At 44.8% G+C, this 72089-nt stretch overlaps 2 protein-coding genes across 5 annotated transcripts; one reads left to right on the top strand and one right to left on the bottom strand.

Annotated features, from left to right (window-relative positions):
- Window positions 1–22282: 22282 nt before the first annotated feature.
- On the bottom strand, window positions 22283–27447 carry LOC123139313 (putative FBD-associated F-box protein At5g38570). Of its 4 annotated transcripts, none has more exons than XR_006469523.1 (5): window positions 26030–27444; window positions 25610–25762; window positions 25329–25518; window positions 22759–23045; window positions 22387–22677 (listed from the first exon to the last, which is right to left on the bottom strand). XR_006469523.1 is itself a non-coding variant. In XM_044559119.1 (5 exons), the coding sequence occupies exons 2-5, from the start codon at window positions 26873–26875 to the stop codon at window positions 23008–23010; spliced, it is 1227 nt and encodes a 408-aa protein (XP_044415054.1). In that variant the 5' UTR covers window positions 26876–26877; window positions 26991–27443; the 3' UTR covers window positions 22387–23007. The 4 variants fall into 4 exon arrangements, 3 of the variants coding, with proteins under 3 accessions (XP_044415055.1, XP_044415054.1, XP_044415053.1); XM_044559119.1 differs by having other exon boundaries at window positions 22387–23045; window positions 26030–26877; window positions 26991–27443; XM_044559118.1 differs by having other exon boundaries at window positions 22387–23045.
- Window positions 27448–49357: 21910 nt separating this feature from the next.
- Window positions 49358–51632, top strand: LOC123134904 (uncharacterized). Its single transcript, XM_044554053.1, has 2 exons — window positions 49358–51076; window positions 51215–51632. Exons 1-2 carry the CDS (start codon window positions 49373–49375, stop codon window positions 51497–51499), a joined length of 1989 nt encoding a protein of 662 aa, XP_044409988.1. The 5' UTR covers window positions 49358–49372; the 3' UTR covers window positions 51500–51632.
- Window positions 51633–72089: the final 20457 nt, after the last annotated feature.

Genomic DNA, 72089 nt, shown 5'->3' with positions numbered 1-72089 from the left:
GTTCGTGTAAGAACCGAGACTAAAGGGGGAGGCATTAGTAACGACCCTTTAGCCCCGGTTCAAGAACCGGGACAAAAGGCCCTCGCCAACCGGGACAAATGCCCTGTTTTCTACTAGTGATTGCTTCTACTTGATAGTGCAATACACCTACCTCGAGTTACTCTCTCGCCTTGCAGACTTGCGGTGTCATCCATTTAATATACTAGTCATGCCATGTCAAACTACACCATTTCTTAAAGATGAAGCCTTGACTGAAATCTTTAATTTCCGCATATTAGTCCAATTAATGTCGTTAGTGATCTGATACCCAAAGTACTATTCATGTTATGATAACAATGAATTCTTCATGCCTTTTGGTGTTTAGAATGCAACTAACTGGTGCTTGTTGATTTTTCAGGGTCAGAGCCGCGTGTCAGGCTCTTCTCATCTAGGGGGTGCCCTAGTTGCCGCGGTTGTGTTTGTGGACATCAAGGGATGGATCTGATCACGCAGTTTACTCATACTCACATGCAGGAAATCCAAGGGCCTGCCGCCTCCACCCTGGTAGCCACTTGTTGGGTTGAAATTTGTTGTTATTGGACTACTATCAGCGGTACGAGGGACGACTGGTTGAACATGCTACTTATTATCCAAGTTTGTGATGTAGATGTCTTTAAAAAAAGTCTAGATAACATCATAGTTGCGGTTACTAGGCTAGTTGCGGCCGCCATGCCTTGTCTTTTTGTATGATATCATGCGTATCACATGGATATACTTTTGTAGACTGTTATCCAGATACTTCTAGCTAGCAATTGCTGGTGCATTCTTGCATGTGCATTCTGTTCTAGCAATGGGCGACACATACATATGATGCACATTGAAAACGTTGAACTTGGTGCCTTTCTCTTGTTAGGTTTGTTCTGTTATTTCTGATAGTGGAACCAGGCATAAGAATGCTGCATGAAAAAAAAGATAATATCGTCGCAAGTACTGCCAATTGATTGGCAAAAAACTATGAATCCTAGTTTATCGTCGCAGGAGCCATCCTCAAACATGAAAGAACTAGAAATGTCTCATGTTGGTGGTTGTGCATTTTGCAGATGCATCAACGAGCATGAGGTTCCTGATGTCTCTTGTGGGTGGCGGGTGGATGCATTGTGAGCAGCGAGTTCTTGGTCATGAACAAGGCAAAGCAGTCACCACCGATCCACGGCACACCCCAGCCACTACGCTAATCGTGGGGCGCCCACTTGGTACAGAGATAAATAGGTTGAATTATGTTCAAGAACCCGTCATCGTTGAAGATGACCTCTAGGATAGTCTCTCTAAGCATTCCTGCAGGGCATGAAGCTGGGTTGAACTGAGCATGGTACTAGAGGGAAAAGGATACAAGTTTCCATTACAGATAACACAAACAAGTCAATGCGCTTCCCAACCCCCATTAAAAAACATAGCAATGTTCTGACGGCTATCATTTTGCTAAGTTGCACATTCCCAATTCAACAAAGTAGAAATCATTTTGCTAAGTTGCATCAAACACATATTTTCAGCAGAGACACATGGCCAGAATTACATGTTCTTTAGAAACAGAAGTCTTTAGGCGAACATCAAGACCAAGCACACATCCTACTTGCTATATGTGAAGAAGGAAGAAACGGCACATAGACAAGACAAGGCACTATAAGTTTGGCTAGAAGACGTTCTCCGTTGACCTCACAACAGTTTGATATAGAGCAACTTATGCTGCAACCTGACTAAATTCGTTAGTTGCTAAAAGAGTTTAGCCTTGCGAGGAACACCAACACAATGGACACTCAGAGAGGCCTCAAGATTCGGGAGGGCTTGAGGCGAGAGAATAACAATTGCTCTCATGATCTCATGTTTAAAAATCAAACTTAATTGTTACAAAAAGTTCTGAAATTTTTGTGAATGTTCCACAAGACATGGATCTACGACCCCTTAAACTTTCTAATCCAGATTCGAAATACACATGGGGAAGCAAAAAAAAAAGGCAAATCTAGATGTGTGTTTTTTTAGAAATGGAGGAGGACCCCCAGTCTCTGCATCTGAACGATGCATGCAAGCACTTTATTAATTATTCACACAAGACCTTACAAAGTGATACAACAGTAAGACTAAAGCCACTATGTAGGCAACACCTGTTGCCACTCCTATCCAATTGATGAAGGGATGTTGATATAGTCTAGGCCTAATAACAAACAAATTTACAACCAAACCTAACATCTAAGACCTGAGGTCCCATCAAGGACGCCTGCCGGGTATGGGTCACCCACCGGTCTGGCGAACTCCTCAACCAGGACGCCTGCCGGGTATGAGGCCGTCGCAGCCATCTGCCACCAATCCATCTTCAGAGTTGTACTGCTGCATCTACCTTGCCTGGTCTAGCTGCCGTCGACGCCACCATGACACCAGACCGTGTCACCCTCCTGCGCGAGTCCATCTCCGCGCATCGAACGCCGAGTCACCACACCGCCATGCCGCCGAGACCCGCCGCCATCAATGAGTGAGACAACGCACCGCTCCACCAAAGAATCCGTCCTCTGGTCCCTCGATCACGTGTGTACCTCCAAGAATGACGACCCTAAGGGGGGAACGACACCAGAGCGCCACTGTCATCCGATCATCTGATCTAGGGTTTTCCTCAGAGGTAGTAGAGAGTGGTCTTGAACTTCTCCACGGCGATGCCTTCAAGAAGGGAACGATGCAGATAGCGCCGCCACCGCCGGCCTTGGCAGTAGCCGAAAGCAAGTTTTCACCCAGATCTGTTCGAAGGAATCCAACTCCCATGCACGGCCGCCGCCACCACCAGGCTGAGCACACGCCGCCGCTGGCACCTCCATGATTCTCAGAGGTCGCGAGATCACCAGCGGAGCCTGGCCACCAGATGCACCACCACCGCCATCCCGCAGGGCCACCGGCCAATCCCATCTCTAAAGCCTCCAACCCCGATCCAATCTGGGAGTACCCAGATCCGCCGCCGGGAGATAGCGGCGCAGCACCCATGCCAGGGACGCCGCACCACCGGAGGGATGCCACGCTGTCGAGCTAGCAGGGCATCAGGGGAAGGCACTGGGGACAAAAGTGACCTACTGCCCTACGACGCTGTTGAGGAGAAGGAGCCCCGCATCCCACCTCGTAGAACAGGTGACGAGCAGCCCCGCCGCCGCCAATGCCACGAGGGCTTTGCCCGGTGACGCCCGTCGGCGGCGGTGAGGGGAAGGGCAGCGGGGAAGGGAACCCCTAAGCGGCGGCGGCGGCGCCCTCCCGGGTCGCCCGCGGGAAGGGGGGGAGGACGACACGGGAGTCTCCCTACAACTACTACATGGACTGGACAGTGCAATGTAGATGTGTGTAGTGTGAAACTTTTTTCTTTCGTCTTTTTGTGGCACTATTCATGTTGGATTTGTCTCTTGTTTCTCCAGGTGTATTTTGAGTTTGGATTTTAAATTTGAGGGACTGTAGAAACATGTCTTGTTGACATCCACAATTATTTTGGAATTTTTTGAAACATTTAAAATTTTCTTTTTTTTGTAAACATGGGAGCATGTGAGTGCTTGGAGCACCTCATACCTTCTCGGCTCTAGGCTTGAAAGAAGTTGGAACATGTTCTACTATACTCCATTAATCAAACTGACAACATGATCAGACAACAATTAATACATGCATCAAGGCCAATGCAACAATTACCATGTGACACTACTAAGATAGCACCATTGTACATGCCCTAAGCATTTATTTCCGGCGTGGGCGCAGGAGCCGCAGGCAGTGTTGGCACGGGGGACACGCACGCTGACCTCCGGGCATGGCTCAGGGGCACGCCCGGCAACCAGTACACCTGCAAATACACCTCGATGACACAAACTCCATGCTCAGCTCGCTCGTGTCCACGGGCCCTCGATCTGTCACGTCCCTGCTGGTAGACATTTGTAAGGTGTGTGTGTTGGGGGGGGGGGGGGGGGGGGGGGGGGGGGGGGGGGAATATATAATGTGGCACTGTGGAAGCGGAGATGACCGTCGCCGACCATCATCACGTGCCACTTCTTCTTCTTGACCTCCTCCGTCTCCCTGTACGCGCATCGCTTCACGTAGATCACGTACCGGGCATCGCCGAGCTCACACGGCGTCGCATCCAGGGCCGCCTGATCCATTGTGTGGTTCCCGGTTCCGTCCTGCGCCACCAAGGCGTCCACCGGCATTCCCCCGGGCCCTACCGACATCTGCAGCAGTCGCCACTCCCTAGTGCCAAGCCAGTGTGGGTGCCAAGCCCCCGGCCAAGGCCGCGCCGCGGTGGCTACTAGCGCGGGCGGACGACCCGACGACCTGGCTGAGGTGCAGAGACGTGACAGATCGAAAGCCCGTGGACACGAGCGAGCTAAGCACGGAGTTGGTATCATCAAGGTGTCCTTGCAGGTGTACTGGTTGCCGGGCAGGCCCCTGAGCCATGCCCAGAGGTCAGCCTGCGTGTTCCCCCATGTGTGTGTGTGTGGGGGGGGGGGAGGGGCTATTGCCCCCAACCTTGGAAATACATAATGTGGCACTGTGGAAGCGAAGATGACCGTCACCGACCATCACCACGTGCCACTTCTCTTCACCTCCTCCGTCTCCCTGTACACGCATCGATTCACGTAGATTACGTACCCGGCATCGCGGAGCTCACACGGCGCTGCATCCAGGGCCGCCTGAGACGTTGTGTGGTTCCCACTTCCGTCCTATGCCGCAACGGCGTCCACCGGCATTCCCCCGGGCCCCACCGGCATCTGCAGCAGTCGCCGCTCCCTAGTGTCAAGCCAGTGTGGATGCCGAGCCCCCTGGCCTGGGCCGCGCCGCGGTGGCTACTGGCGCGGGCGGACGACCCAGTGACCTGGCCAAGGCCAGATTTCACACTATTTATTGTTTTATTATGAGATGGCCTGATATTGATCAGTAGCTAGTTCATACTCAAATCATGAGTGCACCCATTAAAATAATTCCTAGCTCCACCGTTGGATGATGGTCGGTGACGGCATGGGCGCGACAGTCATCTCCGACAGCCGCAACTACGTGGATGGGTACGGGACTTTCCACACCGCCACCGTCAGTGAGTGTTCTGCTCCGAAGGCTGAGCAGTGTTATGTCGTTGGATTCAAGTGAACCCAATGATTTTTTTTCTTGCCACCGCGTATATGTACGTGTGTATTGATTAGCTATGAACCCAATAGAAAATCTCTTTTGAACCCATTAAATCACAATGCACAAGCCATATGCCTTTCAATTGATCCATTCAAATTTTATAAAGTGAATAACCAAATCAAAGCCTACAATAACGTGCCCATGAGCAGATGCACGTTTTGTTGTCTCGTGCTCTTTTGTGCAATGTAATAGAGTGCCGATGCCTCAAGGCCTCCGACACATGATCGCTCCCCCGACCTAGCAATCTCCTCTTTGGTCTCCCCTCCTCGTCCGTCTCTCTACCGCAAGAAGCCGGAAGCAAACTGACAACACCAGCTCGACAATGACAATCCACCACATCTCCTACAACTTATTTCTATCTATATGTTATTCTTTCTTTGAGAGTTTGAGTGTTTTATTCTTCTTGGTGGTATAAATTATACTTTACGCTTAATTAGTTTATACCAAACCCTCACAATAAGTCAGTGTGTAAACCTATTGCCCAAATTTTGGACTGGAAATATGTTTTCATATACAAAAGCGATAAATCATGAGTGGACATACAACCACGCGAGGTCGATATCATGTCCGCTCATTCCCATGTGATTCGTGCAATTTTTGTACGACGAGCATGTATAGCGATTTATGCACACGGTGTCAGCGGGGTATAGTTTCAGTATTCCACAACCAATAAGTGAGCATGCCCACCACACAATAACTACACTGATCCCATATGCTATTGATTAGAGGAGGGAATATCTTATTTATTTGCAGCATACATCCAGGAGCGACCAGCACCATCACATGCATCTTCTCCCCATTTCTTGTCCATTGCGTAACTCCTCTCTCACTCTCATGCTTCTCTAGTTCTTGCTCTCTGTTCATGCCATTGCTAGCCAGAACAAATACATGAAGATGTAGAGTTTCTTTTGATTTTTTTTGGAGATAGGGCATTGTTGATGTACTGTCCATCTCTGGTCTCTTTCTTTTCCTCTTCCTCTCCCTCTCCCTCTCTCTCTCTCTCTCTCTCTCTCTTGCTCCTCCAGCGACACCCATGGCAACGAGGTTGCTCTACTCTACTCGTAGTAGTCACCATAATTTTGAAATGGATTTATTTGGAACCCGTTGTTGCTGATGAAATTTCAGCAACGGGTTGAGGAGCATTCATTATTTGGAACCTGCTCCAAGAGAATTAGTCTCTAGCCAATCTGATGATAAGATTTTGCGCCGTGCAAATCAACTCCTGGGCACACATATCACAAGTTCAGAACCAACTCCTGCTAGCAGAACAAATTCGGAACCAATATGATTTGTCCAGCCCATCTAATGTCGGATACATCTTTTGCTAGCACTAGTCTTCTTGCCCTGGAGAACAAGTCTCCAGCCAACCTGTGTTCAAAATGCCGGCCTGGCACACCCCATTCCATTAACTAGTACAGGCTGCATTTAATTCAATGCAAAGACCGACATGCAGGCCATCAAGTTACCCAGCACCAATTTAATTCAACACATCTGTGAATGTACGGGGTGCCCGAACTCAACTACCAGGCAATCACTACTAGGAAAAGGCATGCTAGTAGCGCACCAGTTTTGCCTACTAATAGCACACTATTGGTGCGCCACTAGCATCACACCATTAGAATTAAATTCTAATGGCGCACTACTGGTGCGTCATTAGTATCTGGTGTTCTAATGGCGCACGAAGCAGTGCGCCATTAGAATTGTCTACGGTGCGCCATTAGTATTCCTCCCAGGGGGCCATATGTACCCATGTGCTTTGGCTTTCTAATGGCGCACCAGTAGATGATGCACCATTAGTGTGATTATTACAGTGCACCATTAGTGTCTTGTGTGGTGCGCCATTAGTATTAATATTAGTTTTTTTTTTGTTTTTTTCTGATTTTTTCACAGGTCACAAAATATATTATTTGACAGAATATAGACAGCACCACACAGTAACAACAGATTCATCGAATACAATAGAAGGTAAGTCTTCGAATACAATTCATCATATTAGTCTCCGAATACAAAAGACCGAACGAAGATAGAACATTACAAGTCTCAGAGACCGCGAGTAGCGAGTTTGTCTTCACATTACAAGTCGACATGATCATCTAAACTACCATCACATAGAAGAGAGCTGCGGTCATCACGATGAGCATCATCGCGATGAAACTGGTCTTCACCCGGTTCCTCCAACGCTCCCTCCTCTCTCCCGCTAGATAGCGGACGTATCTAGATTCCGCCTCCGCCCTAGTGATGAACCCTTTGTAACTGTTACCCCTGAAATGGTGAACCTGTCTCCGACACTCCTCCCAGTCGTCGTAGACTCCGGGAACCTTACCCTTGTACATGACATACGACGACATCTCTATGCACAAGCCAGACAACAGACAATACATAAGCAATATATAAGTATGCAACAAAAGGATCGGAAGAGAAAAGCAAGACATTAATAGCACGATTCATGGTCCTACTAATAAATAGCATCTATTACATCTAAGTTGAACGACTGTCCAAACCAAAGAGACATACAAGTTCATTAAAGTTTAATTACAACATGAGCTAATCGATGTTTCAGAACTACAAATAGCATCACTACTTTCGACTCGACTCATGGGACCGGAGCGTGGATGAAGCCGCCGTCTTTCGTGATGGTCATGAAGTCGCGGGCGTTGTCAGCCTGCATTTGAAGTGTTGTGTCTATCTCAGTGTTGGACGGTTGCTCTCTGAGGTAGAACTGCCCCGAGGTACGAAGGACATCTTGATGGATGATTTCTGCAAACTCCGACTGGATGCGAAAGAATTCTTGTCGGAGGTCCGCGTCCTGGATTGCCGCCAAGCTTGCGGCCCAATCTTTGACATTATTTGGTAGCAGAAGGTGATTATGGTCCCGTACGATCGCCCTCATGTGATGGAGGGCGTAGTAGGCATCCTTCTGACCGCCAGGCGGCTGCTTGACGCAGGGGAACGTCGTATTGTGGGTGAACACGTGCCTGCCGTACCTACGAACTGGCCTCTTAAAGGTGCCTCCAGATGTGGCGTAGCCGGGGAGAGCATCATCAAGAACTTTCTTGATATTTGTGTAGTCTATCTTGGAGTCACGGTCCGGGTCGAAATACGTGGCCGTGGAATATTTCGGGCTTAAGAGGATGAGTGTGCAATGTGTGTCACTGCACAGAACACGGAATGTTAGAAAAAAAAGAACGATCGAAATCTAAGAAATCATATGTTACGGGGCGGTGAGGGGATGACTTACTCGGGAAAGTAAGGCACGAGGAAGTTATCCTTATCTGGGTTTGCCAGAATGACGCCTTCGAGGTGTGAACTTGCGACTTGCCGGTCCCCAGCGCTGCCCAAGATCTTGGCACGCATGTAGAAGGGGTCGACTATCACGATGTCCGGGGTCTTGTCTCGAATGATCCGCATCTCCATACTCAGCGAAAACAGCCGAACGAAGGTGTAGTGCAGCGGATGAAGATTAAACATAGCAAAGATGTCATCAAACCGCAGGACGATCGTACCCCCGATGGCGCCATCCACAAAGCCCTTGCCCTCTGGCACCTTGGCCACGAAAACCGGGTATGCCACATCTTTCTGGAGAGACGCCGCTTCTCCAAAGATAGAACGCTGTCATGCAAACTCCGCATAGCACCGGTTGCAGCATTGAGCATATTTGTCGGTAGCATCGCCCTACCCGCCACATGCACCCTCCTCGAGATATCCTGAGGTGAAGGTGGCCCGTCCTGAGCACGGATCGTACTCGGTGCCGGCTGGCTCGCACCGGCGCCCTTGGCAGTCTTTCGTTTCCGTCCCTTCTTCTTGATCTGCTGTAATGGGACCGAGTTCTGCTCACAGACCGCCTTCTTGAGCGTGTTGGGGCTGATAATATTTCGCACCTCAGCTATCTGAGGCTCGGTGAAGGCGGGAGCTGGAGGCGTCTCCTGAGAACTGAACGCCAGACGACGCCTGTTGCAATTGGATTTCTCCGCCGTACCAGCTAGATCGCGGTCGTCTTGGTTGGGTTCTTGAGAAGGAGGCCCGCCGAACTCGTCACCGTACCCATGTTCGGCAAAGTACTTATCGACGTTGGTAAATGTACCGTCGTCGTTGTCGTCGTCGTCCGGATCCTGTGCCATATGCATGTCCGGATCCTGTGCCATAGGGATGTCCGGCATGTCCGGTAGCGTTGCGGCGTTCTTGCCATGGCGCGGCGCCGGCACGACTGGCGGTCTTGTCTGTGGGGTGGTGTCCCCCACCCCCAAACGAATCTGGCTCTTCGGACAAAGCAGGGGCCAGCTAAGGCAGTCGCTGAGGGTCATCAGATCTTCTTCGTCGGCCCCGGCGGGTTGAATCGGAGGTAACAACTCGTCGCAGCCTGGCAGCACCCGAACCAGTTGAACCCTATACATGGTGGGTGGCATCGGTTTACCGTGGAACACGGGGTTGCCCGGTTGAACGATATTGCCCTTGGCGACATCGACCAACTCGTCGTTCACGAAGTGCAGGAGAGTGCACGGAACATCGGCGGCGCCCTGCGAAAACATGTAGGGCGTCAGGGATGCCCAGTCAAAGGCAAAAGGAGATGAAGTTCTCGGCCAAGAGGCTTAATTATTTACCGTGATGATGGCGTCGAGCTCGGCTAATGTCGAGGCACCGCCAACAGCGGGCGTGCAACTGACGGAGGGGCCGCTTGCTGGCGAGGTGCCGGCCGGCGTACACCCGGGTGCATTAAGCTCCAATGACCGTGCTGGCGCCGGAGACACCAATACCGCCGCCGTCGATGACACCAATGGCGCCACCTACGTGTTGTGCGAGTTGTTGGCCATGAAGCTGGGAATCGGGGGCGGCCCCTGTTGGCCACCCACAATCCACGTCGTCAGCCCATGAATCAAGGTAGGCATAATGCCGGTGAGCGTCGTCCCCAGTTGTACTTGCACTTGCTCTTGGATAATCTCTGGAATCCGCGCCACTTGTGCCTTGAGTTCTTCAACCTCGCGCAACTGGCTTTTCGAGCTGGTCTTTTTCTCCTTTCGCCCACCAGCGGTATAGTATGACGACCATTTTGTGGACAAGCCTTTGCCGGCCACACGACCTGCTGACGTCGGCTTACTGAGCTTATCCTTGTTTTTCATTACGTTCAACGCCCTATTTAGAGTGTTGTCCCAAGCAGGGGTGCTCTGAGACGACCCCGCGCTACTGCTTTCAGTCTCCTTCGCCAGAACAAGCTCAAGCGCCCTGGTCTTCGGATCCGTGGTAAGCTCCTTTGTTATCGGGTCCTCCTTGTACCGGGCCCTGACAAAGTTCCTGGTCTGCTTGTCACCGCTGTATTTCTCGAAGCGGGGCGGTAGGCCTTGCTCGGCACGCTCCGCGTCCTCCTTGTCCCATATAGGCTCCGCCACTCTGTAACCGCCGGGACCGAGTTTGTGTTCCCCTAAGTTCAACTCCCGCATTTCTTTCCCCCACTGACTTGATTCGGAGGTTGCACTGCTCTCGCACTTGATCTTGAACTCCTTGTAGTCATCTTCGCTGATCGAAGGATTTTTCGCCTTGATCTTCTCATAACTATCACCTTTATCAATCATTCTCTTCACCGCGCTTCTCCAAGTAGACAGGGCCGTGCTCATCCTCGTGAGGGCGGCACTGTTCACTTTATTCCCTGAGAGGCGTGTGTTTTCAAATTCGGCGGGGAACTTGTATCGTTCGTGCAGCTTCGTGAAGAGGAGGTTGCGCAAATTCCCTCGGTCCTTATGCCTAAGGTTCTCGGTGTTGATCGAGACGGTGCTCCGGAGAATGCACCCGAGCTGAACCGAGTACCCCTTGACTATATGTTTGGGCTCCGTTGGATGCCCGTCGGAGTCCACTTGAGTAAATTCCTCCTTGAGGGTGCGGAGCGCATTCGGGCGCCGGTCCTTCCTTTGCTTCTTCGGTTGGCTGCCATCTGTGCGTGTGCCGCCATCATCAGTGGTGGCATCCTCGGTGGCACCATCAGTGGTGTCATCCCCGACGCCACTAGGGGTTGTGTAGTGAGGATCGGTGTCTTCCACGGCGTCCTCATAGCGGTGAGGTTGTTCCTCCATCTCCTGGGACAGCTCCTAGAATTGCTTGCCGCCCGAACCACTGGCCTCATCGTTGTTGGCCATGTTTCTCTCTAAATAGGAAAAAAGTTTGGTCAAAAGTTGGTTATTATCAAGGAACAAGATCATGGTCTCATCATTTAGGGTTTGTCAACACCGAGGCATCCTAAAAGCTAATCTTTTATCATTTAGGGTTTGTCGACGCCGAGGCACCCTAAAAGCCTAAGCGTACATCATTTAGGTTCTCATCGACACCGAGGCACCCTATAGAAGCCAAGGTTTCATCATTTAGGGTTTGTCGACACCGAGGCACCCTAAATGCTAAGTTAAGTTGGGCCTAATCACTTGGCACTAATCACTTGGCTCTGTTGCCACCTATGTTGGGTTTATGATCTAGGGTTTATCGATGCTAAGGAGAATTCTAAGTTGGGCCTAATCACTTGGCTCTATTGCCACCTATGGTTTAATGCAGCAAGAATGGTGGGGTTATTGATCCTACTTAACTAAGTACTAAGATATCCCGGCCCATGCATTAGTCGCAAGTACCCCATATGTCCTATTTTTAGCAAAGTCATGCTAAAATTCACGGAAAATTTCAGCATGACCTTTGATGAAAATAGGACATATGGAGTACCCGAATTTGCCGGAACGGAAGTTAATCGACATTCCGGCAGACTCAAGGGCCTCTCGGGGTACCTGCAAAATCATTATCCCCGCGTAATGAAGTCGCTAATGGGTCATTTCAGAAGATCACAAGTAGCATCATCACAAGTACAACATCATCACAAGTACAGCAGCAACAGCAATGAATACAGGCATAACAGCAGCAGCATCAGCAGGTTTATTCTTCTTCTTCATAAACATTAATTGGTGTGGGTGACTCTATCTGCCCTCTAGTGACTCACTCAACTTAACATGACAACCCACAAGCATTGTTTTGATTCCAATAGCTGCTGTAAAATACATCCAACAAAGGTGCTCTAAAATCAGAAATACTACCCCCAAATCTTTAGCTCAATTTTGAAAATACATGGCTAGGACAACAGTAGCATTCAACCACAAGCCCAAGCCTATACTTAACTAGGCCCAGGTTAACTTCCGTTCCGGCAAACTGTACCTAACTCATGAGATCAACATGAGATAAATTGAGCACATTAATTTGTTTGACTGACTGTAATGTGAATATATGAGCACATTAATTTGTTTGTCTGCAATTTATATGGAGCAAAGAAATGGCAGAAGTGGTCCTTGAAGGAGGAGGATTTGGGAGCAGTTAAGCTGCTGCTGCCTATCTATGTATCTAGTGTAGGAATTGGGTACATACCTATCTAGACTAAGAAATGGTCTATCTATGTTTGTTTGTGGAGAGGGAGGATATATAGCATACATATATATAGGTGAAACGAAGTGAGAATGAAATGAAAACAATGATAGATAGGTGCTTATCTGAATTGAATTCTAGAGGCTACAGCTACAGGCCTAGAGATTGACAGACAGGTAGTCAAAACTAAGTAATTAAGCTACTGGCTGTTGCTACCCTACCTAGGAATGGAATTTGAAGGTCCAGACCTACAAAACTTGTCCTCAACCCAATCCAATAGTAGAAATCAAAATCAAAATCCAAGCAAAGCAATAAAGCCCCCAAAATCAATGGGATAGCATACAAAATCTTTGCTTACTAATACTGTTATATGACAGTGATGCCACACGAGGGAGAAGAAATCGACCCGCCAGAATTAAAGTAAAGTAAAGAACCGAGCAAACCTGAAAGTCAAGTAAACTGAAGATTAATCTAATAAGCCTGACAGTAGCTAATTGTACCTAACTGTACCTAACTAATGCTAACTGTACCTAACTGAATTTTTTTATGACAACTAACTGATGCTAACTATACCTAACCGTACCTAACTGATGCTAACTGTACCTAACTGATGCTAACTGTCACAAATATGATATTTTTATGACAAAATACATCATTATCAGGGCACATTATGGCCATTTTCTTACATGATGCTAAATGTACCTAACTGAATTTTTTGACAGTAGCTAACTATATTTTTGGACAGTTAGTAATTTGTTAATTGTTAAAAATTCAGACCATTCAGCAAGCAAGGTTTGAATATCATCTAACTGAATTTGTCTGAACCCTAACTGAATTTTTTGACAGTAGCTAACTAAATTTGTCTGAATCCTAACTGAATTTTGTCTGTACCTAACTGAATTTGTCTGAACCCTAACTGAATGGGAAAGGGTGGAGAGGGAGGAAGGAGGAAGGAGGAGAGGTACCTGGGCGAGCGCGGCCGGTCGCCGGAGGGGTCGGGGTCGGCGAAGAGGTCAGGGTCGGGGTCCGAGCACGTCTGGGTCCTCGTAGTCGAAGAGGAAGACGGCGAGGTCGCGGAGGCGTCGGCAACGGCGGAGCTGAAGTGGTGGGGGCGCGGGGGCGTTGGGGCAGCGGCGCATGTAGGGGCGGCGTCTTGTGGAGGAGTCGGGCGGCGGCAGTGTCGCTTCGAGGAGGAGGCGGCGCGTCGAGAAGGAGGCGGCGGCGTCGCCGATGGCGTGCAGGCGCGACGGACGGAGGGGACGGAGGGGGCGTGCAGGCGCGGCAGCGGCGTACGGTTGGGGCGGAGGGGGCAAATTAGGTCGAGTGGGGATCTAGGGAGGGAGGGGAATAGGTGGAGTGGGGGGAGGCTTACTAATGGCGCACCCCGCAGCGGTGCGCCATTAGAATGTTTTTTTAGATAGCAATGGCGCACCCCGCAGCGGTGCGCCATTAGATTTTTTTATTACAATTCGAGCCCTCGGGTTATATTCCACCTAACCCAATCTACATCGGCACCCGCCCGCTAGCCCGATTGGTCAGCACGCAGCACACACACTAGGAGGTCCTGGGTTTGATTCCCAGGCTCCCCAATTTTTATTTTTATGCATTTAAAATGTTGTTTGATATTATTTGTGTTTAAATATGTTCAAACTTGTTTAAATCATAACAGTAATATTTTTTTATAAAAACAGTAATAATTTTAAAAAATATGTTCAAATTTGTTATTTGAAAATATTTATGAATATGAAAAAGGTGGAGTGGGGGAGGGTGCGGTGGGTCATCGGCGACGGTGGAGTGGGGGAGGGTGCGGGCCGGGGGTCGGCGGCGGCGGACGGTGGAGCAGGGGAGATGGTGCGGGGGGTGCTCGGCGGCGAGGGGGACCGGATCTGGTGAGGTGGGATAGCGTCGAGATGGAGGGGGATCGAGATCGAGTGCCCATGAAATTTAAAAACATTCATGAGTTCAAAAAGTGCCCATGAAATACAGTCGAGAAATGAAGGCTACAATTTAAATACAATCGATCTTAGCTAGCTATCTGTTCACAATCTTCTTTCCCTTATTTTTCATAAATGGAGTTCTTCTCTTGAACGGGCGTCCTTTAGGTAGGGTGGTCCTGCTTCTTTTTGTGGTGTATGCTGATACTTCATCGTCGTCGTCATGTTCCATCTTCGGGTTGCCGTACTTGTCGAAGTCTTGCTCATTGGCGATTCCATCCATTCCGATGATCTTCCTTTTGCCTCTACTCACGACAACACGACTGGGCTTTGGCGGGTCGGTAATGAAGAAGCATTGGTCCACTTGGGAAACCAGTACCCATGGCTCATTTTCGCGGTGACGTTTGCGCCCGCGGTCTTGGATTTGGCTTCGGGTATAACCATGGTGGTGAAATACCGGTCTTCTTTTATGACGCTCTTGGCCCATCTGACACGGAACATCGGGACCTTCTCTCCAGCGTAGCTCAGCTCCCAGATCTCCTCGATCCTTCCGTAGTATCTGTCCTTGTCGTTACCGGTGTAGGATTCCATCGTTACCCCGGAGTTCTGATAACCATCGCTCTTCATGTCCTTGTCCTCGGTGTAGAATGTGTAGCCGTTGATATCGTACGCCTCATAGGTCATCAGGTTGTGCTCGGCGCCCTGTGACAAGGCGAATATGAGTTGTTCTTCCGCGGAAGAATCCTCATGTAAAGGGTACGACAGAAGCTTCTGCTTGAACCAACGCGTGAAACATGAGTTGTGCTCTTTGATTATATCTCCGTCCGTCCTCTGTTGGCCTCGGTCATTGTACGTCTTCTCAATAAAGGTTTTGTGCTCTACCACCCAAGGATCGACCACGTCTATGTGTTGTAGCGCGACTAGGTTTGCTCTTTCAAAGTCGGCGAGTCGACCCTCGAAGTCGACATGCATTTCGCGGCGACCCTCACGGTGACCCCATCCAGCGAGCCTGCCGAGGTGCCTGTTGACGGGCAGACCAACGGGGTCCTCGATGCCTAGATAATTCGTGCAGTAGGAGATGCACTCTTCGGTCAGAAAGCCCCTGGCTATGCTTCCTTCTGGACGTGACATGTTGCGAACGTATCCTTTGATGACACCATTCATCCTTTCGAACGGCATCATGCTGTGCAGGAACGTCGGCCCGAGTTGGATGATATCCTCCACGATATGGACCAGCAGATGCACCATAACGTCGAAGAATGCGGGCGGGAAGTACATCTCAAGCTCGCATAGTATCACCACGATCTCTTCCTGTAGCCTTCTGAGTTGCCTCACGCCAACCGACTTCCGAGAGATGACGTCGAAAAAGTTGCATAGGCCAAATAGCGTTTCACGGACGTGCGCGTCCATGATCCCACGGATTGCAACTGGAAGTATCTGCGTCATCAGCACGTGACAGTCGTGAGACTTCATCCTGCTGAACTTCTGCTTCGCTGGGTCTAGGTATCTGCTTATCTTCCCCGCGTAACCGTAAGGAAGTTTTACTCCTACGAGGCAGGTGAAAAACTGATCGATCTCCTCCTGACTTAGAGTGAAGCACGCGGGAGGGTAGTCATTTCCGGTCTTCTTGGCCTTTTTGCCTTTGCGACGACTTTCCGTGTCCTGCTTCGCCTCATCATCATCATGATCATTAGCGTGAAGCCCCTCCCTGATGCCCATTGATTTCAAGTCTGCCCTTGCTTTCGGCCCATCTTTGGTCCTCTCTGGCATGTTGAGCAGGGTACCAAGCAGACTCTCGCACACATTCTTCGTGATATGCATGACATCAAGGCTGTGAGGCACACAGTGGATCTTCCAGTACGGCAAGTCCCAGAAAACAGACCTCGTTTTCCATACCTTCAGCAGCGGCTCTGGCACCTTTCGCTTCTTTCCCGGCTCTGACGCCTTTTGCTTCTTTCCCAGCAGTGGGCAATCTTTCCAATTTTTCAACAGCTGGTCTATTTCCTCGCTGCTCCTCGTACGCGGGCGTCTTCGGGGTTCGGTTTCACCATCGAACAAATCCTTGAGTTTCCTCCATGGTTCATCGTCGCGAAGCCACATTCGATGTCCCATGAACACAGTTTTCGAAGACCCGGGATGTCTATCTAGCTGGCGATACGTTGTGTCATCCATGCACCTGACGCATCCAGAAAATCCATGGACCACCTGCCCCGCGAGATATCCGTAACCGAGATAGTCGTGCACCGTCGTGAGCAGTGCGGCTCTCATAGGGAAATATTCTTTCTGTGCGGCGTCCCACGTATTGGCTGGCGTTTTCCACAGCATGTCTAGCTCCTCTTTCAACAGCCCCAGATACAGATTGATGTCGTTCCCTGGTTGTTTCGGCCCTTCAATTAGCATACTCATGTGAATGTACTTCCTCTTCATGCACAACCAAGGGGGAATGTTGTACATCCACACAAACACAGGCCATGTGCTATGTGTGCTTCTCTGGCTGCCAAACGGATTGACTCCATCGGTGCTCGCGCCCAGCACGATGTTCCTTGGATCCTTCCCAAATTCTGGGTGTTCGAAGTTCAACGCTTGCCAATGGCTCCCATCCCTAGGGTGACTCAGCATCTTGTCTTTTTTATTTATCTCCGGATCATTTGCATCATCTTCTCGCTTCTTCTCCTCCCTATCGGCGTGCCAACGCAGAAGCTTTGCTACCTTAGGGTCCGCGAAATACCGTTGCAGACGAGGAGTGATCAGAAAGTACCACACCACTTTTCGAGGAGCTTTCTTCCTCTTCTTGTATCGAGTGACGCCGCACACCGGACATATGGTAGACTCCGCGTGCTCGTCCCGATAAATGATGCAATTGTTCATGCACACATGGTATTTCACGTGCGGTAAATCCAGAGGACACACGATTTTCTTCGCCTCCTCGAAACTGGTCGGGCACTTGTTCCCCTTGGGAAGACGTTCACGCCAGAATGACATGTTCTCGTCGAAGCACGCGTCGGTCATTTTGTGTTTTACCTTCATCTCCAGAGCCATGAGCGTTACTTTCAGGCGGGTATCCTTGGGCCTGCATCCTTCATACAATGGAGTAACCGCGTCTATCTCCAGTTGATCCAGCTTGGCTTTCTCTCGGGCGGCAGCTCTTGCGTTATCCGTCTACTTGAGAAGCAGCTCTTGAACATGAGGGTCCTGCACCCAGCCCATCGATGGTCCATCATTGTCTGCTCCGCCGGCATCTTCATCTTCATGATCATGCCCTTCGTCTGCTCCGGCATCTTCCTCATCATCATATCCTGCATCTTCTACATGATGACTGTGTACAGCATCACCGTCGTGATCATGTCCTGGAGATTCTTCGTCTTCTCACCCGCCCGAGTCTTGCTCATTTCTTGCCGCCCGACCCCCATGGACGACTTCATAGTCATCTTCATCACCTTGCCACCGATAGCCATCCATGAAACCATGCAAGAGCAGGTGGTCCCGCACCTGCCCAGAATCTAGGTCCGCAATAAGGCTCTTCAGCTTGCATCTTCGACACGGACATCTTATCTCCGTCTCGTTCTTTTGAAGCATCTTGGCCTTCACGGAGCTCAAAAACCTATTCACGATGCCTTCGGTCATCGTGCGGACCATGGTCGCCTGCGGGGTAGAGCAAAACAATATTTTATAACCAAGAAAAAAAATTGGCATGACTTTCCCTAAAAATAGGACCGAAAAGAATGCATAGTGCTAAAATTCTCGCCGAAACGGAAATAAATCAACATTCCGGCAAAATATTGGCAACTATCGCATTTCAAATACCGGTACCTGCAAACACAAACATATATGCAACACCACAAACATATGCAACACCACGAACATACATAGATCTAGCTATAGGCCACAAAAAGTGCATGTGCACATTGTTGGAGAGGAAGAACAACATAAAGATAGTTTCCCCTTTACTTACCTATCAAAAAAAGGTAATTTAACCACCTATTTTGGATGAATCTATGGTGCAAATGAGGTGAGGAGGAGGAGGCAGCCGAGACAAGCTTGGAGGAGGAGGTGGAGAGAATGAAGTGGGGAAAGTGAGTGCGTAGGTGGGCTAGTCCAAAATATCTTGTTGGTCCCAGGTTACTAATGGCGCACCACCTGCAAATGCGCCATTAGTAATCCTGGTTACTAATGGCGCACCTGCTGCTGGTGTGCCATTAGAAGTTTTGCAAAATAATCAAAAAAAGTATATATTCTAATGGCGCACGGTGGCAAGTGCGTCATTACTAGTTTAAACTAGTAATGGCTCACCCTGCCATGATGCGCCATTAGAATCTTTGGAAAAATAAGAAAAAAAGTTTTTTACTAGTGGCGCACCGTGTGCATGGTGCACCATTAGTGTCCATTAGTGTCTTCCACACTAATGGCGCACCTGCACATGATGCGCCACTGCTATATAGTAGTGGCGCACCACATGGCAGGTGCGCCATTAGTGGCCATTTCATTTATAGCTCTTTTTATAGTAGTGAATGTTGTACCATACGAATTTAAAGCGTCATTGCCCACCCATGGTTGTATATTCTTATGTATCATTGAGTTACTGCCATCGTATTGCAAAAAGCCCTATATTAATTAGTAATCGTGATGCGCATGCGGTCGCCCAGGATTACGGCATCGCGTGCCACCATGTCCCAAAATTTCACGTCCCCACAAAAGCAGTTTTTTATAAAGAGTGGATTTTATTGGCTCAAAATGGAGCATCAAGAGGATACATAACACAATGAGCACACACCCGGTCTCTGCATAACTAGGATGTACACATCCAACCCAACACATAGACGCAGAAAAACACCGGCAACTAGCGAAGTCATAAGACCAAAAGCAATGCGTAGAAGAGGAAAAAAGAAGAAAAAGGAACCAAAGCGATCAGATCAGTGATCGACCAATTACAATTGAGACCATATCTGCAACAACCATTGGATCACCACATTGATGACGAGGATCTTCAATAGCAACGCCTTCAGGAAGCGAGCGACCCTCAAGCGTTGCCATCACCGAATCCAACCATAAAGTCCAGAATCTAAGTTTTCACCCTGAGGAATGAGTCTGATCATATCCGACCAATGCGTTCAACAAGGTAACGACGTAAAAAAACATCGCCATTGCCAGGTATAACCACTCGGGTCTGGCCTAGGCTTTCGCCCCGGAGCTAGATACTGGGTGCAGCACCATCCAAATCACACAAGTGTTGTCGCCACCACTTTTCCGCAATCCCAGTAGCTACAATTGGACCGCCGCCACTCCACAACTATCCCTCCGTGTCAAGTCATCATCCATAATTTGTAATACACCACTGAATTCATCCACCGGATCAAGAGATAAAACCTCCCGAAGTCTTTCGATGACCTCCGCCGTCATGGATCCTTGGAAAGTCGATGCAGAACAATCTACAGTCATCACCATCCGAACGATCGGATCTAGATCACACACCAACCTAAGATCGTAGCGTCGCCGTCTGGCACCACACACGCAAATGGCCAACACATCGCCACAACCCCACATGTCCATCGCAACAATTGTACGGGACGTCAGCAACACCTCGCGTCGCGATAGTCGTAAATTCACGTCGATATGTTTGATGTGCATTACTGAGTATATAACCATTTGATTTTTTTGGTTATACTCACTAGCACAAAACAGGGCTTTGGTTCAGGCCAAAAAACGCATTAATCCCAGTTCTCCTATGAACCGGGACCAATGGGTGCATCAGTCCCGGTTCGTGAGGCCAGGGCGCCAGCCGGGCCAGGGTCCCGGTTCGTCTGACCCCTTTGGTCCCGGTTCCAGACACGGACCGGGACTAAAGGGCCTTGCTCCTGGCGCAACCCCTTTAGTCCCGGTTGGCGGCTGGAACCGAGACCAAAGGTTGTCCTTTAGTCTTGGTTTTAGACACAAACCGGGACCAAGTGTTTCCTATATATATCCACACACCCCATCTGCTCTGTTTTTTGGCCGTGGAAAGGGCGGGAGGTGTGCTGCTCTCTGTTTTCACCTCCTATGCACATTAGGTGTTTGATGAAATGCCGGAGCAACACTTAAGCTTTCTACTCTCCAAGCTCAACCTCCAAGCTTCATTTTCCCCAAGATTTGTCTAGGTTTGGCGGTGCACCAACTACACAAGTGTTCTAAAAGGTTAGCCACTTCATTCTTTCATCTCTCACTGCTTGCTAGTTTAGCTCATTTGAAATGCTCTACAAGTAGATTGGTTTGTGGTTTTAGTGTAGGGGTGTATGTTCTGATTATGATCGCATTTGTGGTTGCATTTAAATGTTTGACATAGTTTCAATGTATGTTTTAATTAGATGCTCTAGAGACTATATATGATTCTCCATTTTCTAATTTCAGTTTTTCTTATTGTTGACACATGGTCGATCTTCCACGTACGATCATTCACTCACTCATCAGTGAGCGAGCCTGCCAACTACTTGCCATTGGGAGTCTTCACAAAAATCTCCATCCCTCTGCGGATGCGGGGGACAAGATGAAGTGTGAATTCCTTTTGGATGCCGTAGTCGGCCAAGGTGTGGCCTTCCTCTAGTTGCTTGCCACACTAGTAGAAAACAGGGCTTTGGTTGAGTCTAGGATGAGAGCATTAATCCCGGTTCACTCACGAACCGGGACTAAATGGTGCATCAGTCCCGGTTCGTGAGGCCAGGGCACCGGCCGGGCCTCGGGGGCCATTGGTCCCGGTTCGTCTGGCACTTTTGGTCCCAATTTCAGATACGAACCGGGACCAATGGACCTCGCTCCTGGCCCAGCAGCTTTAGCCTCGGTTGGTGGCTGGAACCAGGACCAAAGGTTGCCCTTTAGTCCCGGTTTTAGCCACAAACCGGGACTAAAGAGAAGCCTATATATACCCCCGCCCCTGCCCGCTCAGTGCTCTATTTTTGGCCGGCCGTGTGGGAAAGGTGTGTGTTGCTCTAGCTCAGAGAACAATTAATACATTTTTTTAGGTAAAGACAACAGTTAATACATGCATCGAGGCAAATGCAACAATTACCATGTACATTCTCTCCACTGTTTTTTTTTTTTGTGGGGCACATTCTCTCCACTGCTAATCTTAGTAAAATGTATTCTACATAATGGATCACGAGAGAAGAGCTGGGAACCAGGCAATGAATAAGGGGTGAGAGTTATCGTGAACCTTATTAAAAACCTGAAATGGTAGATTTTTTTGGTGGGTCTGGAAAGAAAAGAGTATATATGATGCTCGGTTTTTTTAATTTCAGTTTCCTTATTGTTGACCCATGAGCGATCTTCCACGTACGATCGTTCACAAACTCGCTCCGTATTGTTGCCGATGTTGCGGTCGTAGAAGAGCGAGCCCGTTGAGTGCATGGTGCGCCGGGTCGAGTTGACCCAAGAGCGTCTGTGAAGGGTTTGTCTGGCGCACCGTCACTCCATCATTATAAGCATTGATTTTTCACTGAGATGTATGGCCAGCTTTGCCAATTGTTCAAAACGCTTGTAGCTAAGGAACCTGACCTCTCATCAAAGATGAGGAGGAGGCTGGTTGCAAGCCTCTAAAGTCAAGCACGCGGGTCTGCAGGGCCTCATCCAACGACCCCGATGAAAATGGCAACACACGCCATAGGATGTTGTTGGAGAGGAGGCCGAAGCGATGACCGACAACTTTCGCAACCATACCGCGCATTCCTTTGAACATTGGCAGGTGTTACAGCGGAGCAGGAAAACAAAAATCATAAGAAAAATTAAGAACAAAGAAGGAATCTACTGCCGCAACTGTCGACTCAACTCATCACTCGTGGCATCCAATGACCCCATTCACTCTTATGGAGTACGTATATCTGTAGATATCAAATCAGAGACTTACAAGTTGCAAACCATCATACTCAGCACAAGATGACCAGAATCAGAAGAAAGACAGCAAGTTTCAGACTAGGCAGATACAAGAGGTACAGAACCACATTCCCGGCTTCAAGACCAGGATGAAACATTGAAACGGAATGATAATTTGAACTTCAACTTCTTCTGAGGTGACACTCAAGCAGCAACGCGACCGTTTCTTCAGATTGAAATGATAGTGATGTTCCCACAATCTTCAACATATCAAGAGGAAACTTACTTCGCTACCTCACCCAGGATTATAAGCGCACATGGACACCCATGATTTCTGAAGCATGTACAGTTCCCGTGTATACTGATGACGCACAGGGACATAAGAATACTAGTAACATATTGATGATCTACAAAATATGTATGTAAGCACCATTTTGATTACCAGCAGATTACAGAAACATAGCCACGTTCCAACCATCATTTAGATTCCTGGCAGATTCCTGACAAAGTGCAAAATGTCTTGTTAAGTTGCACCAACCAAACCACAAGGACAGATTTCCAGCAGAGACCAAAGATGGGAAGCAAAAACAGAACGTCACGGTCAAAGGCTAACGGCCAACACATGGCCACCATTGCAGATTCTTCGGAGAAACAGAAGTCTTCAGGCGAACATCATGACCGACCACTCATCTTAGTCACTATCAGTGGAGTCGCTATCAGTGGATGAATCTGCACAACCAAGACAAGTCACAAATATAGACGCAAATATCCTGGATATCACTTTGATGTAGAGAAACTATACTGCAACCCAACCAAATTTATGTAGCTCCAAACAGAAGAGTTTATTAGCCTTGCAAGGGCAACACCAACACAAATATGACCATTTCGAGAGGCATTGAGACTGCTTGAGGCTTGAAACAAGTGTGGAACGCATGCAATTTGGCTACCAGTCAATGTTAATCAAACTGACAACAGGCTTGGAGGATAACAGTAAATACAAAAAGGCAAAGGCAGTCTTTGCTGGATGGATGCAGAGCACTATATTGTATATTCTACCCACTATCATTCTTAGTGATATGTATTCTACCAAATGAAATATGAGAGACCTAAACTGAATTTCAAGATGAGAACAGCTACTATTTTCATCACCACCAAACAGCAAAAGGACTAGATAATTTATTTTACTGTAGAGAACAATAAAAAGATTTTGCATGGCTGGTACAGATCTAGACACATCAGAAATTTGTGCCAACTATTGTGGTGTCATAAGAAATTATAGGATAATGAACTGTCAAAATATAAAACTCCATCAGCATGCAAATCCAATTTATACTAAAGGATAATGGATAAAAAATCTCGATGGATTTGGGGGTGGTGCCATACATCCTAATTACCGAAAAAGGCTTTCGCCCCGCTTTATATATAAAGTACCGATCAACAAACACCCAGTACAAACACACGCCACCGCAATACATGCACACACCCAAGGCAGGATACAAAGGCGCTGAGCGCAGCAACACCATCCCTAGCACTACCACCACAAAGAGATGAAGCTACATATGACGATCCATGAGCTCCAAGGCGGCGCCTTCAGGAGGGGTACGACACCGGAGCGCCGCCACCGCCCGATCCAAGGATCAGAGTTTTCCCTGGAGCTGCATGATGGGCAATGAGAGCCGCGACGACGCCTTCAAGAAGGGAACGATCTTCGCCGCCGCTGGTCCGTCCGAAGATAGAACAGGTTTTCAACTCGGCCAACACTCACCGCCACCAAATGTCACACCCCCGCTACCACGCCACCCACACGGCCATGGTGAGCGGGCAGCACACAAAGCCACGGGCTCTGCCCAAGAGCACCGCGCTACCACCACCAGGGCCGCCGCCCCGGCATCCAAGACCTTGGCACCACCTCACTCAAGACCAGCCGCTACCCCAACCAAAGAGACAAGTGGAAAGGTCCCACCTTTCGCACCCTTGGGCGACCCCCATCGTCGAGACCCAATAGGCCGGCCAGACCTGGCATCCCTCGGCCCATCCTGCAGCACCTTGAGGGGGACGAGGTCAGTCCTGCTGCACCGTGCGCGAGACGAGCTCGGTCCTGCCGCACCGGGCGCGAGATGAGCGATGGACCGCGGTTGGGAGAGGGTCAGCCCTTCAATGAAAGTAGTGCCCGGACGACGAGGAGATGGGGCGAAGGTCAAGACGGTCCGCATGCGGACGAGCCGACGTCAGAGAAGCCGGCCGTCGCCGCAGTCAGAGCCGTCGAGACACAATGAAGCAGCCACGACACCGGGAGGTCACCACCACACCGGACCTCCCCGCGCCGCCACACGGCCGGAGCAACGACCACGCCCGGTCGCTGCCCACCCGCGTCGCCTGGTGAGCTCCAAGCGTCGGAGCAGCCGGGCACGCACCACCAATGCCACACGCCGGAGCGCCAGCCACCACCACAGAGCATGCACCTCCACGCCCTGGCCAACACCACCGGAAGCCCCACCACCCCACCGGAGAAGCACAGTCGCCAGCAGCACCACCACCACCTTAACAGGGCCGCCAGCCGCCCCCGCCGCCACCAACCACCAACACCAACCAGATCTGGGCAGAGCCACCCAGATCCGCTGCCAGAGCAACCCGCCTCCTCGGATCCCCACAAGCCGACGCAGGAGGGGGGAGGGAGGAGAGGGAGGCATTCCAGCGGGCCACCACGACACCGGGGAGGGGGAGGGAGCCGGAGCAGAGGAGAGCCGCCGCCCGATGCCGACGGGCAGGAGGGGGCGCCCCGCGACGCCGGCCACCTGCGCGTGGGAGGAGACGCCCCGCCGCTGCCTGCGCCACGCGGCCTTTGGCCGGTGACGCCGCTGGCGGCGGTGAGGGAGGAGAGGCCGAGGCGAGGAGCTGGGACGGCGGCGCTAGGGTAGCCGCCCGGAGTCGCCCGCGGGAGCGACTCGGGGGCTATCCTTTGTCTCTCCATCCTAATTATTATACAAGACATTCGTAGGAAGTGTAACTTACAATCTGAGTCTGAATGTGGATCCTCCTTGATGCTAATTTGCTCATGAAGTATGCCGCATGAACTTAAGATATTCAAGATTAAACCAACTCCCTCATCAACCTTTTCACATTCAATGTAAACGAACTTTAGGTGTTCACACACAAATGATTGTGTTATTGTTTCTTGGGCTCCTGTTGCTCCTACAATGTTCTATTAGATAAGAGCGTTTAGTAAGACAAATTCAGCATCCATCATAACACGTTAAATAAAACAGTAACATTGTTATCTATACATCATATACCTCGGTGTTATCAAGCTGAAGAGTGAGTATCTCAAGAACTGGAGAGTGTCGGAGAATGCAAACAAGGTCAACAGCCGTAAACCACTCATTGAGTAACAGAGTCTTTAATTCGCCAAAGACGGGGCACCATTTCAAATCCCATCTGTACAGAAACTGGACAAATCGCAAAGAATAAATATAAACTCTAGAAGATCAAATAATTTGTGCTATAACAACCTAAAATATCATATTTTATCCAACCAAGACACTATGTTATTAGCCGTTGATTTGAGATGCATTAGATGAAGATAGAGGACAAAAATGTGACAATGAAAATAAACAACTTTTTATCTGCAGTTCTACGATGGATATATATACTAGAAGATAAACTTTGGGTGACAAATAATACAAGAGTAGAAACGGGAGTAAGGGTAAGCATACCATTTTAGGTAAAGCTATCAAGTCCAACTTAGCAGCATTGGACAAACTATTGAGAAGCACCCCCTCCTTGACAGGATAAGTATGACAACCACAGAAAATATTATCACAAACCCCCCGATTACTGCGACAGTGATCATGACATCCATCGTCAAGATTAACATGGGCAGTTTCTAACAATGGCATGTTTTCAAGAAAAGGTGTCAAGCCTTCAAAATCCTCTAGCTGCAGTGAGATGAGACTCGCGGCACAAATCCGAAGGCGCACGATGTCAGGTAAAGAACAACAATCGATGATGAATAGGCGCTTTAGTGATTTGGATGACATCTTGCGTGCATGAATATTGCAGAATTGAATTGTTAGATCCTCTAAGACTGGGCAGCCTGAGAACTTCAGGTCAGAGCAGTAAAGGTTCACCCGTTCAAGGTGTATGGTCCTGAGATGTCGAGAGATGAGACTGAGAGGCACATCGAACACCGCAGCTCTTACCACGAGCTCCTCAGCTTTGCATGCCAGAGCGTAGTCAATCAACAGCCTGGTGTTTGTGAATGTATCCTCCGGCTCATCATGGGGATATGCATCAATCTCGCACCTGATGAGAGCCGAGTTCCCGCGGAGATGGATGACCAGCTTCACCAACTGTTCGAAACGCTTGTATCGTGGGAACGTTGGCCCATCGAAGACGAATAGCAGGCTGGTCGCGTGCCTCCAGAGGTCGCGCCACCGGGTGTCGAGCACGCAGGTCTGCAGGGCATCGTCCGCCGGCAGGAAGGATAGCACTCGCCATAGGAGCTCGTCAGGGAGGTCTCCAAAAGGGTCTTTGTCACTAACGGCAGCCATCTCGAGCATTCCTTCAAACAGGTGGCGGGCAGTGCGATATCGGAGTGAAATCAGCAAACAAAGAGGTCTAATGCGGCATCACCAAATCGGGGGAAATCATCTAGTATCATCACAGACAGCTCACCTCAACTCGCGGACAGCTGAAGGCGCCGGTCGCCGGCAATCGCGGGGAACAACCGAACTGGGAGAGCAAGAGGATTTCTCCCGTCCTCCTCCGTTACTGGATGCTGGCGGATCCCAAGTCCTCCTCCCACGTCGTGCCCGTCCACGAGACCCTCACCGGCTCCACGCGCGATGGGTACAGGCGAGGAGCGAGCGGCCGAGGACTGTGAACCCTCTCTCCCTTCGCGCCGAGAGGGAAGGGGAACGCCGTAGGCCGGATAAGGGGCGAAGGCTAGGGTGCGGTCGCAGGCACGGGGGGCGAGGTTCGACGGCGAGTTTGACCCGTCGCCTCGACGCAGCACAGCGCCGTCGCAGGCTAATCGGCGGGCAGAGGAGGAAGAGGAGGCCCGCCTAGGTATGTGGCTCTCAACTGGATCCTAAAAGAAAAAAGGGAAAAAAAGGCTCTCTACTCGCAACGGGTCCAGGCGTCCCCCACCTGGTAGCAGCTGAACTGGCCGGTTTAGATACGAAACGGATAACCGTTGTTTTCTTTCAAGCTAGTCATAGTAGAAGTAACTTAGAAAGTAAAGTAGCGCGAGAGAGGCATTTTGGTGGCCGAGCTACCTGGTGGCCGGAATCTCTGCCGTGTAGTATAGCATCACGATGCGTGATGCCTTGTTTTTCTCGTATGTATACACTGGCTATTAAATTGCAATACAGTTGTGCCATGGGATGCGGTGCTATGATTGTACGTGGGCCTCGGGTACACATCGTACTGCATGCATGTACCAGGTGTGCTATTTTGAAAATCGAACATGTAGTTGGTGGTGGAAAGGGCTGGTGGGGATATTATTTTTGTTTTGATGGGCCCATGTGGCGATGCAGATATGTTAACTTCCACACAGTGCTCAGTTCCCGTGCGACCATTCATCCTCTTCTCCCTGGTAGCTGGGCGTCCGACGATTCGCATGGATGGCCTGTATTTTTTTTTTGGAGGAAGCGGAATCAGGATTAAAAACTGTCGATTCTTGCAATTTATGTTTCTTGTTCTCATGCTTTTCAACCAAAAGAATGTGTTTAGCGGGTATTTCGTGCCTGATTTTTTTTTTGACTGGGCTTCCCGCCTGATTTCGCTATCAATCTTTTTGATTCCTTCGCCTGTGCCTTGTTGTTTAATCTGACGATACCACATAAGGAAAACCTGCACCAACCCACCCAAACCCGAATTCAATGAACGATTTTATTTGTTTTTATGTTGGAAATGGAACTTCAGACTGAGATGTTTGTCGCTTGAAAGAACAATGCGGGTATGTATGGATGTCAGGCCGCTAGTATCCATTCTGGATTTTGCAAACCTATGATTGTCTTAACCTGTCTACTGGAAAATTCTGAAGGTCCTCTGTGTTTTGGCTGTTATATTTTTTCAGCTATTATCATATGTTCAACTGCCAGACGATCTTTTTCTTAGGACTCTCGGTTTTTTTTTTTGGTGAATAACGATCTCAGTTTTTTAAAGAAAATATTAGTCTCAGTTAATTCGCATTGTTTTGTTCCCTGCAAATGTACACCCATCATGGCAAAAAGTGAATTTGTACGCATGGCGTGGCTAAAAAAATATACATAGAGCAGTTTATGGAATCATGGGCTGTGCGTGTTGTGCGTTTTCGCATAGGAACATGCTGACCGAGTCAATCCCATGTCGGGCACATGCGTCTCTGTCATGGTACAACGTGCGACCGTGCATGGCAACTGTGCCCGCAGGCACTGCTATGCAAACTAATCTACGTGAGCTGCCACCACTAGTAGAAAAACACCTAATAGTCCCGGTTTGTAAGGGTCTTGAACCGGGACTAATGGGTCGTTACTAATACCTCCACCCATTAGTCTCGGTTTAAACACGAACTGGGACCAATGTGCCTCCACGTGGCCTGTGCGCCGAGTCCAGTCAGGGGGCCTTTTGGCCCCGGTTGATGGCACCAACCGGGATCAAAAGTCCATGTTTTTTAGCAAAGTGGCTGCTTTAGGGGTTTTGGGGGTTATTTTTAGGTTGTTATTAGCTAGCTAATAGAGAGAAGTGTCCTTTCTTATATTTTCATCCTTGGTTTACCAACGCTGCTGCTATATATGTTCATTTCACCCGTTGATATAATAACTCATGCATGCTCGCATCGTACATCATCATATATAATAACAAGTCCTACTAATCATGCATCATCATACAACTTCTACTCGTTATTAATAATAAGTCATACAGTCATCATCCTCATAGTCATCGAACCCAACCCTACATAATTTTTCTTAGCACATGATCATCAGTATCAAGTAGGACCTAAACACCCTTAAGGTAAAATAGCATAAAACAATATAGACCCTGACTCTCCATTATGAAGAATGGCGATCATCCTGTCTCCAATTCTTGCCCTTCGCTGCTTTTTGCTTCCAAGAAGCTCCTTACGACTGTCCATACATTTTTTCCATTCTTTGATTGTCATGTCTCCACTTCTTTTAGAAACCCGGTATGGACAGTTGAGATTCGTAGAAAGACCTGGTTGTATGTTCAAAACATGAAGGGTACCGTGCGTATACATCAGATGAGGCACACAATCATTCAGGATTATCTATTGAAAAACATAGTAATAACTTCGTAGTTAGCAATGATGTACTAGTTTTAGAAGTGTGCAAAAAGATGCACGGATGTCTTTTTATTCTACATAGTAAAAAATCTTACCATGGTATCTCCATGGTAGTTACCGTAGTTCAACACGTGCACTAGTGGCACGTATTGACCATAATATTGAGGAGTTTGATTGTAGATATTGTAATTCTCAAGATCAGTACAAAATGCGACCAGATGATTTTTCTCCTGATAAGTTAATTCGGAGCCTTCGGTGTAGTAGGTTCTGTCTACCATCTTCCGCACATTCTTTGAAGAATGAAAATAAGTTGTCAATGGAAATAAGTTGTCAACTATTTTGAAATAAACAATATAAATTACTTAATAACTATGTTAAGCTCACATGGAGGGAGAATTGGAGGTGTATCCACAAGGACGCAAGTCGAAGGTCTCTCTTGCTCGATTGTAGCATCACCAAGATCCATGGTGACAAGCATACCCTCATCAAAACCATACATCTTGCAAAGTGCTTCCCAATTTTTGCAACCAAAATGGGTTACATTCTGAGCATTGTACAGCTTTACTTGAAAATCCACACCATGATGGGTACTTAGGATAATTTTTTTGGTTTCCATACTTTCATGGTCTTCAAAACCCATCCTCTCCAAGACATAGCGTCTTGCAAAGCATGGGATAAGCTAGTAGAATTGGAAAAGATGAAAAATACATGTTAAAATAGTTGAAGTCGTGCTTAATTATGAAAAAAACTATTATCGTCGTTGCGTACCGTATGAACATCGAAGGTTTCCTCGAGCTTAATGCTGAAGCGCCGATCTTCGTCGAGCTCAATGAACCTGTCGCACATACCTCGGTCGTTGTGGCACCAGTCGCACTCCCCCGGGCGGTTTTTGTCGTCCGAGTACGACATTTCCGGCCTATGTTCATAATTCAAATATTAAACTAGATCATTATTATTAATCACGGGTTGACTATCGGTTATGTACGTAGCTCCTCCTTTCATTTCCGAGTGCATTATTACACCAAATTGTCTAGCACACGGGAATGAAGGAGAACTTATCCAATATTAGCATTCAATAAGCAAAACCAAATCATAAAATAAGCAAAATCAAATCATAAAATAAAGTAGTATTCAAATTAGCATGCATTCAATAATTATAAGCAAAAGTACATCATCTCTTGGTGTTCGTACATCGTCGAATATTATCACTAATATAGCATCACTAATACAACTAGAACCGTAGCGCCCGACGGGTATCGTCGCGGGTGGTGGACACCCAAAGATAAGGAACCATCACAGGATCATAGCTTCAGTGAGACTCCTAAAGAACCTGCCAGGTATTGTCGAACCTGCCCTCCAATGCAACCATGTAGCGACGGACGTGCTCGTCCTCCTCGCTGACACGGTGACGTACCACCTCCACGGTGTCCGGAAGCCTCAGCACCGTCACTGGCCCACGTGACCGCCACCAAACAAGGATCGGGTCAACAACGGGCTGCCTCCTCACCAACCTACGTCCCCCGGAAGGTAGCACCTCCTAATACAAGCCCGGCGGAGCCCAGTCCCGAACATGGCCCTGATCAAGCAGGCCTCCACCGCCGAGTCGATGACGACGAGGATGCGGGATAGGCATCGCCAACGTCGATGCGGGAACTACTTCTATATATAGTTAAATAAAGTAGTTTTATTAATTAAATCAACTATCTAGTTCAACTACTAAGCACTTACTATAAATAAATAAAGTAGTACTTACTAAAAACAAAGTACCACTTACTATAAATAAATAAAGTAGCACTTACTATAAATAAATAAAGTAGCACTTACTACAAACTACTTCTATATATAGTAAAATAAATTAGTTTATTAAATCAACTAGCTAGTTCAACTATATATGAAGCACTTACTATAAATAAAATAAAATAGTACTTACTAAAAATAAACTAGTATTTTTCTAACTAATTATATTAAACACTTTCTCTTCTTATTTTTTTTCCTTTTTCTAAATACTATGAAAAAAATCATTAAAATTCTATGAACAAAATTAATTACACAATCTAAATATCACCAAAAAAATCTATTAACAATAATATCACCAAACATGCATATTCAACAATAATATCACCAAAACAAAATTATTAACAGAAAAAAATCTAACACAACATGAACAAATTAATTACACAATCTAAATTAACATACTATGAACTACATATCTAAATTACTACACATCTAATCTAACAAAAAAATCTATGAACTACAAAAAAATCTAAAAAAATCTAACAAAAATCATAAAAGGTTGCTCACGGTGACGATGACGGCGACGGTGACGGCGAGGTGCTGCACGGGGCGGCGACGGCGTCGGGGTGGCGCGGGCCAGGGCGGCGATGTCGGGGCGGCAGGGCGGGGCGGTGCGGCGACGGCGACGGGGCGGGGCGGGGCGGCGACGGCGTCGGGGCGGGGCAGCGACGGCGAGGTGGCGGCAGGGGACAGCGCGCGGCGTCGGGAGAGGAGGAGGAGAGATCGAAGTGGGGATGCGGTTTAAAAATTTTCCTAAGTGCTATTTATATAGCAAAGGCTTTGGTCCCGGTTCGTGGCACAAACCGGGACCAATGCCCCCTTTAGTCCCGGTTGGTGGCACCAACCGAGACCAAAGGCCTCTTTTCAGTAGCCCAAAGGACGGGAAACAAAGACCTTTGGTCCCGGTTGGTGCCACCACCCGGGACTAAAGAGGGGCATTGGTCCCGGTTGGAGCCACCAACCGGGACTAAAGGGGGCATTGGTCCCGGTTTGTGCCATGAACCGGGACCAATGGACCTGTCTAATTACTTATTTATTTCCTGCAGCTGTTTTTTAGTTGATTCTTTCTGCAACTGTTTTTTTAGTCCCACCTCGCCAAGCGAGAGGCACTTGCAGCTGTTTATAAGCCCTGAGTGTAGAGACGATGAAGAAAAGGCTCAATGCTCACCTGCACGTTGGTTCGCTTCAAGCCTTGAGGAATAGGGTAGACTGCACGGAGCTTGTGCAGTGCAGTTTACACTATTCCAAAAGGTTTGAAGCGAATTAACGAGCATTGCGCCTCTTTTTTATTTTTAATGACTTATTACCACTCAGAAATAAATGGAAAAAATTAAATATAGCCGAAAAGAAAAAAAGCTATATAAAAAACTACTCAGAAATAAATAGAAGAAAAAAATAGTTATGATTAATTTTACTAAAAAAATGAGCATAGATGCTTATTTTTAATGACTTATTACCACACAGAAATAAATAGAAAAAAAATACAGCAGAAAAGAAAAAACTATATAAAAAACTACTTAGAAATAAATAGAAGAAAAAATAGTTGTGATTAACTTTACTAAAAAAATGAGCATAGATGCTTATTTTTAATGACTTATTACCACTCAGAAATAAATAGAAAAAAACAAATATAGCAGAAAAGAAAAAAAAAATATAAAACTACTCAGAAATAAATAGAAGAAAAAATAGTTGTGATTAACTTTACTAAAAAATAAGCATAGATGCTTATTTTTAATGACTTATTACCACTCAGAAATAAATAGAAAAAAACAAATAAAGCAGAAAAGAAAAAAAAAACTATATAAAAAACTACTCAGAAATAAATAGAAGAAAAATAGTTGTGATTAACTTTACTAAAAAATGAGCATAGATGCTTATTTTTAATGACTTATTACCACACAGAAATAAATAGAAAAATATAAATATAGCAAAAAAGAAAAAAAACTATATAAAAAACTACTCAGAAATAAATAGAAGAAAAAATATCTGTGATTAACTTTACTAAAAAAATGAGCATAGATGCTTATTTTTAATGACTTATTACCACTCAGAAATATTTATAAAAAAAGATATAGAAGAAAAGAAAAAAAACTATATAAAAAACTACTCAGAAATAAATAGAAGAAAAAATAGTTGTGATTAACTTTACTAAAAAAATGAGCATAGATGCTTATTTTTAATGACTTATTACCACTTAGAAATAAATAGAAAAAAATAAATATAGCAAAAAAGAAAAAAGACTATATAAAAAACTACTCAGAAATAAATAGAAGAAAAAATAGTTGTGATTAACTTTACTAAAAAAATGAGCATAGATGCTTATTTTTAATGACTTATTACCACTCAGAAATAAATAGAAAAAAAATAAATATAGCAGAAAAGAAAATCATATATATAAAAAACTACTCAGAAATAAATAGAAGAAAAAATAGTTATGATTAACCTTACTAAAAAAATGAGCATAGATGCGCTTATAGAGAAAATTCAACCTAAATTCATAATAAATTTCTACTAACTTCAGAGAAATTCAGTATGAATTTAGGTCAAATTCCCTGTATAAGGGCATCTATTTTCATTTTCAGAGGAGCTCAACAAGGTAGAGAGGGAGGGGCTTATAAACCGGTGTGAGCCCCCTTCGGTTGGCAAGGTGGGACTAAACTCTGGCCGCAACGAGGACCAACCCTTTAGTCCCAGTTTGTGGTATGAACCGGGACTAATGGGCGGCCTTTGGTCCCAGTTCATGCCTCCAACCGGGACCAATGGTGGTGGGCCAGGAGCGAGGCCCATTGGTCCCGGTTTGTCCCACCAACCGGGACCAAAAGGTCCAGACGAACCGGGACCAATGGCCCACGTGGCCCGACCGGCCCCCGGGGCTCACGAACCGGGTCCAATGCCCCTATTGGTCCTGGTTCTGGATTGAACCGGGACTAATGGGCTGACCTTGCCTGGACCATTGCCCCCTTTTCTACTAGTGCACTATTTATTTCCCAGGAAATACGGGCACTGTACAGCGGCCTCTACTAAAAATACGGTCGCTCGGTGCTGATCACGACGAGCATAGATGGATGTGATAACGGCCTGCAGGTAGCTCGGCCACCAAATTGCATTTCCGATATAGCGCACTCTAATAAAGTTTTGCTTACATGAAATGTAGTTAATGAAGAGAGGTGTTTAGAGTAACATACTCTCTCCGTTTTTATTTACTTTGCATGTTAGAGTTGATTGAAGTCAAACTCCGTAAAGTTTTATCAAGTCTATAGAAAAGAATATAAATATTTACCATGAAAAATATGTATGATGTGAAAGTACATTCAATAATAAATTTAACCGTATTGATTTGTTATTGTACATGTTAATATTTTTGTTTATAAACTTTGTCAAAGTTTACAGAACTTGACTTTAACCAAAGCTAATATGCGGAGTAAATAAAAATGAGGTAGTAATATGTTATTGTAACATAGCATTTTCCGAGAAAGGATGAGTCTACAAGCTAATAAATGAAGCCACCTATGACACTACTACTATGTTACTTTGCACTATAGAAGTAGTAACTTAGATAGTGTTATATGCATGACACTAGTACAAGCTACTCCCCACTATGGCCAGCCTCAGATTACCCATAGTGGGAGTAACATAGGTGGTAACATCACACATATCTAGGCAAAATAAATGATGTGGCAAGTAACTAATGAAGAAAAAAGAGTCATGTGATAACATAGCTAGTTACTAGTAGGATGAGTAACATCACACATATCAATGCAAGATGAGTCTATATCCTAATAAATGAAGTGTTGCATGACACCACTATAAAGGTAGTAATATAGACTAGTAAAATATGCATGTTACTAGTCTAAGTTACTTCCCACTGTGACTAGTCTCAAAACTAAAGGGGGTCTGCTGTTCCGATGCCCAAACTTTTTTGTAGCGTCAAACGATTCTTCACTCGAGACCAATGACGTTTGGTGGGAGCTGCGCTATGTCTAGCAAGTAAATTCACAAGAAATGCAATATCAGGTCTTGTGCAATTTGCAAGATACATAAGCGCTCCAACGTCACTGAGGTATGGAACTTCAGGTCCCAACACCTCTTCTCCATCACCCCTTGGTCTGAACGGATCTTTCTCCACGTCTAGAGATCGGACCACAATGGGAGTTTTAGATGGATAGGATTTGTCCATATTGAATTTCTCCAATATTTTCTGGATATAAGCAGATTGGTGTACCATGATTCCCGAGGGAAGGTGCTCAAGTTGAATACCTAAGCAAAATTTGGTTTTACCCAAATCCTTCATCTTAAATTCCATCTTTAGATGATTGCATGCTTCATCAATGTCTGGTGTGTTGCCAATGATGTTGAGATCATCAACGTACACAAAAATGATGCAAAATCATGTAGAGGACTTCTTGATGAAGACACATGGGCAATCAACACTATTGGAGTAACCATTTTTGAAGAAGGAACTCACTGAGTCGGTTGTACCACATCCGTCCCAACTGCCTTAAGCCATATATATAATGACTTATTTTGCACTTTTGTTTAGGACAGAGATTCCGTTAGGAACCTTCATATATATGTCTGAATCTAGTGACCCGTAAAGATATGCGATCAAGACGTCCATCAATTGCATAGATAGACGATTTTGCACTGCCAAGGATATAAGATATCAAAAAGTGGAGAATATGTTTCAGTGAAATCAATGCTGGTTTTCTGTGTGAAACCTTGTGCTAGCAAGATATAAAGCAAGACTTGTAACACAAGGCTTCATCTTACCACCTCATTGTAGTCTTACGGAAACGAAAACAAAATAAAACCTTGTGCTACATGTAATGCTTTATGTCTTGTACCAACTCATTGTTCTCATTCCGTTTTCGGAGGAAAACCCATTTGAATCCCGTAGGGAAAACATTGGGAGGTGTAGGGATGGCTTTAGTGAATACCTTTATTTTTTTAAGCGAGGCAATTTCTGCTTGGATTGCATCCTTCCATTTAGGCCAGTCGGAGCGCTTTTGGCACTCAACGATAGATCTTGGATCATGATCAGTGAGAAGGGTATCTGCAATCTTTTCAGCAAAATATATGTCGACAGTAGTAGACTTACAGTCAAATAATTCTCTAGAATCAACATAGCTAATGGAAATTTCCTAAACCCCTAGTGACTCTTCGTGATTTCCCAATACGATTGAGTCTGGGTGTTCCGAAGTCCCAGCCAGTTTGTGCACACTGGAGCTGGGCTATGGAGGTTGCCCTTCCACTGGGTGTATACTACCCATTAGGTGTTTGTCAATGTTGAGTTGACCTGCATTTACTGACTCCGAGGTTTTTCTCCTCGGTTTCTTTTGCTACTTGCTAGAAGCATGTTCCAGGTCAGAGGCCGTACTACTCCCCCTCTTTTTAGGAATAGGGAGTTGAGTGGTTTTTATTGGTACCTCCACTCTTTCTGGCGCGTTTCTGGCCGGATTTAAGGATTTTGTAACACCTTTCAGATCAGTAAATGAATTGGGTAGATTATTTGCAAGATGTTGCAAATTAATGATCTTCCAAACTTGAAGTTCGATCTCTTGGGTACGTGGATCAGAGGATGAAATGGCATGAGCATTCGAATCAATTTTTGGGCATTCTTTCTTGTACTTGAAATCTCCCCCTAATGCCAGAAAAATTTCCTCATTAAATATGCAATCAGCATGACGTAATGTGAATAGATCCCTAGTTAGGGGTTCCAGGTACTTGATAATCGACGACGATTTGTACCCACATAGATCCCCAACTTCCTGTGTGGGCTCATAGATATCCATTGTGGTGGTGAGATCGGGATGTATGCAACACATCCGAACTTACGCAGATGGGAAATGCCAGGAGGATTTCCACATACCAATTCCAGAGGGGAGGAACCGTGATATGTAGTCGGCCTCAATTGTATCAAGTCAGCAGCATGTAAAACAGAGTGACCCCAACAAGAGGTTGGCAAGATGCAATTCGTCAAGAAAGGTCTTGCGATGAGTTTGATCCTCTTAATCAATGATTTGGCCAAACCATTTTTGTATGGACATATGGAACAGAGTGCTGAACTTCCATCCTCAAAGCCATGCAATAATCATTGAAAGCTTGTGAGGAGAATTCTGCAACATTGTCCATTCGAATTGATTTAATTCGACTATCAGGATAATGAGCTTGCAACTTAATGACTTGCCTCATTATCTTAGCAAATGCATGGTTCCGTGTGGATAGAAGGCACACGTGTGGCCATCGTGTAGATGCGTCAGTCAGAACCATGAAATACCTGAAAGGTCCAAATAATGGTTGAATGGGACCAAAAATGTCTCCTTGAATACGTTCAAGGAACTGAAGTGGTTCAACTTGTATTTTGAGGTGCAAGGGCCTCAAAAGTAGCTTTCCCGTGGCACAAGATGTGCACACAAAATCTAAAGATTGGGGAAATACCGACGTAGTTCAAGCGGCATCAGGTCACCCCTAGCATAGCATATTGCCATGTCATGCATCGTGCTGCATTTGTTTGCCTTGTATTTATTGTTTCTTCCCCCTCTTCTCTCGGTAGACCCCGAGACCGATGCTGACACCACCGTGTATAACTACGCCGCAGATGTTCAGCCACTTGTTGCAGAGCTTCCAGGCAAGCAAAACCTCCTTGATCATTCCTATATCACCCATTCTTTCTCTCTCATGCGTGCATTAGATTTTTCTATTGTTATTCGATAGCTCATATTCTGATGCATAGCTTGTTTCTGTAACCTGCTATTGTTACTTTACCTGTTATCCTATATGCTTAGTATAGGTTGGTTAGTGATCCATCATTGGCCCGCACCCTTGTCTGTGTTGCCATGCTTTGCTTCTGGATGTTTCGATCAATGTGATAGATGTGCAGAGACCGAACACACACCATCACCCCCTTAGTTGTATGACTCTGCAGAGCTACTATCGAGTGCCAAGGGTGATGCCTCGTATCCCACTTACCATGATATCTCTATAGTGCAACACATCGAGTGTGGTTAACCGAGGGTGATTCCTCACTAACCACTCCCGATGATGTCTCTGTCGTGCAACTCTTCAACCATGAACCTACCGAGGGTGATTCCTGCAAGTTCATCTTGACATTTTACCTCAAGTGTGAACCCTTGGAGGGTGATTCCTCCAAGGTCACCTTGACGGTCACATCGAGTAGAAATCCATGGAGGGTGATTCCTCGGATTTCCCCCTTGATGTTATGGACACATGATTACCATGTCTTTACCTCAGTCCCTTGTTGAAGTCGGGTCGACCTCGAGGGGTACCCGTGAGAGATGTGAAGCCGGGTTGACCATGAGGGTACCCGCAAGATAATTACGTGTCACGATCGGGCAGGTAGACCGCCCAGGAGAGGGATGGGCCTGACCCTTGCCGTAAGTCCGCGAGACGGGGTAACAAGATCACTAATCGTCTCTGCGAGCTCCCAATGCACTAGCGTTTTGGATATGTGATCTGAGTAGGCCTCTGGCCTTTTCGCACTAACCACGACGCGGGAATAAGTATTGGCACTCGGCATCGTATGATTCTTCTGAAAGCTCTACAGACGTCATAGTTGAACGGCACGCACCCGGGTGGTCCGCGTAAGCACCTGCTTTGTATAAAGAGGTAGCCAGGACTAATCTCGGCCGTCCTCGCAACATGCAGGAATGCTTAGGGTGATTGGCCCACGACCCCTTCGCACTTAGGATTTTAGACTAGTGTGCTGACATCTTTGTTGAGCCTAGGTAGGATCACGGCGTGTCGATCAGCCGAGGCCGGGCATGACCTGAAAGTGTGTATGGCCTGACTTAATCGAGCGTGTTGGGTAAGTTGGTGCACCCTTACAGGGAATTTTATCTATTTGAATAGCCGCGTCCATAGTAACGGACATTCAGAGTTGTATCTCGATCTACTACAACTAGAACTGGATACTTGAGACACTAATTGGATATGATGGCTCCAGGATCGCTTCCTCGTGGGGTTGACGAGGAAAGGTCTCTGGGATTTGCTATTATATATGCAAGATGCTAGTCTTTGATAGGCTAGGCCTTCCCCTTCATTCTGGCATTTCTGCTGTACAGTCCACAGATACAGCCCCTTCCCTTTGATACTGATGCATACTTAGCATAGATCTGATGTACGTCTTGCGAGTATTTTGGATGAGTACTCATGGTTGCTTTGCTACCTTTTCCCCTTTACAGGATTGTTGTGATCAGATGACAGAGCCCAGGAGCCAGTTGATCCTGCTGACGACTACTACTACCCCGATGGAGCCTACTACTACGTGGAGACCACCGACGACCAGGAGTAGGTAGGAGGCTCCCAGGAAGAAGGCATGCGCCTTTTGAATCTAGTTATCATTGTTTTGCTAGCCTTCTTAAGGCAAACTTGTTTACTTATGTCCGTAGTCAGATGTTGTTGCTTCCGCTGACTTCTGTATTCGAGCCTTCATGGCCCTGGCTTATAATATAAAGCTTTATGATTGAATTTGTGTCTTAGAGTTGTGTTGTGGTATCTTCCCGCGAGTCTCCGATCTTGATGGCGTGCATTTGCGTGTATGATTAGTGCACGATTGAGTCGGGGGCGTCACACACCGCCGCGCCCAGCTCCGTCCCATGTCGTTGCCGCCCCGTGATACATCTCCAACGTATCTATAATTTTTTATTGTTCCATGCTATTATATTACCCCTTTTGGATGTTTATGGGCTTTATTTTACACATTTATATCATTTTTGGGACTAACCTACTAACCGGAGGCCCAGCCTGCATTGCTGTTTTTTTTGCCTATTTCAGTATTTCGAAGAAAAGGAATCTCAAACGGAGTCCAAACGGAATGAAACCTTTGGGAGCGTGATTTTTGGAACGAACGTGATCCAGAGGACTTGGAGTGCAAGACAAGAAGCAGCTGAGGCGGCCACGAGAGGGTAGGGCGCGCCCACCCCTATAGGGCGCGTCCCCCTGTCTCATGGGCCCCTCGGGCGGCCACCGACGTACTTCTTCCTCCTATATAAGCCTACGTACCGAGAAAACATCCAGGGAGCACCCGAAACACAATTTCCACTACCGTAACCTTCTGTATCCGCGAGATCCCATCTTGGAGCCTTCGCCGGTGCTCCACCGGAGGGGGAATCTACCATGGAGGGCTTCTACATCAACACCATAGCCCTACCGATGAGTTATGAGTAGTTTACCACAGACCTTCGGGTCCATAGTTATTAGCAAGATGGCTTCTTCTCTCTTTTTGGATCTCAATACAATGTTCTCCCCCTCTCTTGTGGAGATCTATTCGATGTAAACTCTTTTTGCGGTGTGTTTGTCGAGATCCGATGAATTGTGGGTTTATGATCAAGTTTATCTATGAGAAATATTTGAATCTCCTTTGAATTATTTTATGTATGATTGAGTTATCTTTGGAAGTCTCTTCGAATTATCAGTTTGGTTTGGCCTACTAGATTGATCTTTCTTGCCATGGGAGAAGTGCTTAACTTTGGGTTCAATCTTGCGGTGTGCTTACCCAGTGACAGAAAGGGTTGCAAGGCACATATGTATTGTTGCCATCGAGGATAAAAAGATGGGGTTTATATCATATTGCATGAGTTTATCCCTCTACATCATGTCATCTTGCTTAATGTGTTACTCTGTTCTTTGTGAACTTAATACTCTAGATGCAGGTAGGAGTCGGTCGATGTGTGGAGTAATAGTAGTAGATGCAGGCAGGAGTCGGTCTACTTGTTGCGGATGTGATGCCTATATACATGATCATGCCTAGATAATCTCATAACTATTCGCTTTTCTATCAATTGCTTGACAATAATTTGTTCACCCACTGTAATACTTATGCTATCTTGAGAGAAGCCTCTAGTGAAACCTATGGCCCCCGGGTCTATCTTTTATCTTATTTGCTTTCAATCTACTTTTATTTGCATCTTTACTTTTTGCATATATATTATAAAATACCAAAAATATATTTATCTTATCATACTATCTCTATCAGATCTCACTTTCGCAAGTGGTCATGAAGGGATTAACAACCCCTTTATTGCGTTGGTTGCGAGTTATTTGTTTGTTTATGTAGGTGCGTGGGACTTTTGAGGAGCCTCCTACTGGATTGATACCTTGGTTCTCAAAAACTGAGGGAAATACTTACGCTACTATTGCTACATCACCCTTTCCTCTTCAAGAAAAACCAACGCAATCTCAAGACGTAGCAAGAAGGATTTCTGGCACCGTTGCCGGGGAGGTCTTCGCTCAAGTCAAGACATACCAAGTACCCATCACAAACCCATCTCCCTCGCATTTACATTATTTGCCATTTGCCTCTCATTTTCCTCTCCCCCACTTCACCCTTGCCGTTTTATTTTCCCTCTCTTTCCCAATCTCTCTCTTTTGCTTGCCTTTTTCTGTTTGCTTGTGTGCCTATTTGTCCGTATGGCTTTGCCTAAGAGTACCGACCTCCTTCTTACAAGGATGGATGAGATTGAATCAAATATTAGAAGCTTTATTAATTTGCAATTTGAGCATAATAATTTCTTTAGAAAAGAGCTTAAAGAACAAAAAGGGGTTTTGAGTTTTATGAATAAGGAGCTTGATGATATGGATAAAGAATTTTATGGTGTGAACTCTCAAATTACCCGGCTTGAAAATGCTATAGCCAAAATTTCTGATAAGCATGCCACCTTAGTCAATAAGATGGCTGCCAAACCAGAAAAGTTAGATGAAAATAATGATGAGGATCTTAAAGTTATTGATGTGTCTCCTATTAGATCTTTGTTTTGCAATATGAATCTTGATAATAATGGGACTGGATATGAGTCAACTTTAATTAGAAGGCGTCCCAAGAATTCGGAGTTTTTAGATCTTGATACTAAATTTGGTAAAAGTGGGATTGGAGAGGTCATGACTCTAAATAGTATTGAACCCACTATCTCGGATGTCAAGGAATTTGATTATGATAATTGTTCTTTAGAAGGTTGTATTTCCTTGTTGCAATCCGTTGTTAATTCTCCTCATGCTTATAGTCAAAATAAAGCTTTTACCAAACATATCGTTGATGCTTTGATGCAATCTTATGATGAAAAACTTAATCTGGAATCTTCTATACCTAGAAAACTTAATGATGAGTGGGAACCTACTATAAAAATTAGAATTAAAGATCATGAGTGTTTTGCTTTGTGTGATTTAGGTGCTAGTGTTTCCACGATTCCGAAAACTTTATGTGATATTCTAGGTTTCCATGATCTTGATGATTGCTCTTTAAATTTGCACCTTGCGGATTCCACCATTAAAAAGCCAATGGAAAGGATCAACGATGTTCTCATTGTTGCAAATATAAATTTGGTGCCCGTAGATTTTATCGTTCTTGATATAGATTGCAATCTTTCTTGCCCTATTATTCTTGGTAGACCTTTCCTTAGAATGATTGGTGCGATTATTGATATGAAGGAAGGGAATATTAGATTCCAATTTCCATTAAAGAAAGGCATGGAGCACTTTCCAAGAAAAAAAGTCAAATTACCTTATGAATCTATCATGCGAGCTACGTATGAATCAATGCCAAAGATGGCACTACTTAGATCTATCTTCTCTTTTATGCCTAGCTAGGGGCATTAAACGATAGCGCTAGTTGGGAGGCAACCCAATTTTTCTTTGTGTTTTTTGTTTTTGTTCCTGTTTAGTAATAAACTTTGCATCTACTTTATGTTTAGATGTGCTTTTATCTTTTAATTAGTGTTTGTGCCAAGTAGACCTATAGGATAACCTATGATAATAGTTGATTTAATTCTGCTGAAAAATAGAAACTTTGCGCTCACGAGAAAAATTCAATAAATCAAAGAAACGTGCTTTTGCATTGATCCTTTTTTCTGCTGATCAATAAAACAATTGTCCAGTACTTCCTATTTTGGTAGGATTTGTAGAGTTCCATAAGTTTGCGGTAGTTACAGATTGCTACAGACTGTTCTGTTTTTGACAGATTCTGTTTTTCGTGTGTTGTTTGCTTATTTTGATGCATCTATGGCTAGTATGTAAGCGTATGAACAATAGAGAACTTGGAATACAGTAGGTTTAACACCAAAATAAATAAATAATGAGTTCATTACAGTACCTTATGTGGTGGTTTTATTTTCTTTCACTAACGGAGCTTATAAGATTTCCTGTTGAGTTTTGTGTTGTGAAGTTTTCAAGTTTTGGGTAAAGCTTTTATGGACTATGGAATAAGGAGTGGCAAGAGCCTAAGCTTCGGGATTCCCTTGGCACCCCAATATATTCAAGAATAGCCAAAATCCTAAGCTTGGGGATGCCCCGGGAAGGCATCCCCTCTTTCGTCTTCGTTCATTGGTAACTTTACTTGGAGCTATATTTTTATTTGCCACATGATATGTGTTTTGCTTGGAGCGTCGTGTATTATATTAGTCTTTGCTTTTTAGTTTATCACAATCATCCTTGCTGTGCACACCTTTTGGGAGAATCCTATTTGATTAGAATTTATTAGAATTTGCTATGTGCTTCACTTATACCTTTTGAGCTTGATAGTTTTTGCTCTAGTGCTTCACTTATATCTTTTAGAGCGCGGTGGTGGCTTGATTTTATAGAAATTTTTAGTCTCTCATGCTTCACTTATATTATTTTGAGAGTATTTTAGAACAGCATGGTATTTTCTATGGTTATAAATTGGTCCTAGAATGGTAGGCATCCAAGTTGGGTATAATAAAAATTATCATAAGAAGTGAACTGGATGCTATGATCAATTTGATGCTTGATAATTGTTTTGAGATATGGAGGTAGTGATATTAAAGTCATGCTAGTTGGGTGATTATGAATTTAAAGAATGCTTGTGTTGAAGTTACCAAGTCCCATAGCATGCATGTATGGTTAAAGTTGTGTAACAAATTTGAAACATGAAGTGTACCTGGCTTGTGCATCCTTATGAGTAGCGGTCGGGGACGAGCGATGGTCTTTTCCTACCAATCTATCCCCCTAGGAGCATGCGCGTAATTCTTGATTTTTGATGACTTCTAAATTTTTGCAATAAGTATATGAGTTCTTTTGACTAATGTTGAGTCCATGGATTATACACACTTTTACCTTTCCACCATTGCTAGCCTCTTCGGTACCGTGCATTGCCCTTTCTCACCTTCAGAGTTGGTGCAAACTTCGCCAGTGCATCCAAACCCCGTGATACGATACGCCCTATCACACATAAACCTCCTTATATCTTCCTCAAAACAGCCATCATACCTACATATTATGGCATTTCCATAGCCATTCCGAGATATATGGCCATGCAACTTTCCACCGTTCCGTTCATCATTATCATGACATACTTTACTTTTGTCATATTGCCATTGCATGATCATGTAGTTGACATCGTATTTGTGGCAAAGCCACCATGCATAATTTTTTATACATGTCACTCTTGATTCATTGCACCATCCCGGTACACCGCCGGAGGCATTCATATAGAGTCATATCTTGTTCTAGTTTCGAGTTGAAATTCATATGTTGTAATCAATGAAAGTGTGATGATCATCATTATTAGAGCATTTCCCAAAAACAAAAAAAGAAAGGCCAAAAAGAAAAAAAAAGAAAAAGGAAAAAAATAAAAAGAAAAAAAAGAAAATAAATAAAAAGGGCAATGTTACTATCTTTTTTTCCACACTAGTGCTTCAAAGTAGCACCTTGTTCTTCATGTAGTGAGTCTCATATATTGTGCTTCAAAGTAGCACCATGTTTTTCATATAGTGAGTCTCACAGGTTGTCTTTTTCATACTAGTGGGAATTTTTCATTATAGAACTTGGCTTGCATATTCCTACGATGGGCTTCCTCAAATGCCCTAGGTCTTCGTGAGCAAGCAAGTTGGATGAACACCCACTAGTTTCCTTTTGTTGAGCATTCATTTATAGCTCTAGTGCATTAGTTGCATGGCAATCCCTACTCCTCATGTTGACATCAATTGATGGGCATCTCCATAGCTCGTTGATTATCCTCGTCAATGTGAGACTTTTTTTGTCTTCTCCACACAATCCCCATCATCATATTCTATTCCATCCATAGTGCTATATCCATGGCTCACGCCATGTATTGCGTGAAGGTTGAAAAAGTTTGAGATTATTTAAGTATGAAACAATTGCTTGGCTTGTCATCAGGGGTATAGAAGTTGGGAACATCTTTTTGTGACGAAAATGAAGCATAGCCTAACTATATGATTTTGTATGGATGAACTTTCTTTTGCCATGTTATTTTGAGAAGACATGATTGCTTTGATTAGTATGCTTGAAGTATTACTATTTCTTTTATCAATATGAACTTTTATTTTGGATCATTTGGATCTGAACATTCATGCCACAATAAAGAAAATTACATTGAGAATTATGCTAGGTAGCATTCCACATCAAAAATTCTGTTTTTATCATTTACCTACTCGAGGACGAGCAGGAATTAAGCTTCGGGATGCTTGATACGTCTCCAACGTATCTATAATTTTTTATTGTTCCATGCTATTATATTACCCCTTTTGGATGTTTATGGGCTTTATTTTACACATTTATATCATTTTTGGGACTAACCTACTAACCGGAGGCCCAGCCCGTATTGCTGTTTTTTTTGCCTATTTCAGTATTTCGAAGAAAAGGAATATCAAACGGAGTCCAAATGGAATGAAACCTTCGGGAGCGTGATTTTTGGAACGAACGTGATATAGAGGACATGGAGTGCAAGCCAAGAAGCAGCCGAGGCGGCCATGAGAGGGTAGGGCGCGCCCACCCCTATAGGGCGCCCCTGTCTCGTGGGCCCTTTGGGCGGCCACTGACGTACTTCTTCCTCCTATATAAGCCTACGTACCCCGAAAACATCCAGGAAGCACCCGAAACACAATTTCCGCCGCCGTAACCTCCTGTATCCGCGAGATCCCATCTTGGAGCCTTCGTCGGCGCTCCGCCGGAGGGGGAATCGACCACGGAGGGCTTCTACATCAACACCATAGCCCTTTCGATGAGTTGTGAGTAGTTTACCACAGACCTTCGGGTCCATAGTTATTAGTAAGATGGCTTCTTCTCTCTTTTTGGATCTCAATACAATGTTCTCCCCCTCTCTTGTGGAGATCTATTCGATGTAAACTCTTTTTGCGGTGTGTTTGTCGAGATCCGATGAATTGTGGGTTTATGATCAAGTTTATATATGAGAAATATTTGAATCTCCTCTAAATTCTTTTATGGATGATTGAGTTATCTTTGCAAGTCTCTCTGAATTATCAGTTTGGTTTGGCCTACTAGATTGATCTTTCTTTCAATGGGAGAAGTACTTAGCGTTAGGTTCAATCCTGCAGTGTCCTTTCCCAGTGACAGCAGGGGCAGCAAGGCACGTATTGTATTGTTGCCATCGAGGATAAAAAGATGGGGTTTATATCATATTGCATGAGTTTATCCCTCTACATCATGTCATCTTTCTTAATGCGTTACTCTGTTCTTATGAACTTAATACTCTAGATGCATGCTGGATAGCGGTCGATGTGTGGAGTAACAGTAGTAGATGCATCCAGGAGTCGGTCTACTTGTCACGAACGTGATGCCTATATACATGATCATGCCTAGATAATCTCATAATTATTCACTTTTCTGTCAATTGCTCGATAGTAATTTGTTCACCCACCGTAATACTTATGCTATCTTGAGAGAAGCCACTAGTGAAACCTATGGCCCCCGGGTCTATCTCTTATCATATAAGTTTTCTATCTACTTTTATTTGCGTCTTTACTTTTCCAATCTATATTATAAAATACCAAAAATATATTTATCTTATCATATTATCTCTATCAGATCTCACTTTCGCAAGTGGTCGTGAAGGGATTGACAACCGCTTTATTGTGTTGGTTGCGAGTTCTTTGTTTGTTTGTGTAGGTGCGTGGGACTTTTGAGGAGCCTCCTACTGGATTGATACCTTGGTTCTCAAAAACTGAGGGAAATACTTACGCTACTATTGCTGCATCACCCTTTCCTCTTCAAGGAAAACCAACGCGAGCTCAAGACGTAGCACCCCGTGCCGTCACTGCCTACTCCGCACCGCTCTATTGCCGCCCCGACCCCGCCTCTCTCAGGACGCCGCCCCGACCATGCTCCGCCTTTGTTTTTTTTCATGGCACAGAAGAAGACCCCGAGGAGCAAGACGGGGGTTCTTCGGCGTGAGGGCGAAGCCCTCCGGGAAGTTCAGAGTCGAGTTCTCCCACGTCGGCCGTCGCTTTTGGCTCGGCACGTACCCTTCCGTCCAGTGGCGGAACTAGCCAACTGGCCCAGGGTGGGCCAATAGTGCAATTGTACATGTAATTTTATGTTTCCCTTTTATTTTTTTAGCTTTTTTCCTATGGTATAAAGCCCATTTTCCAATCTCAGGGTGGGCCATGGCTCACCCTGTCCACCCTCTACCTCCGCCACTGCTTCCGTCCACAAGGTCGCGCGTGCCTACGACGTGGCGGTATGGTGTGCCGGAAAGCTGAGGCTTGACTTGAACTTCCTGGAGATCAAGACCTAGGTGGCTGCAGAGATGCTCGTGCCGCAGGGCATCTAGATGGAGGAGATTCCGGCGAAGAAGGCGAAGAAGAAGCCGGCGGTTGTCATCGGTCCCGGCAAGATCGACGAGGCGGCGATGGCGAGGTTTGCGCGGGAGCATCCGGGGTATGTCCAGGCCGAGCATGAGTTCTTCTGGTAGCATGACGCCGAGGAGAAGAAGAAGAAGGAGGTGAAGATGGAGGACGAGGCCGGCCCCTCGACGGTGATCCCCATCAAGTCGGAGGAGGAGGGGTGCGACGACCTGGACAAGGACGAGTGCTGGGAGCAGTTCGACAGCTCCGGCGATGATGAGTAGTTTCATCTAGTAGTAGTTGAATTATGTATGAAGTTTTTATGTTTGAACTATGTTGAATTTTATGTTTGAACTTTGTTGAAATGAAGTAGTAGTTTTGGTAGTTTTCAGGATTTTACATCTCTACTTTGCATCTCCTGTTGGAGTTGCTCTTTTACATCTCCAATTCGCATCTTCTGTTGGAGTTGACACTTCTTTTAAGATGCAAAAAAAAACACTTTTTTAAGATGTAAATTTTTACATCTCCAAAATTTGCATTTTTTATTGGAGATGCTCTTAGATTGTACTAACGAATGGATTATGCCTGGTTGTGGTTGGCTTTCTTTTGCTATGCATGGGTCCCGGTCCCTACCTGGTTAATTCCTTGCTTTGATGCTGGAGCAAAGTAAAGAACAAAGATGGAACTGTCGCCATGGCTCTCTGCTTCTTCCTATTTTTTCTCCTTTTTTTTCTTTGAATAAAGCAAAGGTGCTTGGCTGCCGTCACAGCGAGATTGTCTTTGCTTAATAATACTTTAGTGCTTCTATATTGTAGTCGTTCCTAGGTTGTCTATGGATTTGGACGTAAATTTTATTATTTTCTGTGCTTGTTATACTGTCATGGTTGAAAATGAATAGATTGGAAATCTTTTCGTAAAAAATGGCTAGCGTTGTATGAAAATCATGAAAAAGAAAGGGACCGGATTCTGAGCAACGTATTACTCCTGAAGGGAAGCCGAATGCTGTACTTGCCTTGACGACATAACGTTCGTAGTATGCAGCCCTGCCAGTGCCAACTACCCACAATTCCACATGCACGTATGCGTTCCGGCCCATCCACTGCCTCCTGCTCAACTAGCGCTTCCGAGTTGCCGGCCGGTGATTAAGATGGCGGAGCTGGCCTAAGTAAGAGCTATCTTCCTTCCCCGTTCCGCCTGGACGCGACCCTTCGCGGTGTCTTCGTCATCTCCCGGCGCTGCCCGACCACCCGCCTCCGCACGCGGTGCTGCTCAGGTGAGATCTCTCTCTCTCTCTCCGAAACTCTTTTTTTGCGCTCGTGCAAGCAGATGATGCATACGTAAAGGTAAAATGCTTACTAAGATGGATTCCTTCAGAATTTGAGGGGCGCGATCGAGCAAGCAAATAAATGGCTGGTGGTGGGATCGTGCAGCTGTGGGCCAACTCGGGGATCCGAATCGTGGTCCTCCTCAGCTTCACATTTCAAGTTTTCCTCTTCTTCTTCGGTGGGATCCGTCGGCAGCGGAGAGCTGCCTCCCCTCTGCTGTCTGCCCTCCTGTGGTTGGTGTACCTTCTTGCTGACTCCACGGCGATCTATGCCCTTGGCCACCTGTCTTACTCCAGTCCGCACAAGCTCGCGGCCTTCTGGGCGCCGCTCCTGTTGGTGCATTTGGGTGGTCCGGACAGCATCACCGCCTACACCATTGACGACAGCCGGCTCTGGCTTCGGCACCTGCTCACTCTTGTCGTGCAGACACTGGGAGCTGCCTATGTCCTCTACAAGTATGTTACCAGTGCTGGGAGGTTGCTTCTGTCAGCCTCTGTCTTGATGTTCGCCGTCGGTGTCCTCAAGTATGGCGAGAGGACATGGGCGCTGAGATGTGGCAGCTTGGATGGCATCAAAAGCAGAATCAGATACAAGAATGTTCCAGGTTACAAATATTTTGATACGGTGAAGAACAATTTGCTCAATCAGAAAGATGATAATGACGAGGAACTTCTAATTTTAGCTCATTCCCTACTTGGACAATGCATGAAATGCTTTGCCGGTTCCTATGTTTGGCTTGTGGACTGTCCTCCTTGGGTATATCCTCTGGAAGAAGATGACCCCGACCTATACAAGTTTGTTGAGATGCAGTTATCCCTCATGTATGATATCATGTACACAAAGGCTTGGGTGATCCACACATGGTACGGTTACTGCACCCGTGTCTTTTCTCTTGTCGCAACAATAGTCACCATACTGCTCTTCTCATTCAGCAACAAAAATGGTTATAGTAGGGTTGATGTTCGTATCACCTATTTTTTGTTAGCTGGGGCTGTGGCCTTGGAGATCATATCAGTGCTGACAACCATAGGGTCGATATGGATGTGTGCTTGGCTGTGCAGCCTCAAAAGGACCCGTCTGCTTGTAAATGTGCTAAAATTCCTTCGCCGTCTTGTTCGATCAGCAAGCAAGAGAAGGCAGTGGATCTCCATTGGGCAGTATAATCTGTTTCACTTTTGCACTCGTGACAAGAATGAGCTAGGCAGCAAAGCAGCAAAGAAGATGGGGCTCGACAAATGGTGGACAAGTATACATTTCGTGTGCACCGCAGACATCTCGGAAACAAGTCTTCCGGTGCTGCTTCTGGAAACCAAGACCAAATTAGACCCTGAGTACTCAAGAGGCATACAAATACTGGAGAGGAGCGGATTAGGCAAGGAGCAAGCTGGATGGAGTCACTGGAGTTTGAGTTTGAACCTTGACTTTGGAAAGAGCCTCCTCATCTGGCACCTTGCAACTGATGTCTACCTTACTAGATCCAAGGAGGTTGGACATCAAGAAAATCTAGCTAAAACAGTCAAGATGTTGTCCAATTACATGATGTTCCTGCTAGTGACCAAGCCCGACATGCTACCTGGCTATATTGATGAAACCTGGCTTGAGCGCACCCGCGACTCCTTGGAGGACCGGTCTGAGGACCAAGAAAATACAAAATCGCCCAAGAAATGGTGGGGCATGTTGAAGAAACAATTCCGCAACGATGGACCCAATGGTTCCAGGATCCAACAGATAAAGCAGCTTGCTTCACATTTTCATAGCAGGTTCCTCAGTGATCACGAGGGAAAGGTATGGTCATTAACTTTATTCTACTCAGATTCTAATATGTTTGGTAAAATTTAAAGTTGTACCAACTTCATTTTTTAAAATATTTTAACCGCTCACATATAACTGTTTATTTGGCCTTTATATGTTTGATTGTTTTAGTGGGAGTACGCCCCCCCTGAAAACGAAGAAGCAGGTCCACAAAAACACTATTGGGCTGCTGATGTGCATGCAACAGAACTTGCAGCGGAGTTTCTCCATTTGGAATCGAGGGTACCCAACTTGTTGCAAGTAATTATTCAGGTGTGGCTGGAAATGTTGTTCTATGCTGCCGGGCGCTGCGGCCCGGAATCCCATGCTCGTCAGCTCAGCAGGGGCGGCGAATTCCTTACGATTGTGTGGCTTCTCACTCAACACTTCAATCCCGACTATCTAGATAATGTTTGATGCTGCCGGCTTCGAGCAGGGGTCTCATCCCGACCATCTAATTGATGTTGCCGGCCGGCTTCGAATGAAGGTCTCATCCCACCAAACATCATGTCGCTGAAGTACTAAGAAAGAGTATAAGGAATCGCCTCATTCATCTGATGGACTGTAATAAGATCGGTGCTGGATTATGCATTGTTTAGAATCCAGATTGTATACATTTGTTACTTACCTTGTCGTGTATGTTGAAATTATGCCCTAGAGGTAATAATATTATATTATTATATTTTCATATTCATAATTAAGAGTTTATATTCTATTCTCTAGCTACTATGATTCTGAAATGTGTGATTCAGTGGAAAACTCATATACACGTGTGAAATGATAAGCGGTGAAATTAGGTTCTAGTCTTGTCTCTAAGACTGGCTCAAGTATTGCTGTTGATCACGTTTTTTGGATCTTAAGATATCATTAAGTGTAATGATAGTCATTAAACAACATTGAGAGTAGTTAGAAGAACGATCATATTGAATCGACCCAAACTTGTTTATTATACTTCGAGATAATATCGTCTAAAGTCAATTGTTATAACATGGAGTGTTAATATGTGTTTTAGTTCGTTAGGCCATGAGAGTATTCTACACTTCTTACCGTACGATGAGCTTTGGGGATTGTTCAAACATCATCTGTAACATGGTGATCATAACAACAACTTATAAGTTCATCCGGAAGTTTGACAAGGGACTAGATAGCTCGAGAGTGGAATTTTCTCCTCTGACGAGGGAGAGATATTCTTAGGGCCATCTCGGTGTGACGGCATCCATCATCGTCTGGCCAGACATAGGGGACTATGTCACGGGGATGCCAGAACATTTCAACGAGAAAGAAGAACAAAACCAGTAACGAGAAGAATGGTATAGTGAGCATATGTATGACTCAAGAGAATACTGATACATCTCACCTCAGGTTTTGTGAAGTATCGCGAAGCAAAGGGAATATCACATGATAACAAAAGTTTCACTCAAATGTCATTCGTGTAATCATAGGGATCGACATTGACGTCCACGGTTCCACTATCGGTCATTGAACAAAGGAGTTTTGTTCATGTCTATATTATACCGAACCTATAGGGTCACAAGCTTAAGGTAATCACGATCTCACTACTGGAATTTTCGTATACGCTGGGTGTCGGCATCTTCGCCGAGAGCCAAAACACGGGCACTCAACAAAGTAAAGAGCACCGAGAGTGGCACTCGGCAAAGGGAATAAGTCGGAAAACACACGACAATGCCGACAGTATTGCTCGGCAAACATGCTATACTCGGCAAAGGCACTATTTGCCAAGGGCCATCTAGCCACACACACGGCAAAGTTTTGCCACGGGCACATTCGGCGGCGACTAACGGCACGGTCACGATTGCAAATCTTTGCCCAGAGTGGCTCTCGGCAAAGATTTAGTCCCACCTCGCCTGCTGACTAGCAAAATGACATGTTTAAATAGTTCAATATTCCAACCGCATTAAGCTTCGGTCTTCTCTCATTACTAAGAGTCCATATAGTCACCATGAATCTTCTAGTGGTTGTTATCTGAGACTGTCTCTCAGTAAAAGAGCAGTTGCCGAGAGTGGCTCCCGGTAATGATAAGGCCACCATCAAAGTTTAGTCCCACCTCGCCTACAGACAAGCAACAAGACATGTTTAAATATAAATAGTGGGATAGTCCGGATGCAGTAAGCTTCGGTATTCATTACACTCTTGTTAAGAAGATGGACTATTTGTGATGTCCTTGTGGCATGCCTACGCCTTACACAGACGAGGGAGGGGCATGCCCTACGACCGGGTTACCGAAAGTACCTCGGTGTCATTCCTGATGCAACCGTTGAAATCCTCAGAAAATCGTACGATGGTAGGATTGCTCGGGATCTGCCACAGTGTCATCACATGGCCTCTATAGCGGCATGAGAAATAATTTGTGATGTCCTTGTGGCATTCCTATGCCTTGCATAGACGAGGGAGGGGCATGCCCTCCCACCGGGTTACCGAAAGTACCTCGGTGTCATTCCTGATGCAACCGTTGAAATTCTCAGAAAATCGTACAATGGTAGGATGGCTTGGGATCTGGCATGGTGTCATCACAGGGCCTCTGTAGGGTGTGGTAAAAGTTTGGACGAGTTTCGAGTAAGCCTCCCCTAAGGCCGCTTGTAAACCGCACTGTCTCTGAGCTAGTATCTGAGTATCGAGAGGGAACGTGTCCGGTTTGTGTAGGAAGTGCTGGTCCTATTGCTCGGTTGGCCTTGAAACTTCTCGTGCTCTAAGAGGGGGCAACCACATGGCACGTTCCATTGCCTCGCATTTTTCAGGGACGCGCACAATATTCAAGAAATTTATTGCTCTGCTAGGGTTTCATCATCAGGAATTACAGATCAGCAAGGTGGCACATGAAATCATGCCCAGTAGCGGCATGGGAAATCGTTTGTGATGTCCTTGTGGCATGCCTACGCCTTGCACAGACGAGGGAGGGGCATGCCCTGCTATCGGGTTACCGAAAGTACCTCGGTGTCATTCCTAATGCAACCGTTGAAATCCTAGGAAAATCATATGATGGTAGGATTGCTTGGGATCTAGCACGGTGTCATCACAAGGCCTCTGTAGGGTGTGGTAAAAGTTTGGACGCATTTCGAGTAAGCCTCCCCTGAGGCCGCTTGTAAAATGCACCGTCTCCGAGCTAGTATCTGGGTATCGAGATGGAACGTGTCCGGTTTGTGTAGGAAATGCTGGTCCTGTTGCTCCGTTGTCCTCGAAACTTCTCGTGCTCTAAGAGGGGGCAACCGCATGGCACATGCCACGGCCTCGCATTTTTCGGGGACGCACGCAGTATTCAAAAAAATTATTGCGGCGCTAGGGTTTCATCACCGGGAATTGTAGTTTAGCAAGGCGGCACATTAAATCATGTCGGGTAGTGTCATGGGGAATCATTTGTGATGTCCTTGTGCCATGCCTACTCCTTGAGTGGATGAGGGAGGAGTGTCATTTCCGAGTGCCGCTCTCGGTATGTTTGCCATTTCCGAGTGTGCTTTATCCTTTACTGAGCGTTTCTCTAGGAAAATGTGTAAAACCTAGATCTAGGTCTCGTACCTCTACCAAGAGCTGCACCGATAGACTCACGGTAAAGGTCGGCGAACACTTAACCCCTCGCGTGGTCTCTTCTCTCTATCACTTCTATCTCTTTCTCACCCCCACCCCACCCCACTGGTGCCCCCTGAAGGAAATATGCCCTAGAGGCAATAATAAAGTTGTTATTTTATATTTCCTTATATCATAATAAATGTTTATTATTCATGCTAGAATTTTATTAACCAGAAACTTGATACATGTGTGAATACATAGACAAAACACTATGTCCCTAGTATGCCTCTACTTGACTAGCTCGTTGATCAAAGATGGTTAATTTTTCTAACCATAGACATGTGTTGTCATTTGATGAACGGGTTCACATCATCAGGAGAATGATGTGATGGACAAGACCCATCCATTAGCTGATCATAATGATCGTCAGTTTTATTGCTACTTCTTTCTTCATGACATATACATATTCCTCGGGCTATGAGATTATGCAACTCCCGGACAATGGAGGAATGCCTTGTGTGCTATCAAACGTCACAACGTAACTGGGTGATTATAAAGATGCTCTACGGGTATCTTCGAAGGTGTATGTTGGGTTGACATAGATCGAGATTAGGGTTTGTCACTCCGAGTATCGGAGAGGTATCTCTGGGACCTCTCGGTAACGCACATCATATGAAGCCTTGCAAGTAATGTGACTAATGAGTTAGTTGCGGGATGGTGCATTACGGAACGAGTCAGGAGACTTGCCAATAAGGAGATTGAACTAGGTATGAAGATACCGACCGTCGAATCTCGGGCAAGTAACATACCGATGACAAAGGGAATAACGTGTGTTGACATAGCGGTTCGACCGATAAAGCTCTTCATAGAATGTGTGGGAACCAATATGAGCATCCAGGTTCCGATATTGGTTATTGACCGGAGAGGTGTCTCAGTCATGTCTACATAGTTCTCGAACCTGTAGGGTCCGCACGCTTAACGTTTAATGACAATATGTATTATATGAGTTATGTGTTTTGGTGATCGAAGGTTATTCGGAGTCCCGTATAAGATCACAGACATGACAAGGAGTCTCGAAATGGCCGAGAGGTAAAGATTGATATATTGGAAGGTGGTATTCGGACACCGGAAGGGTTCCGGAGTGCCTCGGGTACATACCGGAGTACCGAAGGGGTTACCGGAACCCCCCGGGGAAAGATATGTGCCATAGGAGGGAGGCACACCAGCCCATAAGGGGCTGGCGCGCCCCCACTAGGGGAAAACTGAATTGGACAAGGGGTGGGGGAGGCGCCCCCTCCCCTTTCCTTCTCCTTCTCCTACTCCTTCCCCCTTGACCCCTCCGGAAAAGGGAAGGGGGCGAATCCCACTAGTAGTCCAAGTGGGACTCCCCCCTCACTTGGGGCGAACCTAGGCCGGCCTCTCTCCCTCCCTCCTTTATATAGGGGGGCGCCCCTATGAGACACACCAATTGCTCCAAGCCGTGTGTGGCACCCCCCTCCACAGTTTATGCCTCCGGTCATATTCTCGTGGTGCTTAGACAAAGCCCTGCGCGGATCACATCACCATCACCGTCACCACGTCGTCGTGCTGACAGAACTCATCTACTCATTCGACCATCTGCTGGATCAAGAACTCGAGGGACGTCATCATGCTGAACGTGTGCAGAACTCGGAGGTGTTGTACATTCCGTACTCGATTGGTCGGAACGAGAAGACGTTCGACAACATCAACCCCATTAAGTAAACGCTTCCGCTTTCGGTCTACGAGGGTACATGGACACACTCTTCCCCTCTCGTTGCTATGCATCTCTGATACGTCTCCAACGTATCTATAATTTATGAAGTATTCATGCCATGTTTACAATAATTTTATATGGTTTTGGTATGATTTGCATGGAACTAACCCGGACTGACGTTGTTTTCAGCACAACTACCGTGGTGTTATTTTTTGTACGGAAATGAAAGTTCTCCAAACACCGTGAAACTTTTTGTGGATTTTTTATGGACCAGAAGACTACCAATGGGCCGGAGCAGCACCCGGTGGGTGCGCCGAGGGGGGCACAACCCACGAGGGGGTGCATGGGGGCCCAGGCGCGCCCCAGTAGGTTGTGCCCACCTTGGTGGCCTCCTACACACCCTCTTCGCCCTATAAGTTCTAAAATATTCCAAAACCCTCACAGAGACCCTAGATCGGAGGTTCCGCCGCCGCAAGCCTCTGTAGCCATCGAAAACCAATCGGGAGCCCGTTCTGGCACCCTGCCGGAGGGGGTGATCATCACCGGTGGCCATCTTCATCATCCTGGCGGCCATCACGATGAGGAGGGAGTAGTCCACCCTCGGGGCTGAGGGTTTGTACCAGTATTTATGTGTTTAATCTCTCTCTTGCGCAATCTCGAGATGTCAGATCTTGATATATCATGGGCTTTGTTAACATAGATGGATCATATGATGTTTCTCCCCTCTCTACTCTTGTTGTGATTAATTGAATCTTTACCCTTTGAAGTTTTTTCATGTCGGGTTGAATATTCATATCTGAGAACACATGATATATGTCTTGCATATGAATACCCATGGTGACAATGGAGTATTATTTTGATTCACTTGATATATGTTATGGCACTCAACTTGAGGATTTCCGACGTGACTTTGGGGTAATCTATGCATAGGGGTTGATGCACGTTTTTATTATCTTTTCTCCGATAGAAACTTTGAGGTCTCCTTGTAGTTCTTTGTGTAGATTGAGTATTATGAATCTGAAATTGTTTGATACATATTGTATAATTAACTCGCGGGTACTCGTGGTGACTTTGGGGTATCTCGGTGACATTAGAGTTGGTTGATATGTATCATATGGTGTTATTTTAGTACGAACTCTTGATGAGATCGATTGGAAAGAATAGCTTTTTGTTATTTTAGTACGAACTCTAGGATAGATTGATCGGAAATAATAGCTTTGAGGTGGGTTCGTACCCTACAAACAATTTCTATCTTTTGTTCTCCGCTAATAGGAACTCGGGAGTCATTCTTTATTGCACTTTGAGGGATAATCATATGATCCAACTATGTTAGCATTGTTGAGAGATTGCACTAGTGAAAGTATGCACCCTAGGCCTCATTTTCCATTATTGCAATACCGTTTGTCCTCCGTTTTATCATTTACTACCTTGCTGTTTTTTATTGTTCGCACTACAAAAAACTCATATCCACTATCCATACTACACTTTTATCAACATCTCTTCGCCGAACTAGTGCTCCTATACAATTTGCCATTGTATTAGGTGCATTGGGGACACAAGAGATTTCTTTTATTTGATTGTAGGGTTGCTTGAGAGAGACTATCTCCATGCTACGCCTCCCACGGATTGATAAACCTTAGGTCATCCACTTGAGGGAAAATTGCTACTGTCCAACAAAACTCTGCGCTTGGAGGCCCAACACGAGTCTACAAGAATAAATTTGCATAGTAGACATCAAGCTCTTTTCTGGCGCCGTTGCCGAGGAGGTGAGTGCATGAAGGTATATCTTTAGATCTTGCAATTGAATCTTTTAGTTTCTTGTTTATCACTAGTTTGGTTTGTAAAAGAAAACTACAAAAAATAGAATTAAGGTTGCATCATATTATTCGTCTTTATAATGTCTTTCATGAAAATGATGGAAATGAAAATTGTGCTCAATTGATAGAAGAAGAATTCAATTGAATATTTGGCATAAACGATGAGCATGAGTGTAATGTTGTTAGTATGAATTCTTTGAATACCCATGATGCTAGTGATATGCAAAGCCATAAGCTTGGGGATGCTATGTTTGATGAAGATGATATTTTTAGTCCCCCAAGATTTGATGTGCAAATTTTTTATAATGATTGCATGCCTCCTATTTATGATGATTACAATGATGAAAGTGGATTTGGAGAGGTCGTGACTTTATTTAGTGATGAATCCACCATTTTGGATGAGGTTTCAATTGACTATGATAACAAAGTTCCTATCTATGATGATTATGGTGATCACGTATGCTATAAAGAATAATGATAACCATGAAACCTATCATCATGATTTTAATTTTCACTCTCATGATAGTTATTTTGTTGACTTTGCTCCCACTACTATTGATGAGAAGAAATTTTCTTATGTGGAGAGTAATAAGTTTTCTATGCTATTGTGTCATGAAAGGAATGCTTTATGTGATGGTTATCTTGTTGAATTTCTTCATGATGCTGCTGAAAATTAATATGAGAGAGGAACATATGCATTTACATATTGCAATAATATCAAGTTTCCTCTCTAAGTGTTGAAAGTTTTGAAGATGCATTTGTTTTGCCTTCCTATGCTAGTTGATTATTGCTCCCATAAGTTGTTTGCTCACAAAATCCCTATGCATAGGAAGTGGGTTAGTCTTAAATGTGCTAGTCATATGCTTCATGATGCTCTCTTTGTGTTTCAATTTTTTACTTTTATTTGAGCATCATTGAAATCATCATGCCTAGCTAAAAGGCATTAAAGAAAAGTGCTTGCTGGGAGACAACCCAACACTTTTATCTACTGTTTTTGTGTGTTCACATGATTAGGCTACTGTAGTAATTATGTTTTATTGCTTTTGTTTCAATAAAGTGCAAAGTAAAGCCTTTGGGATCATGTTGGGTGATAGTTGATTTGATCTTCCTGAAAAAACAGAAACTTTTGCGCTCACGAAAATAACTCTCATTTTTAACATAAGAGTGATTTTGAGTTGATTCTTTTTGAAGAAGATTAATATACAAATTTATCACGTGGTCCTTTTTTCATAATTTTGGGTGTAGCAGAAGTATGGTTTGAGTACATATTACTACATACTGTTCTGTTTTTGACAGATTCTGTTTTCAATACATAGTTTGCTTGTTTCCTTGTTTCTATGGCTTATATTGCTCAATATAAATTGTGGAAATGATATTCTAAAGTAGGAATTTTGTGGAAACAATTATGAATCTTGTCTTTGACAGAACCAAAGTGAAATTGTTTGCTCTTTATCATACTAACCTATCTCACGAAGTTCCGTTATGTTTTGTGTGATTGAAGTTTTCAAATTTTGGGTGAGATGTCGATATGAGGAGAATAAGGAGTGACAAGAACCTAAGCTTGGGGATGTACAAGGCACCCCCAAGGTAATATTCAAGGAAAATGCAAGCAACTAAGCTTGGGGATGCCCTGGAAGGCATCCCCTCTTTCGTCTCCAACATTAGCGGTAACCTCATTTGGAGCCATGTTCTCATTCATCACATGATATGAGTTTTACTTGCAGCGTCATTTTATTTTGTTAGGATTTTCTTGTTGTTATTTATAATAATGTTTTGCATCTTTTATTTTGATAAAAATGCCAAGTATGGCCTTTGCCATGCTTATTTTAAAAGTCTACTTGTTGTTGTTTGAAAACAGAAAGTTTACCGCTGTTGCAAAAATTCCCTAGAATTGTCAGAATGTGACAAAATGTTGAAACTTTTTGCACAATGAGCTCGGATAAATTCTCTACAGTTTGGTAGATTTTCATAATCTTTGGAGTTTAAGAAGTATTGATACTCTTTCATTCTTTACAGACTATACTGTTTTGGCAGATTGCTGTTATGTTTGCATATGTTTGCTTGTTTAATGATTCTATTTGAGGATAGGAGTATTAAATATGCAGAGGCATTTAGTATGCAATCTTGAATAATAATTTTTGTGATTTGATATAGTAGAGATTGCTAAGGTTTTTGCATTGGTTTATACTAACTTATCTCACGAGTTCTCGTTGAGTTTTGTGTGGATGAAGTTTTTAAGATTTAGGGAAACCGTGATACAAAAGGAACTAAGGAGACACAAAATCTCAAACTTGGGGATGCCCAAGGCACCCCAAGATAATATTTCAAGAAGTCTCAAGAATCTAAGCTTGGGGATGCCTTGGTAGGCATCCCACCTTTCTTCTTCAACAATTATCGGTTAGTATCAGTTGAGCCTAAGTTTTTCCTTCTTCACATGACTTGTGTTATGCTTGGAATGTCATTTTGTTTTGTTTGGCTTGTTGTTTATATAAAATACTCAGGTTTGAAACTTTTAAATAAGAGAGAGTCCTCAAATAGCCACCCATTTACATAACTACTCGCTTGATCTTCTCTTATATCTTTTTTGGAGTAGTTTGTCATTTACTCTTGTGCTTCACTTATATCATATGAGTAAATTAATTGTTGAATGAATTGAATATCATGAAGTTCAAATTACATGTTCATATCATGCCTAGTAGTGGCTTCACATTGGGTTTAGAAAGTGTAAGCTTTTGAACCTTTACAATCACATATTGGTCATACAAGCAATTCCTGAATGATTACTATAAGGAAGAGAACTTTCACATGCAAATACACTATCTTGGAAATCTTTTTTGATTGTGAGCCCCCATCAAATTATTATATGCCAAAATTGTTGACATTGGACAAGAAATACAACATAATGATTTATGTTTGTTCATATCCACATAGAAGTTATGTTGTCATAGATCCCTCAACATGTGGTGCTTGCCCCCTATCTTTGCTAGCCAAAAATTCTGCACCAAGTAGAGATAAAACTTGTGCATCCAAAAACCCTTAAACCCAAATCTTGTTTTGATAGTCCACCATACCTACCTATAGATTGAGCAAGATCCTTCAAGTAAGTTGTCATCTGTGCAATACGGCAATAAAAATTGCTTCTAAAAGTGTTAGATCATTTGGTGTAAGGGAAAATTGAGCGTTGTACGAACTTGTGATGGTGAAGAATAAAAGCGATAGACTGCATAATAAAGGTTGTTATCACAAGGGGTAATATAACATGACGTTCTTTTGCACTAAGGGGTTGAGCATACAAACAAATAAGCTCATGGCAACCTCTGCATCCATCTGCGAAGGGCATATCTTTTACTTTTCAGTATTTACTTTTATGCAAAGAGTCAAAGTTTTCCTCTCTATTCCTTTTTTATTTTTATCTTTTGGCAAGCATCATGTGGCGAGGAAAGATCTAGGCACGTATATCCAGTTGGATATGGGTAGCATGAGTTATTATTGTTGACATCACCCTTGAGGTGAATACTTTGGGAGGCAAAGTTATAAGCCCCTATCTTTCTATGTGTCCAATTGAAACGTTTTGCTCATGTGTATGTGGTGAGTGTTAGCAACCATAGAAGACTATATGATGGTTGAGTATGTGGAGCTCTTACTTAGACTCTGTTGAATAAGTTGAATTGCAATTGCTTAGTGACTAAGATAATAGGTTGTTGAGTTTCAAGAGAATTCATTGTTTGAACCTTAATATGTGAATTGGTTGCTACTTTATCATAATAAGTTTTATAAGAAATATTGATGTTATGATGCTAGGAAAAGTGATTGAAATTGTCATTGATCAAACTTGTGCACTTTTCTAGCATTCACACTTCATAAATTATTTCTTCTATCATTTACCTACTCGAGGACGAGTAGGAATTAAGCTTGGGGATGCTGATACGTCTCCAACGTAACTATAATTTATGAAGCATTCATGCCATGTTTACAATAATTTTATATGGTTTTGGTATGATTTGCATGGAACTAACCCGGACAGACACTGTTTTCAGCAGAACTACCGTGGTGTTGTTTTTGTGCAGAAATGAAAGTTCTCCAAACACCGTGAAACTTTTTGTGGATTTAGTATGGACCAGAAGACTACCAATGGGCCAAAGCAGCACCTGGGGGATGCCCCGAGGGGGGCACAACACACAAGGGCGCGCCTGGGCCCCCAGGCGCGCCCCGGTGGCTTGTGCCCACCTCGGTGGCCTCCCACACCCCCTCTTCTCCCTATAAGTTCTCAAATATTCTAAAAACCCTCACGGAGACCCTAGATCGGAAGTTCCACCACCGCAAGCCTCTGTAGCCACCGAAAACCAATCGGGAGGCCGTTTCGGCACCCTGTCGGAGGGGGAGATCATCACCGCTGGCCATCTTCATCATCCTGGCGGCCATCATGATGAGGAGGGAGTAGTCCACCCTCGGGGATGAGGGTTTGTACTAGTAGCTATGTGTTTAATCTCTCTCTCACGCGATCTCTAGATGTCACGAGCTTGATATACCATGGGCTTTGTTAACATAGATGGATCATATGATGTTTCTCCCATCTCTACTCTTGTTGTGATGAATTGAATCTTTACCCTTTGAAGTTTTGTCATGTCAGATTGAATATTCAGATCTAAGAACACATGATATATGTCTTGCATATGAATACCCGTGGTGACAATGCAGTATTATTTTGATTCACTTGATATATGTTATGGCACTCAACTTGAAGATTCCCGAGGTGACTTTGGGGTAATCTATGCGTAGGGGTTGATGCATGTTTTTGTTATCTTTTCTCCGATAGAAACTTTGGGGTCTCCTTGTAGTTCTTTGTGTGGATTGAGTATTATGAATCTGAAATTGTTTGATACATATCGTATAATTAACTCATGGGTACTCGCGGTGACTTTGGGGTATCTAGGTGCATTGGAGTTGGTTGGTATGTATCATATGGTGTTATTTTAGTAAGAACTCTTGATTAGATCGATTGAAAAGAATAGCTTGCTGTTATTTTAGTACGAACTCTAGGATAGATTGATCAGAAAGAATATCTTTGAGGTGGTTTCGTACCCTACAAACAATTTCTATCTTTTGTTCTCTGCTAAAAGGAACTCGGAGTGATTCTTTATTGCACTTTGAGGGATAATCATATGATCCAACTATGTTAGCATTGTTGAGAGATTACCCTAGTGAAAGTATGCACCCTAGGCCTCATTATCCATTATTGCAATATCGTTTGTGCTCCGTTTTATCATTTACTACCTTGCTGTTTTTTATTGTTCGCACTACAAAAACTCATATCTACTATCCATACTACACTTTTGTCACCATCTCGTCGCCGAACTAGTGCACCTATACAATTTGCCATTGTATTGGGTGTGTTGAGGACACAAGAGATTTCTTGTATTTGATTGCGGGGTTGCTTGAGAGAGACTATCTTCATCCTACGCCTCTCATGGATTGAAAAACCTTAGGTCATCCACTTGATGGAAAATTGCTACTGTCCTACAAAATTCTGCGCTTGGAGGCCCAACACGTGTCTACAAGAATAAAGTTGTGTAGTGGACATCAATCTCCTAGATAGATCTTGCGTGAGCGTAGGAATTTTTTGTGAAATTGCATGCTACGTTTCCCAACACCCCCCTCCCCGCCCCGGCCGACGCCCTCCGCACCAGCGGCCGCCGACCCCACCGGTGCCCTCCCCACCGGTGGCCCCCGACCCCACCGGCGCGCCCCCCCTCCCCAACCCCGCCAGCACCACCTCCCCCTCTCGGTGAGCTGCATCCCCCTTCCTCGATCTTGTATTTATGCATGAGTTTATGTATGGATGCATGGATTTTTATATGGATGCAAGGATTGATGGATGTATGGATGTATATATGTATGTATTAATGCATGGATTGATGCATGAACTTTTTTTGTAGTAATTTTTTGTAGTTTTTGTTATGTATCAATATATAGATGTATGTATGTATGTATGTATGCATGAATGCATAGATGGATGCAAAGAAGTATGGATGAATGTAGATAATTGTTAATTTTTTTGTATAGATAATTGTTGATGCATCTAATAGTTCTTGTTGTTCGTATGGATGCTGTATGGAGGAAGAAAATCGACTTTTGACGATGGCGGTCAATCTGGACGAGTTCTTCTTGTGATATCAACAGAAGAACTCGCCCAGCTTGACCATCACCGAAAGTCGAAATATCCGTGAGATAGTGTCCACCATATATACCACCACTAGAGAGAGTTCCACCATATATACGTGAGAGGGATGAGAGTTGTTCTTGGAGAAAGAAAGTTGTCTTTTGCCTATGGCGGTCAATCTGGGCGAGTTCTTCTTGTGATATACATTTGTCACGCACAATGGACTCGCCCAACGTGACCATCACCGAAAGTCGAAATATCCGTGAGATAGTGTCCACCATATATACCACCACCAGAGAGAGTTCCACCATATATACGTGAGAGAGATGAGAGTTGTTCTTGGAGAAAGAAAATCGTCTTTTGCCGATGGCGGTCGATCTATGCGAGTTTGTCCTGTGATATACATTTTTCACGCACGATGGACTCGCCCAGCTCGACCATCACCGAAAGTCGAAATATCCATGAGATAGTGTCCATCGTGATTAATTTTCTTAGAAGTAATCTTTGATGTTTGATTCTTATGCTATTTTTCATTGTGTGATGAAAGGTGTTAGCACCGATCGATTTCATGGCTATGGCTTCCTCCGACGAGGCATCTTCCATTAGGGTCGACTCCGCGGTCAAGGAGAAGCTCGCCGAGGACCACTTGACGGTGCTCATTGAGAAGCACCCGCGGCTGATCCTAATAAAGTATTTTGAGGATCTGGCCATGAAGAATCCCCCAGCTAAGGAGAAGAAGGACCCACCATGTAAGGAGTGTGACAACTCGATGCCATTGAATCCACCGACGTACATTTCCGATGACGCTTGGTCCTCCATCGTGGGGGATGCCCCGACGTGCTCTGACTCCACGATCACCGGTTTCACGGACTACACCTCTGAGTAGTCCACCTAGATAGTTTGGTGTTGATTTAGTGATATCATCATGTAGGTGCTGATATGGACTTCTTAGATTGCCAGTTGCGGTGCTTTTGATTGTATGAGTGATGAACGCTTACGTGGATTATGTATGATGTGCTATTTTTAACCTTGCATTATTTCTCTGCCTTTTTTTCTCTATCTTTGTAGATGAAGTGGTATGCGGTGTATAGAGGTAGATGTCCAGGAGTCTACGATTCATGGTCTGAATGCAATGAACAAGTGATTTACTATGAAGGCAGCTACCACGACTCGTTCAATAGCAGAGAGAAGGCAGAGTATCATTACAATCAATATGTGCTTAAGCAGAAGAGAAAATCTGAATTAGTGGGTTTAGTGGATGGTTGACTGGATGTGCTAGCTACAAACGGCTTATCGGGTTTAGTGGATGGAAGAACTTGATAATAATTCTTTAGTTTGTGATAATTGTGGTGTTGCTTTTATCTTATAGTCGCATGTAGGAATTCATTGACCACTTTATTGTTTAGTAAGTAGGCATTTGCACTAAAGAGCTACCTTGTGATCTCAAAAGAAGTTCGTGTGAACTATTTTATGTAATGGTTATGTGAGTTTGTCGTTAGACATTGAGACTTTAAATGCATGTTTGTGTGTTGTATATATATTTTTGCAGCAGGGATCCGGGGGAAAGCAGTAAAAAGTTGTCTAGGAACAGATCTTTGCCGGGAGTAGCTCTCGACAAACTGGCAAGTTGGCAGTTCACTGTGGCATATTTGCCAAGAGCCACTCTCGACAAAGAGATGACGGAACCAGGCGACGTGAGAATCACTTTATATTGTTGGGTGGTACTGTTTGGCTCTCGGCAAAGTCTTTGCCAAGTGTCCGTGTTTTGGCTCTCGGTAAATTCCTGTTTGCCAGAGAGATGTACGTCGGGTGGCCTTTGCCGAGTACACCTCTCGACAAAGGCTTTACCGGCGGGTTTGGGCCCTTTGCTGAGTGTTTGTGGTACTCGGCGTATAACTTGATTCCAGTAGTGTCTGATGAGTGTTAGTAGGATAGTAGTATCGAGAATTTATTTGTGAAATAGTTTCATTAATATTAGAAATAGTTCCGAGAGGAACCAAAAGCGTTTCTGGTCACCAGAAGGGTTTCAGAGTTTATCGGTCAATACAGGGTATTACCAATAAATAATATATAGGTGGAAAATGTTTTCATAGATGTTAAATTAATATTAAAAGGCTCTAGGAATTATTAGGAGGCTTTTATATTTAATTAAATACCAATGGGTCTTAAAAGCCAAGTGGTGGAAGGAGAATTGGGCCACGAGGGCCAAAAAGGTGGAGGCGCCCCCCTTCCACTTGGGGAGGCCGAATTGGGGTAGTGTAAGGATTCCTTCCCCCTTTGTCGGTGCAAGTTTTCTTGTGGCGCCCCCTCCTCTCCCCTCCAACCTATAGATGTTAGGTAACATAGTAATTTCAAAAAAATTCCTACACACACGCAAGATCATGGTGATGGTATAGCAACGAGAGGGGAGAGTGTTGTCCACGTACCCTCGTAGACCATAAGTGGAAGCGTTATGACAACGCGGTTGATGTAGTCGTACGTCTTCACGATCCGACCGATCCAAGCACCGAACGTACGGCACCTCCGTGTTCAGCACACATTCAGCTCGATGACGTTCCCCGGGCTCCAATCCAGCAAAGCGTCGGGGATGAGTTCCGTCAGCACGATGGCGTGGTGACGATGATGATGTTCTTCCGGCACAGGGCTTCGCCTAAACTCCGCGACGATATGACCGTGGTGGAATACGGTGGAGGGGGGCACCGCACACGGCTAAGGAACGATCCGTAGATCAACTTGTGTGTCATGGGGTGCCCCCCTACCCCCGTATATAAAGGAGCCAAGGGGGAGGGGGTGGCCGGCCAAGGAGGGCGCGCCAAGGGGAGTCCTACTCCCACCGGGAGTAGGACTCCTTCTTTCCTAGTCCAACTAGGAGAAGGGGGGAAAGGAGGGGAGTGGAGAAGGAAGGGAGGGGGGCGCGCCCCAAACCCTTTGTCCAATTCGGACTGGGCTTGGGAGGGGTGCCCGCCACCTCCTGGCTCCTTCCCACTAAGGCCCATTAAGGCCCAATACTCTTCCCCGTATTCCCGTAACTCCCCGGTACTCCGAAAAATAGCCGAATCACTCGGAACCTTTCCGAAATCCGAATATAGTCGTCCAATATATCGATCTTTACGTCTCGACCATTTCGAGACTCCTCATCATGTCCCCGATCTCATCCGGGACTCCGAACTCCTTCGGTACATCAAAACTCATAAACTCATAATATAACTGTCATCGAAACCTTAAGCGTGCGGACCCTACGGGTTCGAGAACTATGTAGACATGACCTAGAACTATTCTCGGTCAATAACCAATAGCGGAACCTGGATGTCCATATTGGTTCCTACATATTCTACAAAGATCTTTATCGGTCAAACCGCATAACAACATACGTTGTTCCCTTTGTCATCGGTATGTTACTTGCCCGAGATTCGATCGTCGGTATCCAATACCTAGTTCAATCTCGTTACCGGCAAGTCTCTTTACTCGTTACGTAATGCATCATTCCGTAACTAACTCATTAGCTACATTGCTTGCAAGGCTTATAGTGATGTGCATTACCGAGAGGGCCCAGAGATACCTCTCCGACAATCGGAGTGACAAAACCTAATCTCGAAATACGCCAACCCAACATGTACCTTTGGAGACACCTGTAGTACTCCTTTATAATCACCCAGTTACGTTGTGACGTTTGGTAGCACCCAAAGTGTTCCTCCGGTAAACGGGAGTTGCATAATCTCATAGTTACAGGAACATGTATAAGTCATGAAGAAAGCAATAGCAATATACTAAATGATCAAGTGCTAGGCTAACGGAATGGGTCAAGGCAATCACATCATTCTTCTAATGATATGATCCCGTTAATCAAATAACAACTCATATCTATGGTTAGGAAACTTAACCATCTTTGATTAACGAGCTAGTCAAGTAGAGGCATACTAGTGACACTATGTTTGTCTATGTATTCACACATGTATTATGTTTCTGGTTAATACAATTCTAGCATGAATAATAAACATTTATCATGATATAAGGAAATAAATAATAACTTTATTATTGCCTCTAGGGCATATTTCCTTCAGTCTCCCACTTGCACTAGAGTCAATAATCTAGTTCACATTGCCATGTGATTTAACACCAATAGTTCACATCGTCATGTGATCAGCACCCAAAGGGTTTACTAGAGTCAATAATCTAGTTCACATTGCTATGTGATTAACACCCAAAGAGTACTAAGGTATGATCATGTTTTGCTCGTGAGAGAACTTTAGTCAACGGGTCTGTCATATTCAGAACCGTATGTATTTTGCAAATATTCTATGTATACAATGCTTTGCATGGGGCTACTCTAGCTAATTGCTCCCACTTTCAATATGTATCCAGTTTGAGACTTAGAGTCATCTGGATCGGTGTAAAAGCTTGCATCATTGTAACTCTTTACGACGAACTCTTTTATCACCTCCATAATCGAGAAACATCTCCTTATTCTACTAAGGATAATTTTGACCAATGTCCAGTGATCTACTCCTAGATCACTATTGTACTCCCTTGCCAAACCAGGGCAGAGTATACAATAGGTCTGGTCCATAGCATGGCATACTTTTATAGAACCTATGACTGAGGCATAGGGAATGACTTTTCATTCTCTTTCTATCTTCTGCTGTGGTCGGGCTTTGAGTCTTACTCAATTTCAGGCCTTGCAACACAAGCAAGAACTCTTTCTTTGACTGTTCCATTTTGAACTATTTCAAAATCTTGTCAAGGTATGTACTCATTGAAAATCTTATCAAGCGTCTTGATCTATCTCAATAGATCTTGATGCTTAATATGTAAGCAGCTTCACTGAGGTCTTTCTTTGAAAAACTCCTTTCAAACACTCCTTTATGCTTTGCAGAATAATTCTACATTATTTCCGATTAACAATATGTCATTCACATATACTTATCAGAAATGTTGTAGTGCTCCCACTCACTTTCTTGTAAATACAGGCCTTTCCAAAAGTCTGTATAAAACCATATGCTTTGATCAACTCATCAAAGCGTATATTCCAACTCCGAGATGCTTGCACCAGTCCATTGATGGATCGCTGGAGCTTGCACATTTTGTTAACACCTTTAGGATTGACAAAACCTTCTGGCTGCATCATATACAACTCTTTTTTAATAAATCCATTAAGGATTGCAGTTTTGTTATCCATTTGCCAGATTTCATAAAATGCGGCAATTGCTAACATGATTCGGACAGACTTTAAGCATCGATACGAGTGAGAAAATCTCATCGTAGTCAACACCTTGAACTTTGTCAAAAACCTTTTTTGACAAGTCTAGCTTTGTAGATAGTAACACTACTATCAGCGTCTTTCTTCCTCTTAAAAATCCATTTAATCTCAATGGCTTGCCGATCATCGGGCAAGTCAACCAAAGTCCATACTTTGTTCTCATACATGGATCCCATCTCAGATTCCATGGCCTCAAGCCATTTTGCGGAATCTGGGCTCACCATCGCTTCTTCATAGTTCGTAGGTTCATCATGATCTAGTAGCATGACTTCCAGAACAGGATTGCCGTACCACTCAGGTGCAGATCTTACTCTGGTTTACCTACGAGATTCGGTAGTAACTTGATCTGAAGTTACATGATCATCATCATTAGCTTCCTCACTAATTGGTGTAGTAGTCACCGGAACAGATTTCTGTGATGAACTACTTTCCAATAAGGGAGAAGGTACAATTACCTTATCAAGTTCTACTTTCCTCCCACTCACTTCTTTCGAGAGAAACTCCTTCTCTAGAAAGGATCCATTCTTAGCAACGAATGTCTTGCCTTCGGATCTGTGATAGAAGGTGTACCCAACTTTCTCCTTTGGGTATCCTATGAAGACACATTTCTCCGATTTGGGTTTGAGCTTATCAGGATGAAACTTTTTCACATAGGCATCGCAACCCCAAACTTTAAGAAACGACAACTTTGGTTTCTTGCCAAACCATAGTTCATATTGTGTCGTCTCAACGGACTTAGATGGTGCCCCTTTTTAACGTGAATGCAGCTGTCTTTAATGCATGACCCCAAAACGATAGTGGTAAATCGGTAAGAAACATCACAGATTGTACAATATCCAATAAAGTACGGTTATGACGTTCTGACACACCATTACACCGTGGTGTTCCGGGTGGCGTGAGTTGCGAAACTATTCCGCAATGTTTCAAATGTAGACCAAACTCGTAACTCAAATATTCTCCTCCACGATCAGATCGTAGAAATTTTATTTTCTTGTTACGATGATTTTCAACTTCACTCTGAAATTCTTTGAACTTTTCAAATGTTTCAGACTTATGTTTCATTAAGTAGATATACCCATATCTGCTCAAATCATCTGTGAAGGTCAGAAAATAATGATACTTGCCGTGAGCCTCAACACTCATCGGATCGCATACATCAGTATGTATTATTTCCAATAAGTCAGTTGCTCGCTCTATTGTTCCGGAGAACGTAGTCTTTAGTCATCTTGCCCATAAGGCATGGTTCGCAAGCATCAAGTGGTTTATAATCAAGTGATTCCAAAATCCCATCAGCATGGAGTTTCTTCATGCGCTTTACACCAATATGACCTAAACTGCAGTGCCACAAATAAGTTGCACTATCATTATTAACTTTGCATCTTTTGGTTTCAATATTATGAATATGTGTATCACTACGATCGAGATCCAACGAACCATTTTCATTGGGTGTGTAACCATATAAGGTTTTATTCATGTAAACAGAACAACAATTTATTCTCTTACTTAAATGAATAATTGTATTGCAATAAACATGATCAAATCATATTCATGCTCAACGCAAACACCAAATAACACTTATTTAGTTTCAACACTAATCCCGAAAGTATAGGGAGTGTGCGATGATGATCATATCAATCTTGGAACTACTTCCAACACATATCGTCACCTCGCCTTTTTACTATTTTCCATTTATTCTGCAACTCCCGTTTCGAGTTACTACTCTTAGCAACTGAACCAGTATCAAAATGCCGAGGGGTTGCTATAAACACTAGTAACGTACACATCAATAACATGTATATCCAATATACCTTTGTTCACTTTTGCCATCCTTCTTATCCGCCAAATACTTGGGGCAGTTCCAATTCCAGTGACTAGTCCCTTTGCAGTAGAAGCACTTAGTCTCAGGCTTAGGACCAGACTTGGGCTTCTTCACTTGAGCAGCAACTTGCTTGCCGTTCTTCTTGAAGTTCCACTTCTTCCCTTTGCCCTTTTCTTGAAACTAGTGGTCTTGTCAACCATCAACACTTGATGCTTTTCTTGATTTCTACCTTCATCGATTTCAGCATCACGAAGAGCTTGGGAATCGTTTTCGTCATCCCTTGCATACTATAGTTCATCACGAAGTTCTACTAACTTGGTGATGGTGACTAGAGAATTCTGTCAATCACTATCTTATCTGGAAGATTAACTCCCACTTGATTCAAGCGATTGTAGTACCCAGACAATCTGAGCACATGCTCACAAGTTGAGCGATTCTCCTCCATCTTTTAGCTATAGAACTTGTTGGAGACTTCATATCTCTCAACTCGGGTATTTGCTTGAAATATTAACTTCAACTCCTGGAACATCTCATATGGTCAATGACGTTCAAAACGTCTTTGAAGTCCCGATTCTAAGCCGTTAAGCATGGTGCACTAAACTATCAAGTAGTCATCATATTGAGCTAGCCAAACGTTCATAATGTCTGCATCTGCTCCTGCAATAGGTCTGTCACCTAGCGGTGCATTAAGGACATA

The sequence above is a fragment of the Triticum aestivum genome, chromosome 6B (genome assembly GCF_018294505.1).
Source record: "Triticum aestivum cultivar Chinese Spring chromosome 6B, IWGSC CS RefSeq v2.1, whole genome shotgun sequence".
Taxonomy (NCBI): domain Eukaryota; kingdom Viridiplantae; phylum Streptophyta; class Magnoliopsida; order Poales; family Poaceae; genus Triticum; species Triticum aestivum.
Note: the sequence above shows the minus strand (reverse complement) of the source record. Positions and strands in the feature narration are given on the sequence as shown.

Excerpts from the sequence above, each read along its gene's own strand:
- LOC123134904 (XM_044554053.1), top strand. The coding sequence starts at position 49,373 with ATGGCTGGTGGTGGGATCGTGCAGCTGTGGGCCAACTCGGGGATCCGA. Across the intron at positions 51,077-51,214 it reads TCAGTGATCACGAGGGAAAG|TGGGAGTACGCCCCCCCTGA; the intron begins GTATGGTCATTA and ends TGATTGTTTTAG.
- LOC123139313 (XM_044559118.1), bottom strand. The coding sequence starts at position 26,875 with ATGCTCGAGATGGCTGCCGTTAGTGACAAAGACCCTTTTGGAGACCTC. Across the intron at positions 25,763-26,029 it reads TGATAGCTTTACCTAAAATG|TTTCTGTACAGATGGGATTT; the intron begins GTATGCTTACCC and ends CGATTTGTCCAG. Across the intron at positions 23,046-25,328 it reads TCCACATTCAGACTCAGATT|ATTCATCCACTGATAGCGAC; the intron begins GTAAGTTACACT and ends TTGGTTGTGCAG.